At 49.3% G+C, this 72089-nt stretch overlaps 1 pseudogene; it reads left to right on the forward strand.

Annotated features, from left to right (window-relative positions):
• Positions 1–20406: 20406 nt before the first annotated feature.
• LOC123112437 (protein PIN-LIKES 3-like) lies at positions 20407–25842 on the forward strand (annotated as a pseudogene).
• The last annotated feature ends 46247 nt before the right edge of the window (positions 25843–72089 follow it).

Genomic DNA, 72089 nt, shown 5'->3' on the forward strand with positions numbered 1-72089 from the left:
GCTGGCGCATCCGCGGGCTGTAGTCCCAGAGATTCGGGCCAACTGCTAAGCAGTCGGGCCGGATATTCCCGGCGACCTTCCTTGTTGACGACTTATCGTCTTTTTTCTTTGTTCTTCAGAGGCCAATGCCGCTCTTCAGGAACGGTTGGGCGAAGTCAGCATGGCCCTACGCGCCAAGGAGGAGGAGTGCGGCAAGCTCGCCACAGAGCGCGACTTGCTGGCCGCGCAGTTGGCGAAGCAGAAGGAGCTGCTTAAGGCGGCTCAGGACGAGGCGGAGAAGAAAGAGGCCGCTCTCCTGGCCGAGTTCGAGAGCGAGCGCTCCTCCTGGACTGACAAGGAGGCGATGCTGACTTCTGGCTTCCACGAGATCGAAGACATTGTCGACGGTGAGTTTCTTTGCTTTCTTTCTTCGAGCCGCCGACTGCAAGTCAAGCCGACTCCTGATTCTTTCTTTTTCTTCTTTCTTTTTTGGGCAGACTTTTTCCCTGGCCACTCGCAGGTGGTCACTCGAGCCATCGAGGCTGATCGCGAGGTGCGGAGGGCAAATGGCGAGCAGATCGCCGCCAATGCCCCCCTGACCGTCGACGAGCAGCTCCTGAGCATCAAGACCCGTCTGTGGCCGGCCCATCAGCTGTTGCGCCGGCTTCAACGCGCCGGGGCCCAAGCGATCTCCGCCCTGTGGCCAGGCATGCCGGCTCTACGTACTCCCAGTCGGACTGCCGACTGGCTGGAGGTCGCGGCTGGCCATCTTGAGGCTTGGAAGGGTTCCTCGGCCTGGGCTGGAGCGCGCCGGGCCTGGGAATTCGTCAAGGCTTGGTATCCCGGGCTGGACCTGGACCGGCTGGCCGCGTTCCAGTCAGAGGCCCAGGTAGAACTGACGGCTGTGGAAGGCGCCCTCATCGAGCGTGCGGCGACGATCGCCGACTACACCGACACCAGTGTCTTCGTTCCTGAGCGGGCCGCAAACGGCGAGGAGGTGCCTCCGGAGTGGTTCGGGATGAACCCGGACTACGACGAGGACTCAGCAGAGGTGATCGGCTCTAGCACCGAGGAGGAAGACGAGGCGGGGGACGGAGACGAGATGGAGGCGCCAGAAGACAGAGTGGACGACCAGCCTCAGCTCGACCGCGCCTCCAGCAACGAGCCGCGTCCGACCGGGCCGGCTGCCGCCGAAGATGATCAAGCCGAGACTGCCCAGCCGGCCGCTCCGGCGCCTGACACCGCCGTCTCCACCGACCCTCCGAACCCGTCTGCCGCTTCTTAGGCTTTATCTGCTTTCATAGTCTTTGAAGAACTTGTTAATTTGCACAATTCCACCCGCGGGGTGTATCTTGAACTTGGCCAGAGGCCTATGTTATGTAAATATCTATCCGACTTGTATCTTTCCTTGCTCATTGCTCTTTTGGCTTTGTCCTTTGCCGCCTTTCCATAGTCGCCGCTTTGCCAGACGAACAACCGCTCTACGGACTGCCGCTAGGTCAAATGCTTGGCTACTTTAGGGAAGGCAAGTACTTGGCCTTTTTAAAGTCTTTTAACAAGTTGGATAGAAGGCGGCAAGCTGACTATTCGAGAGTCGGCTCTGCAAAGAGAGGCTGGAAGCCGGCTTGGGCTATGCTTATGCTTTGAGTCCTTAGCCATTTTTCGTGTGTGCGCTCGTTCTTGCTTACTCTCTGCCTACCAACAGTCGCTCTGCGGGCTGCGGCTTCCGACAGGAGGCAGCTTAAGCATGGCACACTACTTGTCCGACTGCAGGAAGCATTTCATAGTGCAAGACGGCGAGTCCCCGGGCCGACTAGCCGAACCCGGTGCCAAGCGGCATAACAAAGAGTAGCATACTAGGAGGCATAATTCTTATCATACAGATAACAAAAAGGGCAGTCCCCGAGCTCGTCTCGGGGGGCCCAAAGTCTCGGTACTTTAATACAAAGGATAGCATGGTACATACTGTATCAATTGTAAAATCTTCGGAGAAGATTTGCGTTCCATGGTCGTTCCGACTCTTTGCCGGAGTCGTCCCTCTTGCGTGCTCGGGGCTTCTGAGCGTCGATTAGGTAGTAGGAGTCATTGCCCAGTACTTTGCTGATGATGAAGGGGCCTTCCCAAGGCGCCGACAACTTGTGCTGGCTGGCTATTCGCTGAATCAGCCGGAGCACAAGGTCGCCCTCTTGGAAAGATCTCGGCCTGACCTTCCTGTTGTAGTATCGGCGCAGACTCTGCTGGTAGATGCTGGACCGGCTGAGTGCCAACAGCCGGCTCTCTTCCAACAGATCGACGCCGTCTTGACGTGCTTCTTCTGCTTCTTCCTCGGTGTACATGGTGACTCGCGGGGAGTCGAATTCTATGTCTGTCGGGATGACGGCTTCGGCACCGTAGACGAGGAAGAAGGGCGTGAAGCCGGTTGACTTGTTTGGAGTCGTGTGCAGACTCCAGAGGACGGCTGGCAGCTCCTCAAGCCAATAGTCGGCCAAATGCTCGAGTGGTTCGACCAGTCGAGGCTTGATGCCGGACAGGATGAGGCCGTTTGCTTGCTCCACCTGGCTGTTTGACTGCGGATGGGCAATGGACGCTAAGTCCAGTCGGATGCCCTACGTCGCGCAGAAACGGGCCAAGGCGCCTTTGGCAAAATTTGTGCCATTGTCGGTGATGATGATGTGCGGTATGCCGTACCGCACCGTGATGTCGGCGATGAAAGTCACTGCAGTCGGACCATTCAACTTCTTGATGGGCTTTGCTTCTATCCACTTGGTGAACTTGTCCACCGCGACAAGCAGATGAGTTAGGCTGCCTCAGGCCGTCTTGAATGGTCCCACGATGTCCAGGCCCCAAACTGCAAAGGGCCAGGCGATGTGAATTGTCTTCAGCGCGGAAGCCGGCTGAAGCGGCTTGGAGCGGAACTTCTGGCACCCCTTGCATTTTTGGACTAATTCTTTAGCCTCTTCTAGGGCAGTTGGCCAGAAGAAACCGTGCCGAAAGGCTTTGGCGACGAGTGCTCTTGAAGCCGCATGGTGGCCGCACTCACCCTGATGGATGTCTCTGAGAATTGCTTGGCCTTGCTCTGGCTCCACGTAGCGCTGGTAGACACCAGTGACGCTGCACCTGACCAGCTCTCTGTTGATTATGGTGTAGGCTGCCGCTCGGCGTTGCACTTGCCGAGCCAAGATTTCATCAATTGGCAGCTCTCTGTTTACTAGAAACTTGAGGATGGGCTGCACCCATGAGGGTGCTGCTATTTCTTCAACCGCCACCACTGCGACTTGGACAAGGGCGGCTGGTCTGGGAGGCGGCGGGCTGGAGTCTGCGGCCGCTTGCTGGATTGACGAAGTCCTCGGGCCGACTGGCGCAGTCCTCGGGCCGGGTTCTGAAGTCCCCGGGCCGGCTTCGATTGTGATTTTCTTGGGGCCGTCTGCTGGGGCTCTTGAGTCGGGTCTGACTTCTTCGCGGGGAGCCGGCACAAAGATGGAGTCTGATTCTGGTGAAGGCTTGATAGACGGCTTAAGGAGGCGCTGAAGAGCGACGCCGGATGGTATTGCTTGGCGGGTGGAGCCGAATCGTGCCAAGGCGTCTGCTTGGTCGTTGTCATTTCTTGGCACGTGAAGGAACTCGCACCCCTCGAAGTATCCGCTGAGTTGCTGCACCAGGAAGCGGTATCTCGCCATGTTTGCATCTTTGGCGTCCCAGTCGCCAGATGACTGCTGGACCACCAAATTGGAGTCGCCATAGCACAGGATCCGGCGAATGCCGAGTTCTTTGGCAAGCCGGAGCCCGTGAATGAGCGGTGAAGCAGATGTTGTTGGAGGCGGCGAAGCGGATCTGCAGCACATACTTGATCTTGTCGCCTTTACGGGAGGTGAGGACGACGTCGGCTCCCAGGCCGGTGCGCATCTTGGAGCCGTCGAAATGCATCCGCCAATGGGTGGAGTCGGGCGCTGGCGGTAGGTACTGGGTCTCAGCCTAGTCGACGAGGAAGTCGGCCAGTGCTTGCGACTTGATGGCGGTGCGGGGCTGGTAGTAGATGGTGTAGGGAGCCAACTCTATGGCCCATTTGGCTACTCGGCCAGAAGCATCTCGGCTTCCGATGATCTCGGCCAGCGGGGCTGTGCAAACCATCGTAATTGGATGCTCTTGAAAGTAAGGCTTCAGCTTCTTGGCGGCAAAATGCACACCGTAGCACATCTTCTGGTAGTGGGGGTAGTTCTGCTTGGAGGTCGATAGTACCTCGCTCAGGTAATACACCGGTCTCTGGATAGGGAGCGCCTTGCCTTCCTCCTTGCGCTCGACTACAATGACTGTGCTGACTACTCAGCTGGTGGCGGCAATGTATGGAAGCATGGGCTCTTTAGGAGTCGGAGCCGCCAGCACAGGGGGAGTAGTCAACATCTTCTTCAGCTGGAGAAATGCTTCATCCTCCTTGTGGTTCCACTCAAAAAAGGTGGTCTTCTTCATTAATTGATACAAAGGGAGAGCTTTCTCGCCCAGCCGACTGATGAATCGGCTGATGGACGCCAAGCAGCCGGTGAACTTCTGCACATCTAACAGTCGGCTGGGTACCTCCATTCTCTCGATGGCCTTGATCTTCACAGGGTTGCAATCTATGCCGCATTCATAGACTAGGAAGCCAAGGAGTTGGCCGGCTGGTACTCCGAAAATGCACTTCTTAGGGTTGAGCTTGATCTGGAATCGGCGCAGGTTCTCAAAGGTTTCCTTGAGGTCTTCCAGCAGCGTCCCATGCTTCTCCGTCTTCACCACTACATCATCCACGTAGATGTGGGCGTTTCTGCCGAGTTGCTTGAGGAGGCACTTCTGCATGCAACGCTGAAAGGTGGCGCCGGCATTCCTCAAGCCGAACGTCATGGTCAGGTAGCAGAAGGCTCCGAACGGCGTGACGAAGGCGGTCTTCAGTCTGTCTGCCGGGTTCAGCTTGATCTGGTGATATCCTAAATATGCATCTAAGAAACTCAACAGCTCGCATCCGGCTGTGGAGTCTATCACCTGATCGATTCTTGGCAAAGCAAAGGGGTCCTTGGGGTAAGCTTTGTTGAGGCTTGTGTAATCAATGCACATCCGCCACTGCTTGTTTTTCTTCAGTACCAAGACCGGGTTTGCCAACCACTCTGGAAAAAACACCTCCATAATGAAGCTGGTCGCCAGGAGCCGGGCTATCTATTCTCCAACAACTCTTCTCTTCTCTTCTGATAGGCGGCGCAAGGGCTGCCTGACGGGCTTCACATCAGGTCGGACATGTAACTTGTGCTCGGCGAATTCCGTCGGTACACCTGGCATGTCTTTAGGGGACCTGCAAAGATGTCTCGATTCTCAGGGAGGAAATCGACGAGCTTGCCTTCCTATTTACTGTCAAGGTTTGTACCCATGACAGCGTACCTCTCTGGGTGCTCCGGGTCCAAGGTTATCTTCTTAGTCTCTTTGGCCGGCTTGAACGAACCCTCAGCTTCCGACTCCTTGGGGTCAGGCGACATCTCTGGCTGCTTTCCGGCCATTGCCACGACCCAATCAAGGAGCCGCTTCTCAGCTGCGATTACCAGGGACTCGGCCAGCCGACTGCTCTCGGCCGCGCAAGCGGACGACTTCCTGTAGTCATCGGCTACGGTCAGAATTCCCTTAGAACTCGGCATCTTCATCTTGAGGTAGGCGTAGTGGGGGACTGCCATGAACTTGGCCAAAGCAGGTCGGCCAAGTAACGCATGGTAGGGGCTTTCGAGGTCCACCACTTCAAACCAGACTGGCTCTCGGCGGAAATGATCTTTGTCTCCAAAGAGAATGTCTATCATGATCTTGCCGATTGGTGAGCAGGAAAGGCCAGGTACGATGCCGTGGAACACAGTCCGGCTGCTCTGCAGCTGTCTTTGCTTGATTCCTAGCTTCTCCATAGTGTCCTTGTACAGGATGTTGATGCTACTGCCTCCGTCTATCAGCACTCTCGAAAAGCGAGCGGCCCGCCTATTAGTGGCCAAGGTGGCTGAGGGAGTCCTGGACTAGGGGGTGTCCGCATAGCCGGACTATCATCATCGGCCGGACTCCAAGACTATGAAGATACAAGATTGAAGACTTCGTCCCGTGTCCGGATGGCACTTTCCTTGGCGTGGAAGGCAAGCTTGGCAATACGGATATGTAGATCTCCTACCATTGTAACGACCTCTGTGTAACCCTAGCCCTCTCCGGTGTCTATATAAACGGTAGGGTTTTAGTCCGTAGGACGAACAACCATTACAATAATCATACCATAGGCTAGCTTCTAGGGTTTAGCCTCCTTGATGTCGTGGTAGATCCACTCTTGTACTACCCATATCATCAATATTAATCAAGCAAGAGTAGGGTTTTACCTCCATCGAGAGGGCCCGAACCTGGGTAAAAACATCGTGTCCCTTGTCTCCTGTTACCATCCGCCTAGACGCATAGTTCGGGACCCCCTACCCGAGATCCGCCGGTTTTGACACCGACATTGGTGCTTTCATTGAGAGTTCCTCTGTGTCGTCATGGATAGGCTTGATGGCTCCTTCGATCATCAACAACGACGCAGTCCAGGGTGAGACTTTTCTCTCCGGACAGATCTTCGTATTCGGCGGATTTGCACTGCGGGCCAATTCGCTTGGCCATCTGGAGCAGATTGAAAGCTATGCCCCTGGCCGTCAGGTCAGATTTGGAAGTCTAAACTTCACGGCTGACATCCGTGGAGACTTGATCTTCGACGGATTCGAGCCACAGCCGAGCGTGCCGCACTGTCACGATGGGCATGATTTAGCTCTGCTGCCGGGCAGTGCCCTGGAGGCCGCACATGAGCCGCTCTGACCATTAGTTCGGAGCCGACCGTGCAGATCGAGGACGGATGGCTAGACACCGCCTCGGAGGCCGCAACCTCTATGGCAATGGAGCCGAATACTGACCTTGTCCCTTGTAAAGCTCGTGACTCCGAGGTGCCGGACTCCTCGCCGGACTTCGAACCTCCTGCGCCCCTACCAATCGAATCCGATTGGGCGCCGATCATGGAGTTCACCGCCGCGGACATCTTTCAGCACTCACCCTTTGGCGACATCCTGAATTCGCTAAAGTATCTCTCGTTATCAGGAGAGCCCTGGCCGAACTGCGGTCAGGACGGTTGGGATGCGGACGACGAAGAAATTCAAAGCCCACCCACCACCCACTTTATAGCAACTGTCGACGATCTAACTGACATGCTAGACTTTGACTCTGAAGACATCGACGGTATGAACGACGATGCCGGAGACGGCCAAGAACCAGCACCTACTGGGCACTGGAAAGCCACCTCAACTCATGACATATACATGGTGGACACACCAAAAGGAAGCGATAACGAGGAACAACGGGACGCGGCGAAGGATAAGCCCCCCGAAAAACAACCAAAACGGTGACGCAAGCGCCGCCCGAAGTCCCGCCTCGATAACGACATCACCCATAATGACCCAGCCATAAAGCAGGGCAAACCAGTGGACGACGAACATGCAACCAAGCAACCATCCGAACAGGATGAATCGGACAATAAACCCATCTTCGGCGAAAACAATAGTCCAGACGACCTCACGCCGTACACATCACCGGAGCATAAGAACCTTCACAAAAGGCTCGTCGCCACTGCAAGAAGCTTGAAGAAGCAGAAACGGAAGCTCAAAATAGCGGAAGACGTAGTCAGAATGAGGTGGAGCAAAGTACTCAAAACCGCAGACAAATACGGCAATAGTCACCAAGCAAAGAGCTACCCGAAGCGCAAACTGCTGCCCGAATTCGACGAGGAGGCCGTAGAGCCACCACAAAGAAAAAGCAAAGAGGCCGCCTGGCCAGATAGACGACCAGATGACAGGCCAAGAGCGGCAAGCGGCACCGCACACAAGCCAGCACATGACACACATAAAGACCCTCGCAAAAAGGATGGCCCGGTCAGGTCCATTTATGGGCCAAAAAAGAGGGCCCTAGGAAGCAACACAACACGCCGAGTGTTCGAATATAACGGCACACCTAAATACAGGGGCGCCGCACACCCACTATGTTTCACCGATGAGGTGCTGGATCATGAATTTCCAGCGGGATTCAAGCCCGTAAACATAGAGGCATACGACGGAACAACAGACCCCGGAGTCTGGATTGAGGATTACATCCTACACATACATATGGCTAGAGGAGACGATCTCCACGCCATAAAATACCTACCCCTCAAGCTCAAAGGGCCAGCTCGGCATTGGCTCAAAAGCCTCCCAGAAAACACCATTCGAAGTTGGGAAGAGCTCGAGGACGCGTTTAGAGCAAATTTTCAGGGGACTTATGTCCGCCCTCCGGATGCAGACGATTTAAGTCACATAACTCAACAGCCCGGAGAGTCGGCGCGCAAATTCTGGAACAGGTTCCTCACTAAAAAGAACCAAATAGTCGACTGTCCGGACGCCGAAGCCTTAGCAGCTTTTAAACATAACGTCCGAGACGAATGGCTCGCCAGACACCTCGGCCAGGAAAAGCCAAGAACAATGGCCGCGCTAACAAGCCTCATGGCCCGCTTTTGCGCGAGGGAAGATAGTTGGCTGGCAAGATGCAGTACCAACGACCCGAGTACATCTGAGATCAGAGATGAAATGGAAAATCACGACGCAGAAAAGATCAACACCGAAATAAGGAAAATGGCCCAAAGAACACGGCGGTCAACGCCGGATTCAAAAGCTCTCGGCCAAACAGCAAAACACTGCCTCTTAAGGACAACAGTGACGAGCTATCCAACCTAAACAAAATCTTGGACATGATATGCCAAATTCACAGCACCCCCGGGAAGCCTGCAAACCACACCCACAGAGATTGTTGGGTCTTCAAGCAGTCCGGCCGACTTAACGCCGAACACAAGGGGCTCGATCCACCGAGCGAGGACGATGACGAACCCCACAAGCAGAGCGCCGGACAACAAAAGGACTTCCCACAACAGGTCAAAACAGTGAATTCACTTCAAGTGATAACAAGGAAAAATAGGGCAGCACCTACCAAAGCGCATGCCGCACGGTCCACCCCAGCGGAATCCCGAGATTGGATGTCAAAACCAATTACTTTCGACCGTCTGGATTACTCCAGAAGTATTCGAAACGCAGGATGGACTGCTCTGATATTGGATCCTATAATCGACGGACTACAATTTACACAAGTCCCAATGGATGGCGGCAGCAATTTAAACCTGCTATATCCGGACACAATCCGCAAATTGGGGATAGACCCTACTAAAATTCGCCATAGCCGCACTTCCTTCAAAGGAGTGACGCCAGGCCCTCATGCCAAGTCCACGGGCTCCTTACTACTAGAAGTTGTGTTCGGATCACCCGACAACTTCCGTCGTGAAAAGCTAATCTTCCATGTCGCCCCATTTAAAAGTAGCCATCAAGCACTATTGGGACGTGAAGCTTTCGCCCACTTCAACGCAATACTGCACTATGCGTCTCTTACACTTAAAATGCCCGGTCCACGCGGCATCATCTCCTTACAAGGTCGCTCAAGACCCCGGACACGGCTAGGCGAGTCCGGCACAAATAAACTAGGGGCTTCCTAGCCGCATACCCCTTCACAAGGGGTTGTGCGTTTGAACAATAAGAGCCAATAAAAGCTCAACTTTATTCATTTATTCATATTCTGTTTTAAATACATTTTTCACACGATTTCTTTTCAAACTAAGTTCCTCTCTTTTACAGATGAACAGCGTGCTACACCCGTCCAGGATACAACACAATGGAGACACAGGCGCAGACGTGCAGCAGGGACCCGTTGCAAGGATTCTTTTCAGATTAAGACCCTGCGTAAACCTTTCTTACTGTCTCTTGTTGATACACATCCCCCGGGTTTTTTTAACCAAGGAGGAGGCTGGCGTTTTGGCATCGGCCGCGTCAGAAATTCTCGCCCGTACCTGGACACTAGGGGCTTAGGGCATTGTTCTGCCCATTATCATAAACACCGAATACCTTAGGGAGTGTTCGGCGTCTCGAGTTAGGCCTTATATGCATCAGCTCCGAATCATGTCTTTGGTCAAATGTTGGGTTTGCCCGGCTCCTGTGTTTTGCTGCCTTACGTTCCGTATCATCGGCTAACGCGGCACCAGGAGAACTATTGCGATTGTGCCCCGGTTCGGCTGGGCGAGCACCTCAGTAGAGAAAGCCGAAAACTGACTGTCATGATACAGCGAGAGACTGGTCAACCACTCGATCGACTACCGGAATGTCTAGAATTCCTCCGCTTTGACGAAGGACCGTTTCTCGGTCAGGCACATACGCACCCCGAATTTGGAAAGCGCGGTGCCCCTAGGGGCTATGTCGTAGCCCCACCTTCGAACTCCTATGGCTAAGTGAAAGTGATAAAGCATTATAGTCTGGTTGCCTCGTTTGCTACGCTACCACCTCCTTCACAGGACCAAGACGTTGGATTAAGTGTGAAAATGCGCCATTTTGCAAACACCCCCGCACCATGTGCGTGGGGGCTGAAGCCGAAGACTGCCATCTTTCAGGTTATACACAGGTATACATTAACGGCCGCACAGGAGATATTTCAATACTTGAACGCACAAGTATAAAAAGCACTCATATTATGAATATCATCTTACAAACCATAAAGATCATTTGAACATGACATTTTTTGAGCACTGCGACTCTATTACACGAGCACCCTGCAGGACTTCCCCAAAATAGTGCTCGGCGGGTAACCGGCTCTCGTCCGAACCCCGGGTTGCAACATCGGTGGCATCCATCTCCGTCCAGTATGTCTTCACATGGGCGAGGGCCATCCGTGCACCCTCTATGCATGCCGACCGCTTCATCGCCTTGATATGCGGCACCGCCCCAAGGAATTGCTGCAATAAGCCAAAATAACTCTTCGGCTTGGGCCTATCCGGCCACAGATGAGTCACTACATCCGTCATGGCAAATCCGGACAATCTATTCAGCTCAGCCCACTCAGCCAACCGATCGGTCAACGGAAGTGAACGCTCTGGACTATGGAATTGAGACCAAAAAAGCTCTTCCGTCTCGTGATCCTTTTGACTTCGGAAGTGCACAACTGCATCTGCCGCACTCGCCGCCAAATCCAGATAAGGATCCTCCGGACCCCACAGCTGGCCAAGCTGAGCATACTTCTGATCTGTGAACCTCCTGCGTAGCAGAAAGGGCTTGCCAGCCGCAATGTCTCCGGCCTGACGCAGCTCCTCCTTTATAGCCCTCATTGCAGAACGGGCATCCTTGGCTTCGGCAGTGGCCTTCTTCAGGTCTTCTTGCTCCGCTCGGTGTTCTTTTTCAAGAATCTCATAGCGGCCGGTAACATCCTTCAGCTTCACTGCCATTCCGGCCATCTCCTCCCTGCTTCGGCAGTGAGCAGCCCTTTCGGCTTCTAGCTCTTCGGCTGCCTTCAAGGCAGCCGCATCACTCCTCCTGGCCTGCTCCTTGGCTCGAGCAAGCTCTGCCCGAAGGTCCTCCACAGCAGCGGCACCATCTGCATTAAGCATACATGTTGTAAGGAATAGGCATCAGATCCCTTACTAGGTGACCACGGAGAAACAACCTACCTTGTGACTCGTCAAGTCGTTTATTGACCAGTGCGATGTCCGCATCCGCAACATCGAGTTGCCGCTTTAGTTCGGCAACTCCATCAGTCCGGCTGGCCACCGGACTACCCGCCACCTGTGTAGGAAAGGCGAGAATTAATACCTAAGATTATGATCCTCGGCACGCTGTCGCTTTCGACAACATACCGAGTCTCAGGGGCTACTATCTATACAGGGCGCACTTTATGTGCAAAACTGTCAAAAGGTATGTCATTTACGTACCTCAAAACCCGCCAGCAAACTTCTGACGGCATCACGCAACCCGCCCTCGGCGGATGAAATTCTTTCAATCACCGTACTCATCAATGTACGGTGACCTTCTGAGATAGACGCCCTCTCGAGCAGATCCTTCAGCTCCCCCGGCCGTACACCAGTTGGTGCCGAACTCTCCGGCCGTGCCGGACTCGGGGACACCCTCCGCGACGACACCTCAGGTCGTCTGCCCCGCCTTACGGTGCGGCAGATGGAGGCGTCTCACTCTCCATCATCTCCGGACGAAGGTCCCCCGAAGACGAGCTCGGCTGAGAAGGACGGAGATCCGAATTACAAGGTAAAAACTTCGGTTATCCTCAGAAGCAAAATAGGGATGTCCCTTATTACAAAACTCCCATTTTCTACTTACGGCTCGCTGGAGGGCTGATTCCTTAGGGGAGATAGTTCGGCCGAGGCTTCCCCTGGCACAGGACCCTCTGGTGAAGATCTCTTCCCCCGCTTTGAGGCCTTGGCCTCCGGGTCTTCGGAAGCGGTCCTCTTCTCCTCTGGAAGGAGGGATTCTCGATCCCCCCTTTCTCGAAAGCCTCCTTGGTAGAGGCGGTAGTTTCTCTATTTTCCCCTTCGCCTTCCTCTGAAGGCGCAACCTCCAGCATCCTGACCAACACCGGATCCGGTGCGGTCTCCGGGAGGGGGGCCGGACACCGTATCAGTTTCGCTTGCGCTATCCACTCATGTCCAAAGGACGATTGGTTAAAAGGCAAATCCAAGATATGCAAACGAACGGTATGTCCGGACACGGAGCTACTTACTTGAGTATCCGGGCAATTGCAGCTTAGGCCGGCGTCCTCGGTTAATTCCGGACACACCTCTTGTGATCTGAAGAATAATTTGTACATCTCCACGGGTGTCGTACCCATGAAGTGTTGGAGAGCTCGTGGTCCCTCCGGATTGAACTCCCACAGGCGGAGAGGGCGATGTTTGCAGGGCAGAAGACGCCTAATCAGCATAACCTGCGTCACCACGACCAGATTGATCTCCCTCCCTTGGAGGTCTCGAATCCGGCCTTGCAATAGGGGTACATCCTTGGACGGCCCCCAGTCAAGCCCTTTGCTGACCCATGACGTCAGCCGGTGTGGAGGACCCGGGTGAAAGACGGGCGGCGGCCTCTGCCTGCTGCCCCTGGGAGCGGTAATATAGAACCACTCCTGCTACCATAAGCCGAGCTCCTCCTGAAAAGAGCCCTCGGGCCATGGAGCATCGGCCCTCTTGTTTATGACCGCCCCGCCGCACTCTACTTGACGCCCCTCAATCATCTTCGGCTCCACGTTGAAGGTTTTGAGCCACAAACCGAAGTGAGGGGTAGTGCGGAGGAAGGCCTCGCAGACGACAATAAATGATGAGATATGGAGGATGGACTCCGGGGCCAAGTCATGGAATTCCAGCCCATAGTAAAACATGAGCCCTCTCACAAAAGGATCCATTGGGAAGCCTAAACCCCGACGGAGGTGGGACACGAACACGACGCTCTCGCCGGGCTCGGGAGTAGGAATGACTTGCCCTTTGGCAGGCAACCTATGCGAAATCTTGTAGGTCAGGTACCTGGCTTCTCTCAGCTTTAGCACGTCCTCTTCCGTGACGGAGGAGGGCATCCACCGGCCCTGTAGGTCGGAGCCGGACATTGTTGAAGGTCCGAGGCGCTCGAATCTGGAGCTCTGGGTGTTGGAACTCGGAGCGAGGGGCAGATTCGATTGAGGATTGAAGAAAAGAAACGAGCCTTGGTCTCCTTATAAACAGGGAGAATACCAAGAGCCGTCCCCGGAACCGTTTGGAACTCACCTTTCATGGAGGAGGCGTGGCAACGGACACGGTTGGGTTACCCACGTCCGTATTGATGGAAATCCCGGAATAAGGGGAACACGATCTCTGCTTCGACAAGACGTGCCAAGGAAACCGCTTCGCTAAACGCGCTGAGGTGGTATAATAAAAACGATTCAAGTAAAGGCTTGGTAGTGGTGTGACGTCACGCCACAAAATACGTCAGCAGATTGAACTTGTGTACATATTATTCTCTCTACGGTGGTATGTGGAATTTATTTTACAGAGCTGGACACTATCCTGGTGTTCACAATCTTCTATGAATTATTCGGGGGAGGAACCCGCCTTGCAATGCCGAAGACAACATGCGCGCCGAACTCGTCGTCATTGAAGCCTGGTTCAGGGGCTACTGAGGGAGTCCTGGACTAGGGGGTGTCCGGATAGCCGGACTATCATCATCGGCCGGACTCCAAGACTATGAAGATACAAGATTGAAGACTTCGTCCCGTTTCCGGATGGGACTTTCCTTGGCGTGGAAGGCAAGCTTGGCAATACGGATATGTAGATCTCCTACCATTGTAACCGACTCTATGTAACCCTAGCCCTCTCCAGTGTCTATATAAACCGGAGGGTTTTAGTCCGTAGGACGAACAACCATTACAACAATCATACCATAGGCTAGCTTCTAGGGTTTAGCCTCCTTGATCTCGTGGCAGATCCACTCTTGTACTACCCATATCATCAATATTAATCAAGTAGGAGTAGGGTTTTACCTCCATCGAGAGGGCCCGAACCTGGGTAAAAACATCGTGTCCCTTGTCTCCTGTTACCATCCGCCTAGATGCACAGTTCGGGACCCCCTACCCGAGATCCGCCGGTTTTGACACCGACAGTGGCGCTCAGGACCAGGGCATAGGAGCCCAGATTCGGCATCACCTCTGGGTGATCTGCTCTGCTCCAACTGATAGGCTTCTTGGACCAATGCATGAACTCTGGAGTATCTGATGCCACAGCGTTCACTTGTTGCTGCTGTAGCCGTCTGCTGCGTCGATCATCAGCCACACTGGTGAACACCACATAGGCTCCATGCTCTTCTGGGTACTCGTCTTGTACTGCACCGACTAGCCGAGCAGCCGGCTGCTGGGGCGGCGGTGGAGGCGGCGGCCCAGCAGGCGGGGGAGGAAGGAGGCCGTCTCCCTTGGCGATTCTGGTAAGCCAGTGGCACTTTCGGGTGGTATGGTTTGACGGCTTCGCGTCGCTATGGAACTTGCAGGGACCATCCCGAGTCTGCTTGTAAGAGAAGGCCGGCAACCAGTTGGACTTGCCGCCTTTCTGTCGCTTGGCCGGAGGCTGCCCCTCCGGCTGTTGATCTTCGACTGTTGCAACCTGCCGACTGCTGGAAGTCGGCTGATGGGCCTTGCGTTTGTTGTCGTTCTGTTGTTGTCGCTGACTGGTGTCTCCAGCTAGAGTTCTGGGAGCCTGAGGGGCCACTTTGCCAGCCGCATTAACTTGAATTTCCATCTTCATGGAGGAGTCAGCTGTGGCGTACTTGTCTGCTATGATCAGCAGTTCGTCGAGGGTTTCTGGCTCGTCGCAGAGGAGCTTGTGCTTGAGGAGGGTGCCTTCTTGGCACCCGGCGGTGAAGTACTCGATAGCCTGCACCTCGTGCACGCCCTCGCAGGAGTTCCAAAGCTCGCCCCAGCGTGTGAGGTAGTCGCGTGTTGACTCGTCAAGGCCTTGCACGCACAAGGAAAGCTGGCGCGGCTTCGGAGGTCGCTTGTATGTGCTCGTGAAGTTGCGGATGAAGGCTTCGGTGAAGTCGACCCAGCTGTTGATGCTGCGGGGTTTCAGACTGTTCAACCACGTCCAGGCCGTGCCCTGGAGCATGAGGGGAACATACTTCACGGCAACTCGCTTGTTGCTGTTCGCTATGTTGACGGCCGTGGAGTAATCGACTAGCCAGTCTTCCGGCTTCACAGAGCCGGTGTACTTGGGTGTGTCTCGGGGGAGCGTGAACCCTTTGGGAAAAGGCTCGTCTCGGATGCGGGGCTCAAAGCAAGGCGGACCCAGCTCATCTTCTTCTTCCAGCGCCAGGGATCGGTGGAGTCGGTCGATCCGGTGGCGGGCGTCATTCTCTCCGACTCCCTCTCGGCGACCAAGGAGGCCACCGAGAGTTGGATGCTCAACAGGCGGTGGGGAAACTCGCCGTTCTCTTCTTCGTGGGGGAGGCAGATAGTCGCCCTGCCGTTCCACTGCTCTCGGACGACCGTCTTGGTCGCGCTCGATGGTGATGCGAGTCTGACTGTGACTGACAGCCGGCTCTTTGTCTTTCCTTCCGTGGACTCCGCCAGTCGGCGTCCGAGACGTCGCGCCTTGATCTCGGTGGGGAGGCAAGTCATCGTTTGGTTGTTGCGGCGCCTCCGTGCGGCCGCCGGCCGCGTTCTGCGCAGCAACCGCGTCGAGGAGCTGCTGGACTCACTCCGTCATCATGCGGCGCTCTTCGCCTTCGAAGTTCTTCAGCTCGTCAGTCGCCGCTTGGGCGGCGCGGATGTTCTCCGCAGGGGTGGCGTACACGGGGCGATTGGCCCCGAACAGGTCGGCGATGGTCGCACCGCGCTGTCGGACCGTGCCTAGGCGGCTAGGCCCAATCGGAGCCGGCGATCCATTTCGCGCTGGTAGGCTTCTGACAAGCGCCTCATGCTTGCCAGCTTCTTGGCGCCTTCGATGATCTGAAGGCGCCGTGTCTCCAGCGTCTCGGCGTCTGCGTCTTCTGGAATAGGCGCAGTCAGGTCTTGCAGAGTCGCGTCGAGCGGGTTATGAGCTCCCTCACCGGAACACTCATCGTGATTGATGATGAGCACCTCCGTGACGGCGCTTCTGCCGCTCTCCTCGTGAGGGAGCGGCTCGTCGTAGAACACCACGTTGGTGGGGAAAGTGTCAAGCGACACGGCGTCGGAGTCGACCAGCATCGGGTCGGTGGAGCCTACGGACTCCAAGTCCATGGCAGGCTCGCCGGTGACGTGGAGTTGGTCGAGGAGGCCCGCGAGGAGGCTTTCGGGGCCACCCGTGCCTGCGTCGGATGCAGGCTCGTCGGAGAGGCAAACCTCGCCGACAAATTTGGCGAGGCAGCTCGCTGCACAGGCGGCCTCAGCGCCGCATAGCGCGTCGATGCAGACTCCGTCTGGCGAGCCTGGCTGGCTGCGCTCGCTAGGGAGGAAGAGGGTTCCCGTCCAGAACAGATCTCCGGATGACGGTGCACCAGGCCCCATGGTGGGCGCCAAATGTCGGGGGTTGGGTGCGACATATGCCAAAGGATGGCTTATCATGGTGGGGGCGAGTAGAACGTCGCCGGTGCCTGGAAGCGGGATGAGGCAAAGACATGCACGCCGGCGGATCTTACCCAGCTTCAGGGCTCTCCGAGGAGATAATACCCCTACTGCTGCTCTGCGGGGTCTCCGCATGATCACTAAGGCAAAGTGAATACAACGTTGCTCCTAGAGCTGTTTCTAGAGGTAGGAGAAGGCAAGGCTAGCTCTTCCCCTTCCTATATGGTATGTCTAGTGCTAATGGGTTCGAACCCTTTGCATGGGTGCCCTGGGGGGTTTATATAGGCCTACCCCCCAGGGTTACAATGGTAAAACCAGTTGGGTGCGGGTCCCAGCCGTCTATCTCTCAGGCGCCGTCTTCTCCACCGACTCCTGGGGCCCGCCGACTGGCCTGGTACGAGGGCGTCAGCCCGCGTCCGCCGCGGGCGGGTCTTGCCGGCTGCTGATTACTGTAGTCGTGCTTCTAATGACGCGGGCTTGGTCATGGGGTCATGGCAACAGTGTCGCCGCCTGACGGGCGATCACTCTTGCCATTCCCCCGTCGCGTCTGGTTAATGGCGTGTGGGGCCCGTGGGAGGGGCCGGCCGACTCCTGGGGGCCGACTCCCAACGGGTCCGACTCTTGGCGCTCCCGCCGTCTTCAGTACTCTCGCTGACTAGTTGGCCCCGCCGTCTCCGGGCCGTACAAACAGGTCGTCATGGGTACAGGGCTCCGCCCCCAGAGCTGATGTCAGGGCTGGCATGGCAACAGTGCCGTGCCGGGTGGAGATCTCCGTGGGTAGGGCGCACTGTGGCCATGCCTGCCTTTAATTATCGGGGTGGTTGGAGTCGCGGGCCGCCTCCCCATAGTCGGCTTCCTTGGAGTCGCCTCTGGGACTCGGCTTAACTGGGAGTCACCTCTGGGACTCGGCTTAACTGGGAGTCGCCTCTGGGACTCGGCTCGTCTTGGAGTCGCCTCCGGGACTCGTCTTATCTTGGAGTCACCACAGGTACTTGAGGGGCGCAGTCTGCCCCGATGTCTTGAAAGGTTCTAGGGCTCGGGTTAGCCTACCCGTGGCCCATTACTCCGACAATGCTCATTATTGGAAGTGTGGATATTTGGTTGGACAGCATGTAAGCAATGAACTCGGACGTGAGTTGTCTGTGTTGTTGGTACACAAGCTTGCCATCCGCATTCTTGTGCCGGCACATGTGAGTTGGTAGACAACTCACTATGCGCCAAGTGGGACCTCCTTTCCATGGCCTTGCACGCACAATCCATGGACATGTTGGCACTTCACATTTGACCGTGTAACGCACATTCACGTCCGAGTTGGCCACTTTATGTGGACGATAATGTGTAACCGAGTAGTTGTCGAGCCACATCTTCAATTCCAAGAAGGATTGAAACTCACAACCGGGATATATCCCGTTCTTGCCGTCTTCCAAATCACGGTGAGAACTTGGCCTAGCTCCAAGAGATATGTATTTGCCACCATCCACAACGGCTTCATCCGCGAGACTAAGATCCTTGAACAATGGTGTCTTGTGATCCCGCCCGAATACCTTCTTGAATGCTTGGGCCTCCTTCGGCGTGAACCCCTCCTCATCAACTTCTTCATCGGGACCATCATCATCCGAGTCCGATGCATATGCACGGGAAAAAGGGATGGATTGGTCCATTGTCTCTTGCACATGATATTGGTCGAGATCACCCACATTGTTGTCATGGAGGTCAACTTCGTTGTCATCCTCTCGTACTCATCATTCTCCTCTTCAAAACCTTCATTTTGGTTGTTTGGAGTCGGGCTCAATGTTGGCCAATCTTGTTGCGTGAATTGAGGTTCACTCATTTGATCTTGGTTCATGGGTGGGGGAGTGCTAGCGACCAACGGGGAGGGGTTCCGGTTCAAGTCTAAATTCAAAGTAGACTCAACCTTCTTGGAGGCAAATAACTCAAGAGCCTTGTCTAGAGATTCGGCAAATAACCCAACGTTGCTCGGAGTTCACACGCATTGTCTTCCAATGGATGTGCATTCCAAAACCAACATTATGCCTTCCCTCGAACTCAACAACGTCACTTGGGTCCATCCAATTCAAATATTTTCTCACTTGTTCCAAAAGCTCCGCATAGCTAGGACTACTCTCAAACACCATGTCAAGCTCATCCGGGTCCGTCTCAACATTGCCTTTCAAAAAGGCCTCTTTATCCACATGATGAACATAAACAAATGTTCTCCCCATCCCTACAGTAATCAAAAACACACATATATCAAGTAAGTACTTAAGAAAAATATTTGCACACATATGCCCTAACATATATATGAATTAATAACCCTAACCCCCACATAACAACCATAACCATAGCATAACCCTAACACCAACATCAAACACACATAACCCTAACACCAACATCAAACACACATAACCCTAACCCTAGCATACTATGGAAGCCTAACCAACCCAAGTTAGCAAAGAAACATAACATCATTCAACACAAATTTGCAAATCCAAGTCAAAACTAGGGTTTTCCCAAAGTAGCAAGATTTGAGAAAATGTGACAATTTCTATGGATGAAAACGAGGGGATCAGAGGAGATTACCTTAAGGGAGGGGTTGGCTTCGAAATCCACAGTCAAATACTCCGGATTTGCAAGATTTGAGAAGGATTTGAGAGGGTGGGAGAGGGAAAGAGAGGAGGGCCGCAAGTCTAAGGGTTTGGGTGGGGTGGGGTGTGTGGGGTGGGGGTGGAAGGGAAGAGAGGGTGGGGCCAGCCCAAGTGGAACACAGACTGTGCAGCACCCAAGAGCTAGGCGCTGCACATCACAGGTGTGGCGCCTAAGCCTTAGGCGCTGCACAGGTGCGTGTGGGGCCGCAACTGGACCAGGGCTGCCACGCTGGCAGGATGTGCGACGCCTAAGAAAAAGACGCTGCACAGTAGGGTGCGACGCCCAGCTATCGGGCGCCACACGAAAGGGTCAGCAGAGCGAAAAAATTTCGGAAGCAGGTCAGTTTGTGATTTGATTTGGGCCTTAGGTCAAATATGTCATTTCTACCCCCATCCGACGCGCGGTTTCGAAGATCGCCGCGCCGACAGGGATCGACCCACGCCGCGCCGGCCGGCCGCCGCCGGAGCCGGCTCTCTCCGGGAGGCGCGTGACCGCTTATAGCGCACTGTGGCACGGCCGCATCCATACAAGCACACGATTTTTTTGTGCCGGACCGATGGTGACTGATTGCAATGGCCGTCGGTTGAGGCCGAGAGGAACGTTGAAGGTAAGCCGGCCAATCCAACAGCCTTCGGCGAGGGAGCATGGCTTGACTTTTAGGAGCAGTGGTGTGGCGAGTGGGTACGCGCGTGTGTGTTTTTACGTTTGCACGTGGTTCGTCTTTTTAGTGAGAAAAAACAAACGGCATGCATGCCATGCATGCACCGGTCCGGTCCGGCCTCTACTGGTTTGGCCCGGCCCCCGTGTCCCAGACCGGCCGGCGCGCACGCACGCCCCCACGCCTCGGGCCACGGGACCAATCAAAGCCGCAAGCCCTCGGCGACGAAAGCTGCAGCGCGAAATTGAATACGGCTTGGCACCACGCCGCCGCCGCGAGCCATCGTCAAAAGATCGAGAGAAGCAAAAGCCGCCCACGGAACCATAGCCCGCCCGCCCGCCCGCGACGACCAAGCAGAGAGGGAGAGAGATCACCCCTGCCGCGCGCGCTCTCGTCGGCTCGTCGTCGTTCCCCCTTCCTCTTCTTCCCGTCAGAGGCGGCGGCGGCGGCACCGCCGACAAGGTACGTCCACGGCACCGCACGCGCACCACGCCGCCTCATCCATTCGAATCTCAGCCCCGATACGCGCAAAAGAGCACCGCATCCGCATGGGCTGCTCGTATGCATGTATGCGCGCACTGTAGTTGATGTTGATCCACACCGTGGGGTTGGGGGCTACTCTGGTAGCAGTGGGCAGTGGCACCATCCAAGCATCACCAACTTCACCACAGAGTTTCGATGCATTTCCTTTCCATTTGATGATGTGAAAAATATTTATTCTTCTTAGAATTGTATATAAACTTCTTATTCCTAGTTATATCTTTTTTCATGAACTCTTCCGCTCCGGTCCGGTGAATATTTTCTTTTCTTTTCTATCTATATCCATGTTGTTTGTTCACGCTCCATTTATCGCATTTCTGCTTGGTATGGCAAAAAAAGGAAAAACCTCAACAGAGTGCTTATAATGGCATTTCTTGGTGCCAGAGAAATGGGGCTCCTGGAGCTCTTCATCACGGCATGCATGCCCGTTCTCAACATGCTCCTGGTTACTGGTGTTGGATCATTCTTGGCAACGGACTCCGCTGGGATACTGGGGAAAGAAGCCAGGAAACACCTAAACTATGTGAGTGCTGCTAGTGACTGTCACCTAACAAATCGATCCACAAAACTTTTTTACTTATTTAGTTTTTCTATATATCATGTCCCTGTCATATTCCGTTTATTTTACCAATCTGTCCACTTCTTTCCTGAACCAATTTTGTTTCTGCAGGTAGTGTTTTATGTATTCAATCCAGCTCTTATTGCAACCTATCTGGGAAAAACGATCACCATGGAAAGCTTGGCCAAATTGTGAGTCACACGCTTCTTCATTTTAACCTGTTGGGCAATCTTCATTGATTGTCAGTATCATGCATAATGAACTCTCCTTTTTCCTCCGTAAATAAATAAATAGATACTCCCTCCGATCCATATATTGTACTAAATCAGCGACAATTAATATGGATCGGAGGGAGTAACTCTTTTTAGAAAATATTTTTGATTGTGCTACTAGATGAGGAGAAGTAATTCTTTTGACTATTTATGATCCATGATACAGGTGGTTCATGCCGGTGAATGTGTTCTTCACTTTCATCTTGGGGTTGATCTTCGGTTGGATCGTCATAAAAGTCACCGGGGCTCCCCTCATGTTAAGAGGCCTCATTTTGGGTTGCTGTTCTGCTGGTACCTCTATCTTTTCATCTGAACCGTCAGAAAAATAGTAAATTCGCTCTCTATTTTAGACAAACTTCGTACAGTGCTTTCACACGTTTATTTCGCGGTGCAGTGCCTGCACTGCACGTATTTATTTTGCGGTAGGTTGGGCCTGGACAGATGCACTGCATTTACCTTGAATGAAAAGCTCACTGCTCCCCCATGCTTTTGGTTCAGACTAGTTCAGCATGCAAAAATCTTCTCAAAATCTTATGACTGAAATATGGAAAATGAGCATCAGATTTTTGATCCACTTATTCTTGTAAATCCTAGTGTCGGAAGTCAGTGCAAACATGCTAGTAAAAATACACAAATACTCATGTATAGACAACAACAAGGAGTATTAGAATCCGTGAAGGAGTATTAGACAACAACAAGGTATAGTGTTGATGTATAAAAAGCTATCAGCTACTGAATTTGTAACACCTGTAGAAGAAACAACCAGATTTTCAGTTATGATTATCAAGCACATTGTTTACCTTACCAAGGCAGCAAGCATCTGGCAAAGCTAAAATCTCAAGTGGGCCAGTACTGATTCAGAAGATCTTGGAAGTGCAGCAAAAGCACAACACGCAGTTAGTCCCTCTCAGTCCTTCTCATAATCTAACCTTATCTCCAGCTGGTACAGATAAGGTGTACTTCCCAGCATGCAAAAGGTGTAGCCATAGTACTGATTGAGTGACTGATAACCACACCTACCCACCTTTCACCATTCCATGAAGCAAAGATGGAGTGTTAGACCGTGATTCAAAGATCATGGTAATATATATCAGAAATATACCGCACCACCATGATAAGGATTAAGAGCAGACGTCACACGCCTGCTTTGTCCAGTTTTAATTTTTTCTATAAATCCTAGTATTCAAAGCCAACCAGAATATGATAGTAACAAAAATACAAATAAGAGATAACAAGAAGAGAATCGAGTGTTGATGTAAAAAGAAAGCATCTCACATGCTAGTAGTACCTACTGAATTTCAAACACGGGTAGAAGAAACAACCAGATTGTCAGTTATCATTATAGAGCACGTTGTTCATCACCAAGGCAGTAACCACTCGCAAGCGAAAATCTCAAGTGGTCCAGTACTAATTCCAAAGATCATAAAGATGAAGCACCCACATGGCTGTGTGCATTGATAGATGCAGAGGCCGGGGTACAGCCCCTTTGCAGAGAAAAATAACCACCCACACAGTTAGCCTGTAAGTCAGACTACGGGTCTTCCCTTCTCATAATGTTCCAGCTCCAGCTGGCACCACTGATAAGGTGTACTCCCTCCGTTCTGATTTACTCGTCGTGGTTTTAGTTCAAACGGAGGGAGTACTTGTCATCAAAATGAACAAAGGAGGATGTATCTAGACATATTTTAGTTCTAGATACATCCCTTTTTATTTATTTTGATGACAAGTATTTACGGACGGAGGGAGTACTTCCCAGCAGGGAAGGGGGTGCAGCCATAGTACTGAGTGAATGACTGAAAACCACATCTACCAACCTGCTAAGAAATTTCAATTATTTGTTAGATAGACATTTGGAGTTACCTTGATGAACTGATCGAACTTGGGCAGCTCCACCTTGAGTAGAAGTGTACAATTCCTCCTCGTTTTGTTTCTTTTTTCTGCGCTGATAGTTCGTCGAAAATCTTCGCTTGACTTGGTTGGTGGGTACAGGCAATCTGGGCAACATTTTCCTCATCATCATCCCAGCTCTCTGCAAAGAGAAGGGGAGCCCGTTCGGCGCACCTGATGTTTGTCAGACTTACGGACTAGCGTATTCCTCGCTCTCATTGGCTGTAAGACTATTACACACTCTGTTTTTTCTGTACATTTGTCCACATCAGGCAACCCTGATCGTGCTCGTTTGTCAAGGAAAACAGAACACCATGTCACTTTCGGTTATGATTGATTTTCTGCAGATTGGTGCCGTCTTTCTGTGGATGGGCGTGTATAACATCATTCGTGCAAATTCAAATGTCACTGAAGGACATGGCAGCTCGCCAATAATTCAAACAAAAGTCTTGGTTTCAGGAGGAACCGGATGTGCGGATTCAGAAGATAATCATTCAATTTCGAGTGGTCGTGTTGACGAATGCGCTCTCCCGTTGATATCAAATAAAACCAAAACAAAGGTTTTCATCGCTGCTGGAACTTTTTTTTTCTCTGCACAAGTTTTAGTACCCCACTATAGCCTACCTCCTTCACCTCCAAATCACCATACTCTGACACAGCACTCCAATAATTATCCCCCTATTTTGACAAAAATGAACTCCACTAAGTAAACCCATGATCCGGCTAGGCTAATCTAGGCGCCTACTACAGCAATAATGAATAAAACCGTAACAGTCTTGCCAACTTTCAGCACTAAACGATTTGGATTTGTGTTTGCATATAGGTCCCATTGTTGGAGAGAGCAAAAGGATTTGTATCGTCAGTTTCTGGAGCAGTTGATTTGAAGAAGCTATTCGCTCCTTCAACTATTGGAGTGGTATGCAGTTTCGGAAACTACCAATTTTACTTCTATATGGGGCAACATTGCGCTGCAATAGACTATTATTCTCTCCGTTCCTAAATATAAGTCTTTTTAGAGATTTCAATATGAACTACATACGGATGTAGAGAGACTTATATTTAGAAACAGAGGGAGTGGAAAATAAGCATGGCTGATTTGTATCCTTTGGTAGATTATTGGCTTTATTATAGTTGGAGGAACACCTCTGATTAGAAATGCTCTGATCGGCGACGATGCCCCTCTTCGTGTCCTTCGCGAGTCCGGTGAACTAATAGGGTAACACATCGGACTTCTTTCTTTTATCTTGTAAAAATACTTCAAGCTGCTGTCACTTGTAACCATTGACGTTGTTGGTCATGCAGATGATTTATGTTGTTTCATCCCACATATCTAACCATGTTTACTTGTTTTTCTTCGCAGCGGAGCAGCCGTTCCATCCGTCACGTTGATCATGGGAGGGAACCTCATCACAGGTAACCTTCACCCTGCCGTCCTCGGTAGTACCGATGAATGATATGCTTACTGAAAATTAATAACGACAAAAAAGGAAATTACCAACACTTGAACTTTAGCCTGAAACACGGAGCACTAATTCCTCCAGGGATACGCGGAAGGGCGAGCGTCCCGCCGTCAGTGATCGCCGGCGTCGTGGTTGTCAGGTTTGTGCTGCTGCCTCTGGTGGGCACCGCGCTGGTGAAGGCCGCGGTCCGCTACGCGTCATCCGGCCGGACCCGCTGTACCAGTTCGTCCTCCTGCTGCAGTACGCCGTCCCGCCCGCCATGAACATCGGTGGGACATCTGTTGCTAGCATAGCATGCAGTTCTCGTTTTCCCCGATTGCTTGACTGATGATTGGCGCGTGGGGTTGTCATCGTCATCATCTGCAGGGACGATCACACAGCTGTTCGGCGTGGGGGAGAGCGAGTGCTCGGTGATCTTCGTGTGGGTGTACGCGCTCGCGTCCGTGGCCGTCACCATGTGGTCCGCGTTTTTCATGTGGACGCTCTCGTGACCGAGTCTCTCCCGCGCCGCGTACGTACGACGGAGTACAATGGAAGGCCGGCGAGGCGAGCCAAGAGCTATATCTATTCCATCCATGTGTCGAGGCTTATGGTGAACGGTGGCTGCCAGGCATCGCCGGCGGGCTCGAGTTGGCGAGGCGACCAACGGCTTTGAGAGAGTGGGCAGATGGGGCAGAGATCGCCTGGTTCAAGGAGAAGCATGTTCTGTACTATGTAGACATTAGGGGTATGTTTGGTTTAAGAACGAAGTGGAACGAAATATCACGGTTCCATTGCAGAATGGGTCGATTTCATCCTTTTGTTCTGTAGAAGCAAGTCCAAAGAGTGAAATGATTATATATTGGTGTTTGGTTTGAGAGATGGAATGAAATGGAATTCATTTCTCACCCTCCTCCTCAGCTTGATTTGACATCTCGCCCGAGGAGCGTGGCCTCGGGATTGGATCTGGCATTGATCCCGGTAAAAAAGTTATCACGCTCGCCCTAGACCTGATGTGACATCGGGCCTGGGAAAGCGGCTTATGTTTGTGTTAGATGTGTGTAGTCTATGTCTGGTATATATCCCCATTGTATAAGGGGTTGCCTGCACTTTGTCACACATGTATATGTGATGGCCTTTGGCCTTCAGTAAAGATCAGTTGCTCATTTATCCAACATGGAGCTCCGTGCCTAGCTTTCTCGTCGCCGGCCACCTCCTCCCCCGTCGCCGGCCACCTTCTCCGCGCCCGGCAGAAGTCTGCCCCTGCTCCTGTAGCTGCTCTGCCCGCGCCCAGTCCGCGCCCTGCCTGCCCCCGGCTGCGCCCCAGCCGCGGCTAGGCCGCGCCATCTCCGCCCGGCTGCGCCTCGGTCACGCCCACGTCTGCTGCGCCGGCCACCGATGCCTCCGCCTCCGGCTGGCCGCCGCCGCTCCTTCCGCTGGCGCCGGTGCAGCCCAAGGCTGGCCCTCCTCCTAGGCTCCCCCCTTCCTCCCGATTCCCCACTCGGGGCTGCATCGGGCTAGTGTGAACCTCTCAGCCCCCATCCAGATCGGGGAGAGTTGACCAAAAAAAAGAGAAAAAAAACAGAGGAGAAAAACAGAGATTCCTCATGTCTTCTTCGGGCCATGTTGCTGTTCCTCGGTGCTCAGTGATCTTCGATGGCACCAACTACGCTGAATTTGTGGGGTTCATGCGCATCCATATGCGTGGTCTTCTTCTGTGGGGTGTTCTTTCTGGCGAGGTCCCCTGCCCGCCATGCCCTGTTGCGCCCGTGGCCCCAATCCCACTGGTGCCGCCGGTACTTGCTGCTGAGGCTTCTCAGGCTCACCGGGATGCAGCCCAGGCCCTTGATGATGCTGCAGTTGATGCTTATGATCAGCAGGTATCTGCTTATTCCGATGCTCTTTCGGTGTACCGCGATGATCTATCTGCTTACACTCAGTGGTGCAATGACGATGCTTGTGCTGTTGTTGTTATCACTGCGGGTGTCCTCCCTCAGTTTGCTTCGGAGTTCATGGGACTTGGCACAGTTGCAGCGATTAGGTCTTATCTTTGTCAGCACTATCAGCCCTCTGGTGATGCTCGCTACCTATCTATGGTGCGTTAGGAGCACGCACTCCAGCAAGGTGATTCCTCTGTTGATGAGTTCTATTCACAGTGCTCTGCCATCTGGCATCAGCTTGACTCTCTTCGGACAGTTGTTTGTGGCACCTGTCGTTGCTGTCAGACTACTCGGTTTGATCTGGAGTTTCCGCGGGTCCATGAATTCTTATCTTGTCTCCGCTCTGAGTTTGAGCCCAGACGTGCTCACTTGCTTGCTCGTGGTCGTGTTCCTATCTCAGAGGTGCTTGCTGAGCTTCGTGCTGAGGAGACCCGCCTTCGCTCTGCTGGTTTGCTGGTGGTCCCGTCTGTGTTGGCTGCTCAGGCTCCTGTGTTGTCTGCTCGCCTCACCGCTCCACCGCTCCTACCCACACCTTCAGGGGGTGGGTCGCCCTGCTTATACTGGGAGGGGTCAGTCGCGCCATGACACCTTCTGTGGCTACTGCTCTCGGCCAGGTCATCCAGAGTCTGATTGCCGTGAGAAGAAGCGATACCAGAGGCGCTCCTCTTCCAGTGGGACTCCTGGATCTTCCTCGACTCCGTCACTCACTGACCAGGACATTGTGAGGCTCAAGCGTCTCTTGGCTTCCTCAGACTTTTCGTCAACCGGTTCTGCTGCTGTTGTGACTGCATCCACTTCTCCACCACCGCAGGCACAGTCAGGTACATCTTCGTGGGTTCTGGATTCTGGAGCCTCCTTTCATATGTCTTCTGATTCTTCTGTGTTTTCTTCTCTTCGACCTCTTGATTCGCCTATTAATGTTCTTACTGCCGATGGCACACCTCTTCCTGTTACTAGTCGTGGTCTTCTTTCCACTCCATCTTTTTCTGTTCCTAGTGTTTCACATGTTCCTCACCTTACCATGAATCTTTTTACGCTGCCCAACTTACTGATTCTGGTTGTCGTGTCATTCTTGATACCGACTCTTGCTCCATTCAGGATCGTCACACCAAGACTTTGGTTGGTGCTGGCCCCCGACGCCGTGAGTCAGAGGGCCTTTGGGAGGTTGACTGGCTTTGTGTTCCTTCCGCTGCCACCACTTCTGCCAGCTCCCATGCTCTTGCTGCCTCTTCGTCTGCGTCCTTCCAACAGTGGCATCATCGCCTTGGTCACATATGTGGCTCTCGTTTGTCTTCTTTAGTTCGTCAGGGCCTCTTAGGGTCTGTATCTGGAGATGTTTCTGTACATTGTAATGGTTGTAGACTTGGCAAACAGACCCAGTTACCTTATCCTACTAGCGAGTCTGTATCTCAGCATCCTTTTGACTTAGTTCATTCTGATGTCTGGGGTCCTGCTCCCTTTGATTTGAAAGGTGGTCATCGCTACTATGTTTTGTTTATTGATGATTTCTCTCGCTACACTTGGCTCTACTTCATGAAATCTCGTAGCGAGGTTCTCTCTATATACAAACGATTTGCTGCCATGGTTCACACCCAGTTTTTCACGCCCATTCGTACCTTTCGTGCTGACTCCGCTGGAGAGTATATCTCCCAGCTGTTGCGTGGTTTTCTCACGAAACAGGTTACTCTTGCCCATTTTCTCATGTCCTGGTGCTCATGCTCAGAATGGCGTTGCCGAACGTAAGCATCATCGTCTGCTTGAGACGGCTCATGCGCTGATAATTGTCGCTTCTCTTCCACCCCACTTTTGGGCTGAGGCTGTTTCTGCATCCACCTATCTCATCAACATTCAGCCATCGACTGCTCTGTAGGGTGGTATTCCTATGGAGTGTCTCACTGGTCGATCTCCTGACTACTCAGCTCTTCGTATGTTTGGATGTGTGTGCTATGTCCTTCTTGCCCCGCGAGAACGCACCAAACTGACTGCTCAGTCGGTTGAGTGCGTTTTCCTTGGCTACAGTGATGAGCACAAGGGCTATTGCTGTTGGGACCCTGTTGGTCGCCGCTTGCGCATCTCGCGTGATGTGACCTTTGACGAGTCTCGCTCTTACTACCCACGTCCTTCTTCCTCGAGCTTCTCTGTGGACGATATTTCTTTTCTTCTTCTTTCCGATACACCCTACTATGTGCCTCATGTTTCACCTCATCCTCCTGCACCTCTCCTTCCTTCTCCTTCACCACCGGCCCCATCTTCCACATCCTCCTCCTCTACCTCTCCACCATCATCTCCAGTCCGTCGCCCTCTATCACCGTTTCCTCTCCACTATACTCGTCGTCCTCGTTCTGAGGATGCTTCCCTTGACATGCCTTCCACCTCTGGTGCACCTCCCTTCACGTCTCCCCCGGTTCATAACCTCTGTGCTCAGCCTCGCCCCCCGCCTGATCGTAGTAAAGATCAGTTGCTCACTTATCCAATAGTTTTCTCCTGATCTTGGATTGAGACCAAGCCCGAGAAGATCAGCTCTCCGCGAAGATCCGTAGTGTACTCCATGTTGTCAAATTTTACGATCCGGCTCTGGAGCAAAGGAACCTCGGCAAAGTCGAGTTGGCAACAAGGGTGACACCGCCGAAGATGAACATCTGCCCCGGTGGGAAATCACGTTGGAGCTGATCTAAGCATTGATCTTGACTCCCATCGAACCATGACAATCATCTAGTAGGACATGCATGGATCACCACTGTCGGAGCTAAATCTAGCAGATCCCTCAGTAGGGTATCCTAAGCTAGATGTCTTCGTACGATGGTAACAGGGACACACAGTTTTACCCAGCTTCAGGCTCTCCCGTGGAGATAATACTCTATGTGCTACTTGTGTTTTATTGTGTTGGGTGTGTGTAAAGTACAAAGCGCTGAGAGATTGTAACCTTGTCCATCTACGAGCCTAGACCCCTATTTATATAGCATATTGGGGACCCTAGGTTTAGATGGATCATAGTCGGTTAGGTATTAGGAGTCAGAATCCTCCATGAACACAACATCTTGTCTTGTACTCCAAGCCTTCCGGAATCTTTTTCTGATACGTCATGGGCCTCCCAAAATGGCCCAGGACGAAGCTGACAAGGGGTCCTCAGCCTAGCCACCAAACCGGGAGTCGACGTGGTGAGAGACCCCTTAACCGGGACACCGTCATACCCTGAAAAAGGGGTGAGTGCAAGAGAACACACCATGAGCATTGTCATTGACATCGTGTTTTGCAGATAATTTTGAGAAAACATCTTCAAATGGTTCGACTGGCTTCCTGGTTGTAGTTGGGAAAATATACATTGTTTTGGTGGGTGGTCAGCACCATCGATTGTTTATTCGACGTGTATTTCGAGCTGAGCCATCCAGCTACCCTTTGAGCTTGACGCTTCCCTGTTGTTCGAACAAACCTGGCGAGTGCTTGGGCTGCTGAAGAACATTCGCACAACTTGAACAACCACCAGATGCTTGTTATGGGCATCGCCTTCTAATTGGCTAATCATCCAGGTATTGCCTATGCGAACGAGAGCCTGTTGTATGTCTATCTGGCCTTCTTTAATGCTGGTTGGTGGAGTCTATCTACGGTTGGGTGTACTCGGTACTAGAGGTAGGACAGTTATCATTTCGCCATACAATCATATTCAATTGGTCAGTAGTTTCTTGTTCTAAAGGCAAATATGTGCTGCAAATGGTGCTCTATGACAAAAAGAAAAAAATGCAGTGGGGATTGCTAGTAGTATATGGATCGGTACATGATGAATTCAAAGATGAATTCTTAATTGAGTTGGCTACCTCCTGTAGTGGCATGAGTATACCCTACATAGTGGGGGGAGATTTTAACATCCTGAGGCACCCTGGAGAGAAGAATAAGAAGATGGTGAACAACAAAGCTATTGGCCTGTTCAATTCCATTATCAATACCCTAGCACTTAGGGAAATCCACATTAGTGAGGGCAAATACACTTGGACCAACAATCAGGCCCACCCCACACTAGAAACGTTAGACCGCATCCTTATGTATGAATGTTGGGAGGATGCTTTCCCACTTGTTTCTGTGAGGAAATTAGTCCGGGAGATTTTTAACCATAACCACCTGCTACTCTCTTCCGGGGAAGAAGGGCGTGAAGCTCCGAAACCTCATGAATTTCGCTTTGATTTATCCTGGATCAAAGATGACAATTTCTTGCCCACGGTTAGGAAAATCTGGGCTAGGAAAGTTGCTTCGTCGGACCCCATAGATGTCCTGAATATCAAACTGAAAAGATTCAAAACTTATTTCAAAGGGTGACTCCGGGTGTAAATCCTCTTTTCTTTTCTTACGTAAATCCGGGTGACTAGGGCCGGCTCCGGGTGTAGCAAAGAGAACCCGGGGGTCGTAATTCGGAGGTAAACGGGACTGCGTTTTCTGATGTCTCCTCCTCATCACCTCATTGGATGCGTTTAAGCTCATCGTGAGCTGGTAAGCTTCTGACTGCAAGCGCTATGCCCGGGCGTCGAGAGCCGCCTGTTCTGCAGCTAGTCTAGTATCCTCAGCTGCCAAGGCCTCCTTGGCCTGAGCTATCTCCTCACGCACGTGAGCTACTGTTGCGTCGTGCTCATCCTTGTCGGCAGGGATAACCGTAGCGGTTAACAGGGCCGTAAGCTTGTCCATGAGATCTATCAGCACCTGAGCCGGCGGGCGCACGGGGCCGCCTGCCCCGGCCGCTCCTGATCCGGACATGCTCGTTGCCGCTGCTGTAGAATTTGAATCGGGCTGGGTTCCAGCCATGAAGATTCCGGCCCATCTTGGCGGCTCATCGGAGTCCGGAATACTGATGCCATCGGAACAGCCCCCGAGCGCGCCGTCTTGTACCTGATATAACGAATCTCTTGAGCCGGCGGACGAGTCACCATCTGAAAGGACGGCCGTCTCACCCCCATCTTCAGATCCAGAAAGTTCCTCTCCGTGGATGCAGCCCACGAAGGCACGCCTCATGACCGGCTGAGTCCGGGTCTTTCTCGCACGCTGAGCCGTCTCGACGAGGTCGGTGTAGTTGTCTAGCTCAGGGCCCGGCTCACCGATCCGGCCGATGAAAACATGGATTCCGCCGAAGGGGACCCGGTATCCGTACTAAATTGAGCCGGCGTCGGGACCCCAGCCTTCGTCGTCGATGTAGATCTTTCCGCGACGACTCTTGGTCATCCGGCCCACTACGTACCCCTTGAGCCCTTCGAAGCTGCCCTTCAAGAACTCAAATCCACCGTGCGCTGGCCCCATGGTGAGCGCCAACTATCGTGGAATAGTCACGCCAGATGTCCTCGTGAAAGGACTTAGTTGTGGAGCCATCGCAACTAGGAAGCTTGAAGGGGTTAAATCGGGACAAGGGACACGAGAGAGTTTATACTAGTTCGTCCCCTTACGGTGAAGGTAAGGCCTACGTCTAGTTGGGTTGGTATTGATGTTTCGATAACCAGTGAGTGAGACACGCTATCTTGCCCTAAGTCGCCAGCAGGTCGTCCCCTTATATACACGGGTCGACGCCCACCGGCTTACAGAGTCCCGATCGGCTTATAAACAGAGTCCGGCTCGGTGACCAGTTAAATCTACCTTACGTTACAAGTCATGCCATCATGGTGGTTTACTACAATGGGCTTAAGCCGCCCGTGGGCCTTAAGCTCCTTATTGAACCGCCATCTTCATGCTTGTTCTTGGGCTTCCTCTGATGAGTACTCTTTGCGTAACCCGGCCCCTCCTGGGCGGCTTACACAAATAGTCATATCCCCAACACCGGGGGTGGCTTGTACTGTGGGATCGACGGCGACCCGAGGCGGCGGAGCTTGAGCTCGATCTCGAGCTCGGGCGGTTCTGGAGAGGAACTGGGGGTGCAGGGGGATGATATGGTGGTGCAGAGGGCGAGTGGTGAGGAGAGGAGAGCTCGGGGGGGCTTAAATAGAAGAGGGGCAAGGTGCACCGTGGCTCGTGCACCGGCGAGCTTCTAGCCATTGCTGGAGGCCACGGGAGCACGCGTGGGCGTGTCTGGGGTGCTCGTGGGGTTGGTCTAGGGCGAGCGGAGAGAAGAGAGGGAAAGCAGGGGGGCCAGGGCACCGCGCGTGTGAGCGCGCTCACTGGTGCGCTCGGGCGGCCGGCGCGCATGCGAGCTGGGGCGAGAGGAGGGAGAGGGAGGAGGGGGACAGAAGCGTGGCATGCTGCGGACGTCGAGGAGCATCGGCTGGCGTGAGGGGGAGAGCCGAGGTGGCCGGAGGTTCTTGGTAGGGGGCGGCTACAGTGCGGGAGCGCACTGTAGCGCGCTCCAGAGCATGCAAATGGACGGCATGCCATTTTTTTGGCAAAGTGGGCACAGCCAAGCATGTCTGGTAGCTCTAGGGAGGAGTAAAGAATGAGGGAGGGGCATTGGATGCCCTGGGTGGCCACTGGAGTGAGGAGGGAGGTGAGAAAGGAGAAGAATGTTGCTGTCCAGAAGGGTAAATGGGGATGTTTCACCCTTCAATCATTGAGTTGAGGCCAGGGAAGAGTTACTGGAGGTGCAAGGGGACTCTGAGGGGCTGTGGTAAAAAGTTGAGCTCAAGGAGAATAGTGTTAGTGGTCGAAATGGTGATTTTTGAAAAGTGGCAGAAGGTGTTTGATAATGGTTTGGGCCAGTAGATGATTTCCAACTGACATGAGACTCCACAGGGTGAAATGACACATATAATTAGGGGCTTCCACCAATTTGGATCTTATTTGGGCAAAGTTGCCAATGCAACTTTTGTAAACCCTAGAAATTTGCAGAAATGAACTTGTGTAGATCTAGTTGAGCAAATCACTTCCCCTTGATGAACCACTTAGTTTAGTGTCATCATTTAGGGTTTAGAGCATTCCCACAAAGGTTGAGAGCAAAATAAGAAAGTTGACAATGTAAAGTTGTTCAAATTTGATTTTGGACAAAGAGGGTTTTGAGGCACTTTGATCAAGATATCATTTTCTCCAACTTGTGCCATTTGGTCTAGATACATAATTAGAACATTGGAGCATGTGCACCAAGTTTGAGAACATTTGGACATGTTTGGCAGTGTAGAGTTGCTCAAACTTCAAAATGGACAGAAATGGTTTTGAGGAGATTTGATGATGTTATACTCTTCTCCAAGACATGAGGATTGGCAAGATCATCCAACATGTCATATGTGACATGCTAGAATTTTATTGGAATTTGTAGAGAATATTTCCTTTGTAAATATTTCAAAAGCTTGAAATATCCAGAAAGGGTTTTTGAGGGGTTTGACCAATAGTTTGAACATGACCATGTGTTGAAACTCTTATATATGGACAATATATGTCCACTGAGTTTCCCTAAATTTTCACAAATATTTTTAAAACATTAAAATAATTTTAACCTATTAAAGACCATTTCTGGCCTAAAGAAAAAGCCTTTAAATAAAATAGCAAGATGACTTTTAAAATTATACTTTTGTGGTTTTTGGGAGTCCTATACCTAATAGGAATCAAACATACTCTTTGAAAGATTTTTCATACCCCAAATCAAGTACTTGCAGTGCAAACCTCAATTCAGGGGTTTTTGGAAAACTAAATTTAGAAAATACTTTTTGGCCAAATTATTTTTGTAAGAAAATTCTATATTGTACTATACACATGGTATGATCATTGGGCAGAAGTTTTGGATCAAGAAAGGAAGTATAGAAGGTGAAGCTATGTTGACTTTTAAGAGCACTTGAAAACACAGAGAGAAAACCAACTCAAATAATGCAAAAGTTTTTGTCAAACCACACTTTATCATGATTTATCATCTTAAGTGTTGTGCCATGAAAATCAGGGTGTGACAGACCTACCCCCCTTACAAGAATCTCGTCCCAGAGATTCCCTAACTAGGTGCGGAAAGGAGTATGGAAACTTGGATTCGGGGTAGTCTCCACGTCCTCATACTGCTTTTGTTTCTGAGTGGTGCTCCATTGAACCTTGAGGTACTTGATGGTGCGGCTCCGTGTATGACGTTCGGCTTGATCCAGGTTGCTAAGGGGTTTCTCACGTAGGTCCGGTTGGGCTGGGGGTCGATGGCTCGATGATCGATGTCCTTATTAGTGCTCGGGCTAGCTAGGAAGTCGAAAACACTCCCGGAGTTGTGTCATGTGGGAACATTACGCACAGTGGGTACCTCAGGTGGTAACTCTAGCTAGTAACTGTCTATCCTTCGTCTTGCAGTGACCTCGGAGGGGGTTGTTAAATCTTGGCGTAAGCTTCCCTTTGACATGGAAATGCTTGGTTCCTTTGAGAGAAGTGGCTTGCAGATACACCTGGTCTTCGAGGCGGATGTTTACTTCTTGACGATGGTGGTTGGTGTAGTTCTTCCTTCTAGACATGGCGGTTTTAAAATGTCTTTTAATCAGCTGGACGACTCTTCTTCCGTTTTTGGGTAGACAAGTATGTCGCCAAATAAAGATGACAACTAACTTGTCCAAGTATTCCATGAAGTCCATGGGGTACGCAAAGTAGGCTGGGGTATTGGTGGTGGTCTCGATTGAGCATTGGCAAAGGTCTTCTCGTCCTAGAGCCAAAGCCCGTGGTCATGATCCGACCATGTTGTGGTTTGGTGGGGCTTACAAGTTTCAAAGGTTCTAGTGTGCGTGTGAATGCTTATCGTCTCATCCTTAAGCACAGTTTCTGAGATGCCAATAGTTCTACCTAGTCTTCACATCATATTACCAAAAGAATCATCTCGTATAGGTCAACTCCAATCATCACTCATGTTATTCATATGCTCATGGCTCCCGAGAGGGGGTCTAACAAAATCATACATTTCAACCATACCCAACTCATATGCATGGCTATCCTAAGGAAACACGTCGTAAGCCACTCCAAGATCCTATTTCCTTCCTATGAATCAACTCCAACAGCCCATTAACTTCCATTAATCACTACAATCCAATGTCTATGGTGTTCCACACGATCTTCTAATGTCCTATAATCCCCAAATACCTGAAAGAGCTATCTCTACTATAGTCAATCCACCAATTCCCGTCTTCGGGGTCAAGTAACTTCCAACCTCAAGCTTATATAGATCCCTAAATCAACTCCAACAATTAATCCAATCTCCTAGTTTATTATCCACCGAGAAACATGGTATCATAATTGAGATCATCAGTAAAAATCCAATTTAGTCTGAACCATGTAGACTTATTCATCATCTAGACTCCATTAGGATCACTTATTTAATCCAAATATCATGGTGAGCTATCTTCTATTAATATCTCCTGGCTAAGTCAAATCCTTATACCTTCAAGAATTTCATCGTGCGATCATAATTATCCTACAATATCCAATGTACTCCATAGGTAATGAATGTTATGCTACTCTATTAACATGATCCTACCAAGTTCATTAACTAACATGAAAACCTAATAATCCACCAAGAAGTCTCGGATAATTCCTCAAGGTCTCTGATATAAACTCATCAAGTCATTTGTCCTATTTCGATATCCTCGAATAGGTCTACCCTATGGCATTGTCAGTTCTGGTGCTATCTTTGGATGATAATGTGCTCATTCACTATGTCCACTAGTTCCATAATGAACCAGTGCAAGGTTACGGAAGCTTAGCTGGTTCTCTTGCAGTTTTGTGGGTTAAGAACTTGGTTAGGGATTCGAGTTGTGAAGTCTCAAAGGGTCTAGGGATGGGTTTCTAATCTTGAGAGGTAAACATAACTCTACTGGGCTGCTCTTGGCCGAGGAGGCTGCAGCAAAAATCTCCAGTGCTAGTTGGTCGCCGAAGTAGAATCCTTGGTGTACCTTGTCTTGCCGGTCTTCAGTTGAGGAGAGAGGGATGAGAGGGAAAAGCATCATAGATGGGGGGAATGCTTAAAGGTGGGTCTATAGTGCAGGTGCAAACAAACAGGTGCCAAAAAGGCCACACACAATTTCATTAAGATAAGATAGGTGATATAGTCGCATACATGATGCCTAAGGCAAAAGTGCAACTTATATCAAAACACAAAAAGATAAGAACAATCAACACTCAACATGGTTTCATTTGAACCATCATATGGACTCGACTGCGCATAGGGGGTACACGACTCATCCTACCCTAGGGGTCCTCGGATTCAGTAGTCGTGCTTGCTTCATCACTTTGAGGGAAAGGTGTCCGGTCTTCAGCTTCTAGGTTCTCCTGGGTGCCAATGGACATGCGACAGTCGGCTGCTTGTTGGGACACATCCTATTAATATGCCCGAGTTCACCACACCGTGACATGTGACGGAAGCAAAAGGGTTGCTATTCAGTCTTGGGTATTGTCGTCGGGGGCCTGACGATGATCCTCTATGAGGTGGATATGGAAATCCATTCCTATGCCTTTTGCGTGGGGTTTGGTTGCGAGCTTTCTGAAGTCCCTTGATTTGCTGCTCCCGATTAAAAATGTGGGCTTCTAGGGCAGTGATTTACTGTTCTTGCTCGACCACCTTCTTCTTCTCGAGGCAGTGGAGGTGTAGAAGTGGAGGGAGATCTTGGCGAGCCTTGAGAAATGCTTCGGTAAGGTGGCGTAGAAGGTAGTCTCCTGCGTTGACGAAACGGATCTGGTACTTGAGGGTTGGATCCTCGTCTTCTGGGAAATCATCACTTGAGTCGGAGCTCCAAATCCGCTCTTGCCAGGCAGGTAGCGGGTGGCATGTTCTTCTTTCATTTCTGGAAGGAGGTCTCAAAGACGGAGGAGAGCTTCATATGCCACTTGCTAAATGGCTAGGTCTCTTGTTGTCATAGGTGGTCCAACGAAGAACCACCCCTGAGGTGAGGTCTTGGCAGGCACAAAAACCTTGGCGTAGAACTCCTTCTCTAACACATCATTTTCTAGTTCGTGCAAGGTGTATATGGGCAGCAAGGGATAGTGGCATTGTTGGAGGCAATCTCTTAGGAGTGATGGAAATCCTGTCGTAAGGAGTCTCAAGGGGGCGACGACCATCTACAAAGGTTGAATGGGAGAGGTCAATAAGGGAAATATATTTTGGATTGGGTAAGCTTTAGAAAAGAAGAGAAGTTTATATGGTCTCAAGCTAACTAACGTCCATGCTAACTAAGGCTTCCTACAGTCGGGATGGCTCTGATACCAGCTCTGTGGGGACCCCGACTCATAAGTCGTGATCACTGACTGCACGTGTACAGTGATCCCAGAGATTAATGCTCACTGAACACACAGAAGCTGAATAACAAGAGTCTTACATCCATACATACCGTCTTACACAAATTATGACCACTATGGTCAAGTCTTACATAGATAAAGCCACAAGGGCTGAATACCAAATAAACTTAAGCAGCGGAAATCTTCGTCGGTAAGTAGAACCCATGCCATCTGCCTTAACCCTACAGGCATTCTGACTGGGAAACGTCCTAGTTCGCATGTTCATCTCCAAAGAACTCTTCTTCGAACTCCTGTTCTTCCATGCCTGGCCAATTAAATAACCAGTGGCAAGCCAGTGAGTACTTTGAATGTACTCGCAAGCAACCCATGTTTTGGTCCAAGATGTAACAATGCATGATATAGGTAAATTTTTGCAGAAAGCTAGTTTTGAGTGCAATGACATGTTCAACAACTTGTAACACATGCATCAGGAGAATTCAAGTAACCATGCGGACAGGTTGCAGATATCAACATAAATAGAGTGGGCATCAACCCAACTCAATCATGTCAAGTCCCTTGACTTGACCCAAGTAGTTTTATCAACACACACATACGGTTTGTAGAACTCTGGACGTAGTTTAAGCAGCACCACCCAACTGTCCTTTACCGTGGACACGGCTATTTGAATAGTTTTACACTCTGCAGAGGTTGCACACTTTACCCACAAGATCCGGGGAACTTCCGTGTCATCCACGACCCGCGGTACCTCAAGTACCCGGGGTAAGCACCCGATCACTATCTTTCCCTAGACGACACTAACAAGGAGTCCACTCCTTGTTCCGTATCCTCACGATGTACATCATACGAGACTCACTCGAGATCGTAACATCCGAGAGGGGACGCAACGGTGTATCCGGTGCCCTATAAAAACAGTCATGGCCGCCCTACCTGGCACAACCCCGTCCCGAGAGAGAGCACCAACTCTCCCCCGTCACTAGTAATGCGGGATCCAAGCTAGTATCGGCCTAGGTAATCAATAATGCCCTTTCCCATACAAGGGTAGAGTGGTTGCGCATGTAAGGTTGGGACAGTCGACAAATCTTAAATCTAATCCGTTTTCGAAAATAACACACACACACTTGCCTTGGTACACCACTTCGTCATCAAGTGGTTACCCATCTCATCATCTCCCTCGGGCATAAGTGGCACCCGACGGGGTTTTCAAAAAGTCTTTTGAAAATACTTTGTCTCTTTCACCATGCATATACCCGTCCCTTTTTGCGGAGCATCTACTTTGGCATCCTATCTACTCCCACCGGCATAACCCTCATAGGAAGGTAGGGTCATACACCATGCAAGTATCAACGAGGAAGTAACGGTGGCAAACCACCCCATGTGGTCACCACGGTATCATGTCTCCGATGCAAGCAATAAAAGTGCTATATGACATGCATAAAAAGTGTTTCATAGACATGGTCAAAGGGCTGCTTGCCTGGCTCAACAAAGTCTTCTGGGTCTTCAAAGTCTTCTGGTCCAACTCCTTCATCAGCAACGCAATCTATCATCGTAAAATAATAACGAGAAAAATAAGGCAATAATAAACAGAAAAACCAAAGTGCTCAGAAAAATGTCAACTCATTTTTGTTAAATACTAAGGTGAAAACTAAGAAGGGGAAAATTCCTAGTTTTGGATTTGGAGTAGCGGAATAGAAGGAATGGATTTTCGGAGGGGTTTAAATATATTCAAATTAGAATTTGAATATGAACAGTACATAAAAGTTGGTTGGTCATGAATGAAAGTTATACCATTAAATAGGTGGGATTTTTATAAAAGTATGGGAGTTGGAATTATTGCATTTAGATGAATATTTAATCCTGTGGAATTTTTTCAAGTTTGATAGAAAAGAAAAAGGAAAAGGAGCATTGTGCCTGCTGGGCCTGAACAGCCGCCGCGCAGCAGGCCCAGCCAGAGAGGCGGCCCAGCGCACTGGTGCACTCGCGCGCGCCAGGTTTAAACCTGATGGGCGGGGCCCAGGCGTCAGCGAGAGAGAGGGGGAGATGGAGGGGAGAGGCTGACAGGCAGGGCCCGCCTGTCATCCCTAACCCTGCGACAGAGGGCCGGCAAGCTCACCGGCGACGTTTCCGGGCACGGCGGCGTGAGATGATGGCACCGTTGGACTCCTCGTCGTGTCGCCGTTCGGGTGGTGCCGGAGTTGGCCGGATGGGAGTAGTGGTTCGCCGGCGACGAGTTTCACGGCGGAGGAGCGTCGGGCGTCGATGGCTCCGGCCGTTTCTGACTGCAAAACGAGCGGGAAAGAGGGGGAATCGATTAGTGAGCTATGGGCGTTCCATACAAGCAATAAAGAGGGTCGGGGGTGGCCTGTATCGTGGGATCGACGGCGACCCGAGGCGGCGGAGCTCGAGCTCGATCTCGAGCTCGGGTAGTTTTGGAGAGGAACTGGGGGTGCAGGGGGATGATATGGTGGTGCAGAGGGCGAGTGGTGAGGAGAGGAGAGCTCGGGGGGGCTTAAATAGAAGGGGGGCAAGGTGCACCGTGTCTCGTGCGCTGGCAAGCTTTTAGCCGTTGCTGGAGGCCACGGGGGCGCGCGTGGGCGTGTCTGGGGTGCTCGTGGGGTTGGTCTAGGGCGAGGGGAGAGAAGAGAGGGAAAGCAGGGGGGCCAGGGCACCACGCGTGTGAGCGCGCTCACTGGTGCGCTCGGGCAGCCGGCGCGCGTGCGAGCTGGGGTGAGGGAGGAGGGGGACAGAGGCATGGCATGCTGCGGACATCGAGGAGCATCGGCTTGCGTGAGGTGGAGAGCCAAGGTGGCTGGAGGTGCTTGGTAGGGGGCGGCTACAGTGCGGGAGTGCACTGTAGCGCGCTCCAGAGCATGCAAATGGCCGGCATGCCATTTTTTGGCAAAGTGGGCACGGCCAAGCATGTCTGGTAGCTCTAGGGAGGAGTAAAGAATGAGGGAGGGGCATTGGATGCCCTGGGTGGCCACTGGAGTGAGGAGGGAGGTGAGAAAGGAGAAGAATGCTGCTGTCCAGAAGGGTAAATGGGGATGTTTCACCCTTCAATCATTGAGTTGAGGCCAGGGAAGAGTTACTGGAGGTGCAAGGGGACTCTGAGGGGCTGTGGTAAAAAGTTGAGCTCAAGGAGAATAGTGTTAGTGGTCAAAATGGTGATTTTTGAAAAGTGGCAGAAGGTGTTTGATAATGGTTTGGGCCAGCAGATGATTTCCAACTGCAATGAGACTCCACAGGGTGAAATGACACATATAAGTAGGGCCTTCCACCAATTTGGAGCTTATTTGGGCAAAGTTGCCAATGCAACTTTTGTAAACCATAGAAATTTGCAGAAATGAACTTGTGTAAGTTGAGCAAATCACTTCCCCTTGATGAACCACTTGGTTTAGTGTCATCATTTAGGGTTTAGAGCATTCCCACAAAGGTTGAGAGCAAAATAAGAAAGTTGACAATGTAAAGTTGTTCAAATTTGATTCTGGACAGAGAGGGTTTTGAGGCACTTTGATCAAGATATCATTTTCTCCAACTTGTGACATTTGGTCTAGATACATAAGTAGACCATTGGAGCATGTGCACCAAGTTTGAGAACATTTGGACATGTTTAGCAATGTAGAGTTGCTCAAACTTCAAAATGGACAGAAATGGTTTTGAGGAGATTTGATGATGTTATCTTGTTCTCCAATACATGAGGATTGGCAAGATCATCCAACATGTCATATGTGACATGCTAAAATTTTCTTGGAATTTTTAGAGAATATTTCCTTTGTAAATATTTCAAAAGCTTGAAATATCCTGAAAGGGTTTTTGAGGGGTTTGACCAATAGTTTGAACATGACCATGTGTTGAAACTCTTATATATGGACAATATATGTCCACTGAGTTTACCTAAATTTTCACAAATATGTTTAAAACATTAAAATAATTTTAACCTATTAAAGACCATTTCTAGCCTAAAGAAACAGTCTTTAAATAAAATAGCAAGATGACTTTTAAAATTATACTTTTGTGGTTTCGAGGAGTCCTATACCTAGGAATCAAACATACTCTTTGAAAGATTTTTCATACCCCAAATCAAGTACTTGCAGTGCAAACCTCAATTCAAGGGTTTTGGAAAACTGAATTTAGAAAATACTTTTTGGCCAAATTATTTTTGTAAGAAAATTCTATATTGTACTATACACATGGTATGATCATTGGGCAGAAGTTTTGGATCAAGGAAAGGAAGTATAGAAGGTGAAGCTATGTTGACTTTTAAGAGCACTTGAAACATGGAGAGAAAACCAACTCAAATAAAAACTCAAATAATGCAAAAGTTTTGGTCAAACCACACTTTATCATGATTTATCGTCTTAAGTGTTGTGCCATGATAATCAGGGTGTGACACCTATCAATGTTGGAACTAATATTATTGAAACCATAACCCCTGAGGAATATATAAGGGACACTTTCCAGAATGTTCCAGACTCCGAAAAGACATAGGTATGTGGTACGGGAAGTAAACCGACTCCAAAACAACTTTAATGGGAATTTTCGTCAGTTTTGGATTATTTAAGAATTTTAGGAAGAAAAGAAGTAGTCCGAAAGGGACACGAGGCCCCCACGAGAGTGGAGGGCGCCCCCCTATAGGGCGCGCCCCCCTGTCTCTTGGGCACCTCGTGTGCCTCCCGGACTCCGTTTTCTTGTATGTTACGTATTTTGGTCGGTAAAAATTCATTATATGTACTCCCGAAGGTTTTGACCATCGTATCACGCAAATATCCTCTGTTTTCATTTCGAGTTGTTTCTGTTGCATATTTAGAGCACCATGACTTCACCCTCCTCCAACAATGAAGATAAGGATGCTTGGCTTATGAAGATAGAGCTGAAAAGAGAAGAACCAGAAGAGATCAACAAGGATGAAGGGATCAAAGAGGCCATGGAGGTTCAAACTCCAACGGCGAAAGAAGAAGATATCCCTCAACCTTTACCTAACCTCTTTACTCCAATAGAGATTGAAGCTTTCAAGATGATTGAGTTAGCTCGCATACAGAACAAGTATCTCACACAGGAGAATATTCTGTTGAAGGATCATATTGCTGGGCTTAAGTGCATTATCCGCAAGTTGGAGGAACTTTTACGCTCCATGTGCGATTATCCACTGTCATCATCACCACCACCGTCACCTCCGAGGATATAATCACAAGGGTATGGGCACTCCCCTTGGCAACTGCCAAGCTTGGGGGAGGTGCCCCGGTATCGTATCACCATCACACTCCTATCTTTACCGCTTTATTTAGTTCGATCCTTTTAGTAGTATCTTGATCTATTAGTTCGAAGTTTTGATATCAAGTAGTTTTGAGTTTTGCATTGTGATCTCTTTATGTAATCGAGTCAGTGTGCTATTTATAATAAAGATTAGTGTTGAGTCAAGGGCTTTGCTTTGTTGCTATGATCTTGAGAAAGTAGAAAGAACAAAAGAGTTCATATTGATCTTATGGATAGTGATAACTTCACACATAGAAAGTATGAGGCATAAAAATTGTTGAGGGCTGATGGACGTAGTCTTCGTCATCGTTGCAATTAATAGGAAGTGATAAGGAAAGAGGGGTTCACATATAAATATATTATCTTGGACATCTTTTATGATTATGAAGCACTCATTAAGTATGACATGCTAAAAGAGTTGACGTTGGACAAGGAAGACAACTTAATGGTTTATGTTTTCCGACATTACAGTTAAAGTATATTGTCATTGACCTTCCAAACATGTTGACCTTGCCTTTCCCCCTCATGCTAGCCAAAATTCTTGCACCAAGTAGAGATACTACTTGTGCTTCCAAACATCCTTAAACCCAGTTTTGCCATGAGAGTCCGCCATACCTACCTATGGATTGAGTAAGATCCTTCAAATAAGTTGTCATCGGTGCAAGCAATAAAAATTGCTCTCTAAATATGTATGACTTATTAGTGCGGAGAAAATAAGCTTTGTACGAACTTGTTGTGGAAGTAATAAAAGCGACAGACTGCATAATAAAGGTCCACATAAAAGGGGCAATATAAAGTGACGTTCTTTTGCATTAAGATTTCGTGCATCAACCCTAAACGCGCATGACAACCTCTGCTTCCCTCTGTGAAGGGCCTATCTTTTATTTCATGTTCTTACTTTATGCTTGAGTCAAGGTGATCCTCACCTTTCCCTTTTTCATTTTATCCTTTGGCAAGCTCTTCGTGTTTGAAAGATCATGATATATATATCCAATTGGATGTAAGTTAGCATGGGCTATTATTGTTGACATCATCTAAAGGTGAATACATTGGGAGGCAACACAGTAAGCCCCTGTCTTTCTCAGTGTCTGAAACTCAATAACCACAAGTATTGTGTGAGTGTTAGCAATTATAGAAGACTACATGATAGTTAAGTATGTGAACTTGCTGAAAAGCTCTATTGTTGACTCTTTCTGATGTTACGATAAATTGCAATTGCTTCAATGACTGAGATTATAGTTTGTTAGTTCCCAATGAAGTTTTTGAACCATACTTGACATTGTGAATTGCTTGTTACTTGAGCATAGGAAATCATATGACAAAAATCTATTTATGTTGTTGTTATTAGAATGATCATGATGCCCTCATGTCCGTATTTTATTTTTATCGACACCTCTATCTCTAAACATGTGGACATATTTTTCGATTTCGGCTTCCGCTTGAGGACAAGCGAGGTCTAAGCTTGGGGGAGTTGATACGTCTATTTTGCATCATGCTTTTATATCAATATTTATTGCATTATGGGCTGTTATTACACATTATATATCAATACTTATGGCTATTATCTCTTATTTTACAAGGTTTACCATAAAGACGGGGAATGCCGGCAGCTGGAATTCTGGCTGGAAAAGGAGCAAACGTTTGAAACCTATTCTGCACAACTCCAAAAGTCCTGAAACCCCACGAAACAACTTTTTGCATTTAATAAGAATTTATGAGAGAAAGAAATAGGCCAGGGGACCCACACCCAGGCCAGGACACAGGGGGGCGCCCCCCCTATAGGGCGCGACCCCTATCTCCTGGGCCCCTTGGTGGGCCTCCGGCGTCCATCTTCTGCTATATCATCACTTTTACCCTGGAAAAACTCATGGGCAAGCTTACGGGACGAAACTCCGCCGCCACGAGGCGGAACCTTGGCTGAATCAATCTAGGGCTCTGGCGGAGCTGTTCTGCCGGGGACACTTCCCTCCGGGAGGGGGAAATCATCACCAACGTCATCACCAACGATCCTCTCATCGGGAGGGGGTCAATCTCCATCAACATCTTCACCAGCACCATCTCCTCTCAAAACCCTAGTTCATCTCTTGTATCCAATCTTGTATCAAAACCACAAATTGGTACCTGTGGGTTGCTAGTAGTGTTGATTACTCCTTGTAGTTGATGCTAATTGGTTTACTTGGTGGAAGATCATATGTTCCGATCCTTTATGCATATTATTACTCCTCTGATTATGAACATGAATATGCTTTGTGAGTAGTTACGTTTGTTCCTGAGGACATGGGTGAAGTCTTGCTATTAGTAGTCATGTGAATTTGGTATTCGTTCGATATTTTGATGAGATGTATGTTGTCTTTTACTCTAGTGGTATTATGTGAACGTCGACTACATGACACTTCACCATTATTTGGGCCTAGAGGAAGGCATGGGGAAGTAGTAAGTAGATGATGGGTTGCTAGAGTGACAGAAGCTTAAACCCTAGTTTATGTGTTGCTTCGTTAGGGGTTGATATGGATCCATATGTTTAATGTTGTGGTTAGGTTTACCTTAATACTCCTTTTTGTAGTTGCGGATGCTTGCAATAGGGGTTAATAATAAGTGGGATGCTTGTCCATGTTAGGGCAGTACCCAAGTACCGGTCCACCCACATATCAAATTATCAAAGTACCGAACGCGAATCTTATGAACGTGATGAAAACTAGCTTGACGATAATTCCCAATGTGTCCTCGGGAGCTCCTTATTCATTATTAGAATTTGTCCAGGCTTATCCTTTGCTACATAAAGGATTAGGCCACCTTGCTGCACTTTATTTACTTTGTTTACTTGTTGCTCATTACTATTTATCTTATCACAAAACTATCTATTACCTACAATTTCAGTGCTTGCAGAGAAAACCTTACTGAAAACCGCTTATAATTTCCTTCTGCTCCTCATTGGGTTCGACACTCTTACTTATCGAAAGGACTACGATAGATCCCCTATACTTGTGGGTCATCACCCTGCTAGCTAGGACCCACCTTGCTGGGAGGCTGAGTTGTGGGCCTACTAAGTTGACGGGGACGAAGGGCTTTGTCAACTTAGTCAATATGAACGATTCTAGCTCTAGTGACCGTACGATGTCCATCCAACGGTCGTAGTGCTTCTACAAGCTCTGGTCATGTTGCTCCAGCCGCCCAAACCAGCGCCGGTCATGCCTCATGCTCCTACCTCCCGTGGCCGGCTCTGCTGCCGTGGAGGCCTCACCGCCCCCTACTATTCCCACCGCTGGCCAGGCCCTGCCGCGACGGCAGCCTCACACCGCAGCCGAATCAGTGAACCCTCGTACTCCTCTCCGTGCGGGCTTCCACCGTCGCGTCTTTCCCGGCTCCGCGTCATCCCCTTCCTAGGCCTCGCCGTCGTCCACCGCCGTGGTGCTCTCCGTGCGGCGTGGTCAACATGGTCAAGGAACGACTTCCATCGGAAGAGTACTGTACGTGGAGAGGCTGACAGCTGGGTCCATGGCCACAGCCCAGTTTTTGTGTGATTTGCCAAGTAAGTTGCTTTGTCAGGCCTGTTGGGCTGCATATCTTTCAAGGCGAGGAGAGCTTTCATTCGGCTGGCCGAGAAAATGGCCCATTAGTAATGAGAAATGGGATGTACATTTTTCAAACACATCAAACCGGCAATTAGTTTCAAATATCTTTTTTCATTTCGAGATTTTAAATTACATTAATTTTTATGTGTGGAGAATTTGTTGGATTTTATATTGACTAGCACATATGCCCGTGCATTGCAACGGGAGACATTTTTTGCAAAAAGCATCGGGAGAGATAATTGATGTGTCCATCAAAATGTTCTCCACAACAGTAGCGCGACAGAGCAGAGAGCTGTGGTGTTCTCGTGGGTCATGTTTGGTTCGCGAGATGTTCATAGTAGTGGGGTTGGTCCGAGTGACGGCCACTACCCAACTCATGGCTTTTTTCCCTTCAGGTCCACCTCCTTGTCGAGGTTGTGGTGACCTCCTGGTTTTTTTAAAAACACATGAGCATTTAATTTGGAAAAAGCGTTAATTTCTGGAAAAGGCAAAAAAATGAAATAGGATTTTTTTTAAAATTCACAAATATTTTTTGAAAACAAGACCATTTTTAACATGGAGAAACGTACATTTTTTGAATTTGTGAAACATTTTTTAAATGGAAACTTGTTTTGAACTTTCAAAACCATTTTGAAAAATGTGTTTTTTATCACGAACATTATTTTGAATTTTTGAATATTTCAAAAAAAATCTTTTTCGAATTACTATTATTTTTAGAATGAAATTTATTTTGTAAGTCTCGAAAAAGTTTGGATTTTTTTAAAAAATGCGAACATTTTTTGAATTTCGAGAAAAAATTGAACGAAAATAAAAATTTAAAGTTCCAAATAATTTTGAAAATGGGAACAAAATTTGAAATTCTAAGATTTAACAAAAATTATTACAAGAAACGATATTTGGGAAAAATAAAAAATAAATTTATGAAAAATAAAAATATATCTTAGAAAGAAAAAAATGAAAAATAGAAAAAAAACACAGAAAACCCGGACATGGGCTGGCCCAACATTGGGCGACAGATGGGACGAACCAACTATATGTGGCTCTGTGCGACAAATAAGGTTCCCAGCAGCGTGTGCAGGATATAAATGTGTTGCTTTTGTGGGTCTTAGCGCGTGCGGCCCATGTACGAAATTCTCGACAAAACTCTTTTGTTTTCTTTTCTAGCAGCTGGACCAAAAAAATGTAGTACCACCTCGGATATAAAAAAAATATTTTTGGCGGTGAACGGATGAAAAAATTGGCGAAACGCACCTTGCTTTATTAGTAGGTATAGATATACATTTATTTTTAAAATCAGTTTGAATGTGAGTCGAAATTTCGGGATTAAAAACAGTTCGGACCGCACCGAAATATGCAAAATTTCGTATAATTTTTTAACCGTGGCCACAATATGGGCTGTAATGCTAACAAAAAGAATATGGGCTCCAAAAAAAACCTTAAGAATTAGCAAATGGGCTGTAAATTATTAGAAATAATGGCAGATGGGTTGTATGCTGTTTTCCACAGATTTGAGGTTTTCCTAAAAAAAGGTTGACGCACAAGCAGTGACTGTTGGATGGCCATCCAACGGCCGTCGTGCTTCTTCAATCTCTGCTCTTCCTGCTCCAGCCGCTCAAACAAGCGCCGGCGGGACTGCCTGCTCCTCCTCCCGGCGGCCGGCTCTGCTGCCGCGCAGGCCTCACCGCCCCATCGTACTCCCATCGCTGGCCTAGCCATCCCTCTACTAACCCACACCTGCTGTTATTCTCCGGCGACGGCAGATGAACCAGTAAACCCTCGTACAGTCGTACTCCCCTCTACGTGGGAAACAACTGCCGAGTTTTCCCTGCCTCCGTGCCGTTCCCTTCCTAGGCATCGCCGTCGTCCACTGCCCTGGTGCTCTCGGCGCGGCCTGGTCAACGTGGTCAACGACCGACATGCATCTGAAGTGGACTGTGCGTGGAGAGGCCGAAAGCTGGGTCCACGGCCGCACAGAAGGAAATGCCTCCTTATTACGCGCAAAATAATGATTCCTCCACCTGACATCAGGGACCCACCGAAAGGGCCTCTGTATTTCGTGAAAAAACATTACCGCCACTGACAGCTCGGACCCACCAGCTATATCTTCGCACGCAAGGAAGTGCCTCCTTATTACGCACAAAAAAATGAATACTCCGCCTGTTAGCTGGGACCCAGTATAGTGGCAGGCTTACTTGTGGGCCTACTAAGTTGACGGGGACGGAGGGCTTTGTAAACTTAGTCAATATGCACGATTTTAGCTCCAGTGACCATACGATGTCCATCCAACGGTCGTAGTGCTTCTTCAACCTCTGGTCTTCTTGCTCCAGCCACCCAAACCAGCGCCGGTCGTGCCTGGTGCTCCCGCCTCCCGTGGCCAGCTACGATGCGGCGGAGGCCTCACCGCCCCCTACTACTCCCACTGCTAGCCAGGCCATCCCTCTACTCACCCACACCCCCTGTTATTCTGCGGCGACGGCAGTCTCACACCGCAGCGAACCAGTGAACCCTCGTACTCCTCTACGCGTGGGCATCCACTGCCACGTGTTCCCCGGCTCCGCGTCGTCCCCTTCCTAGGCCTCGCCGTCGTCCACCGCCCTGGTGCTCTCGGTACGGCGTGGTCAACGTGGTCAAGGAACGGCTTCCATCGGACATGGACTGTATGTGGAGAGGCTGACAGCTTGGTCCACGGCCGCAGCAAGGAAGTGCCTGCTTATTACGTGCAAAATAATTATTCCTCCACCTGACAGCGGGGACCCACCGGACGGGCTACCGTATTTTGCGAAAAAAACGATTCGCCCCCTGACTGCTGGGACCCACCAGCTACATCTTCGCACACAAGGAAGTGCGTCCGGGCAAAAAAAAATGATTCGCCCCCCTGACTGCTGGGACCCACCAGCTACATCTTCGCACGCAAGGAAGTGCCTGACAGTCAGGACCCACCTGGTCGAAGCGTATGTAGCGTTGTCATTCTGGTCGCGAACGTGTACGTACATATATACTGGTGGATGTAGAGGCGCGCACGTGTCGTAGTAGAGGCGCGCACGTAGCATGTACACGTACGTATAGAGGCGAGGGTGCAAGAAAGAAAATACGGCCACGTACGTACATACGGGCAGGGTCTCGAACGCCTACTCGCCTATACGTACATGGTTGGGTCGGAACGGAGAAACAACATCGTCGTCGTGTCCATGGGAAGCCAACCGGTTGGGTCGGAACGGAATGCGTGGTCGTGTTCATCGGGAGGGCTTGGACGGAACAGGCAGTGGAAACGAGGCTTGGCGTATCGCACAACGGCGGAAACGGCCTTGTGTTTGACCGGCCATGTTTGAAACGGGATCCTGTTCATCGGGAGGAGACTAATTTAAGTAAGAATTCCCCCTATCGTCTGGCATACCGCAAAACGGAGGAAACGGACCTCCTACGGTCAAAACGGGGGGTCCAGTTGATCGGGAGGGGTGTGGCGTATCGCAAAACAGACGAACCGGACCTCCTACGGTCGAAACGGGGGTCCTGTTCATCGGGAGGGGTGTGGCGTACCGCAAAACGGACGAAACGGACTTGTGTTGGAGCGCTACGGTCGAAACGGGGGTCCTGTTCATCGGGAGGGGTGTGGCGTACCGCAAAACGGACGAAATGGACTTGTGTTGGAGCGCTACGGTCGAAACGGGGGTCCTGTTCATCGGGAGGGGTGTGGCGTACCGCAAAACGGGACTCCACGGATACTGTTCATCTCCACCGTCGACCTCCTCTAGCCTCCACGGGCTCCTGTTCATCCAGCCTCCACCGCGCGCTACTCCACGGCTCCTGTTCAACCACCCCTCCATGGGCACCCCTCCACCGTCTACTGTTCATCCAGCCCTCCACACCACGGGGGTCCTGTTCAACCACCCCTCCACGGCCACCCCTCCACCGTCTACTGTTCATCCAGCCCTCCACACCATGGGGTCCTGTTCATCCAGAGGCAACGCCACCGCTCACTGTTCATCCAAACCCCCCCGCAACCCTCACTGTTCATCCAATCGATCGGCTTCAGTTAGCAGCAGTAGCGAAGGAATCGCTCCATTGGGTTCAGTTAACAGCCATCGATCGATCGCTCGGGTTCAGTTAACGCGTAGCCTGTAGTGCAATCGCTCGGGTTCAGTTAGAGCCCAACGCCTCGCTCGGGTTCAGTTAGAGTCAACACCTCGCACGTGTACGAGAGAAACGTGCATCGCTCCGCCCCCGACCTGCCACCGTAACCGGCAACTCCCCAAAATTTTCCTCCCCTTTGCTTCTACCATGGTTTTTTCTGTCATGGACGGCCCAAAGAATGTCATGCAGCTGCGTCTCCGGCCTGCGCAGGACGAAAAGCCCATTTTCTGTCATGATTTTTTGTCATAGAAGTAGGAGCCCACCACATCTATGATGATACCGGGTTTTGCCACAATTATCGTCATAGAAGTGTCATATGTATGACAGAAAAAAAATTTGTTCGGCCCAAAATGTCACGGATGTGTCTTTTTTTGTAGTGAGTGATGAACAGGTCCTACTGTGTGTGAGCTAAGTGTGTGAACACGATTTGGTAAAGCTAGCGGTGAGAGGCCATGTAGGAGTACATGGTGGGTTGTCTCGTTGAAGCCGTCTTCAGGAACTGAGTTCTGTGTTTGTGATCCATGAAACAGTTACTACCACGCATTGGGCCCGAAACCAATGGACCCTCTCGGCTTCTTAATCACCCTTGTCCTTTGTCCAGGAGTTGCAAGTAGTTTCTGGTGTTTGTAGTATGCTGGAGGCCGTGCGCAGCGCTGACCCGAGGGGTGGGCTGTGATGCGGTAAGCATGTAGCATGGTGTACCGGGCGCCCGTTTGGTGTCTCGGGAACCCTGCACACATCGTTCGCGGTCGTATGTGGAAACTTCAGCCGGACTCCCTATGGATGGAACCTGAATAGGCGATAAACCTGGACTAGAGACTTGAGTGTTTAGGTAGGCCATGGCCGACACCCTCGCTGGGCTTCCGCTTGAAGGTTGTCGAGTACATGTCGTGTAAACGACGGTAAGTAGTGAGAGCATGTGTGAAGAAGTACACCCCTGTAGGGTTAACATCATCTATTCGAATAGCCGCGTCCGCGGTAAAGGACCTTTGGGTTGCCTGTACAGTTCATAGACAAGTGAAAGTGGATACTCTAAAATGCGCAAGATAAGCATGAGTGCAATGGATGGCGTTGTCGTAGGGAGACGGGAGCGGATCCATAGTGGTGTATTGATATGGTGAATATGTGGACTCGTGTGCGCCACCTCAAAAGAGTTACTTGTAGTCATAATTCAGGATACCCACCAAGTCAAAGCTGGCTTGCTGCAGTTTAACTCCACCACCCCTTTGTTGATAATGATGCATATGTAGCTAGATCTGATGTAAGTCTTATTGGGTACATTTGTACTCACGTTTGCCTATTTTATTCTTTGCAGAGAGATTTTAGTCTCGCTAAAAGTTCCGCGTGGACTTCGACGTTTAGCTTGTTACCTCAGCTACGATCTTGTGCCCTCGGCAGGATCTGGTAGATAGTCAGGCTTCTCAACCTTTTTCATTTGTAGATGTCTGTACTTAGACAAGTTAAGCTTCAGCATGTGCTTTGACTTGTATGCTCTGAATGTTGGGTCATGAGACCCATGTTTGAATATATCGCTCCTTGGAGCCTATTGAGTAAAATACTTGAGTTGTAGATTCATGTTGTGATGCCATATTGTATTTGCACATATCGAGCATACTGTGTGTATATTATTAAAATGCTTGGTATGTGTGGGAGCTGACTATCTAGTTACTTATCCTTTGAAGCCTCTCTTACCGGGAAATGTCTCCTAGTGCTTCCACTGAGCCATGGTAGCTTGCTGCTACTCCGGAACACTTAGGCTGGCCGGCATGTGTCCTTCTTCGTTCCTGTGTCTGTCCCTTCGGGGAAATGTCACGCGGTGTCTACCGGAGTCCTGCTAGCCTGCTACAGCCCGAATTCTTCGGAGTCCTGTTAGCCCAGCTGCTACAGCCTGGATTCACTCGCTGGTGACCGACACGTTCGTTGTTGGGTCATGTATGCCTGTCCCTGTAAGTTAGCGCCACTTTGGGTTCACGACTAGCCATGTCAGCCCGGGTTCTTTGTCATATGGATGCTAGCGACACTATCATGTACGTGAGCTAAAAGGCGCAAATGGTCCCGGGCCTGGTAAGGCGACACCCATGGGAATACCGTGCATAAGGCCGCAAAGTGATATGAGGAGTTACATGCTAGATCGGTGTGGCATAGGATCGGGGTCCTGACAGCTTTGGTATCAGAGCCTGACTGCCTGTAGGATTACCATGCCAAACTGGTCGAAGTTGAGTCTAGAAATTCTTTAGTTATATAAGGGAATTGGTTGTGGGATGGAACATAAGGATCTTTTTACTCCTTATACCTTATGCCCTTCTGATCTGAGTCAACTTATCTTTCCTACGGGGTTAAGGAACAGGGTTTCTCCTCTGTCTATCAGGATCACGTGTTACTAATCCATAGACAACTTATAAGATTGGTGAATTCAAGCCTCCGTTCAGTTCCTACTATCTCCGTGTATTGAAAGTTGAACCCGGAACCTTGATACTGTGCTTCTGAGTGGTTATGCCACCATTTTTGTAGCATGTCTCAAATCTTTTTGAGCATTTACAGCCGTTATGCTATCCGAGTCATCCCGGGTTTCTAAATAATCTGATGCATTTGCAAATCCCTCTTTACCGTTCCGAAGTTCCTTTGGGCTAGGTTAACCACACAAATAAGTGGGTTGAGGTACTCTATTGCCTCGACATATATGTTGGAGTTATTATTATGACCCTAGGTGTCTTAGGGGATCATCTAGTTATCTAGCCATGTTCTGTGTTTCCAGTGTGATGACTCTGGCCATCATTCTCGAAAGCATCCTGTGATGCCACTTAGTTAGTAGGCATTCTACTCCTGGGTCTCTGAACCCGAGATTCACCCTACTTGCCTCATATTGGTAGTGTTGTTAGTTCCTTTAGGATATTAGTAACATTTGCATCAGTCTTCGAGGTCCGTGGTATTTCCTTCTTCCAAATACTATGAACCGTTTATGGAAGAAGTTCTTTGAACCAAAAGGTCACAACCAGAGTGCTCTTGATGAGTTCTCGATGCTATGCCATGACTTTGCCAGTTCTACCTTCTCTGCATGGGTTATCCTGAAGAAACCTATTGAACTTGGTTCGACATACTAATCTATGCATCCACAACTCAGAAAGTTGTATGTTCCTTTGAGTTGTCCCTCCTTAGTTGTATTCCGGCCCCCGTCTATCAATTGATAGTCAGGAGTAGTCGTGCATTCGTGTTCATTGATGCCTATTACTCCTGTGATCCATCAAGCTATTATGTTCCAGAATGACTAGGAGAAACAAACTCCGGTACCTCATTCATATCCAGGATTGGGTCAAAGCAGTTGTAACTTGCAGATCAAATACTAATCCAGCTTTTGTTCTGTTCTACCTTGGAGTATTACCATCTTTTATATCAAGAATATCATAGGAATTGCACACCATCCTACGAACTCTTGATACAGTGATACTTCTCGCCATCGTTGTTCATTCCTTGGTCCCCGTGTTATTGTAACCGGAACGTTGACAAGTGAATCATGATTTGCGAAATCTATACTCCTAGCAACTCCGTTGCTTTGTAGTTAATGGACAATAACCTCATTCCAAGCATGTTGATTATTGAATCATCACCCTAAGGTTGATTGTGCTACCTAGTCCTTATTTCTGGTGCACTTTTCGATCAATGAGTTAGGATAGTGCCAGTCCTTGCTATTTGATCATATCGTCTTGCCTAAGAAGCAAGATTGTTCTCGAGCTTAGTAACATACCGGTGATTCATGATTTTCCGAACATCTTCTCGGAAGTATCACCAGGTTGTCACATGGCCGCTATGTTGAGTTCGTGATCAAGTTGGTTTATCCCTATAAACCACCCTTTCTCCAGGAATCTGTGTTGGATATCCCTGAGCTAGTTGGTTAAGCTAAACAACAACTTGGAGAGTTGGAAGATAAAAGCTTACCTGACTTAGTTCATCTCCAGGGGATATCCTTGTGTGTGTGTTGAAGAAAGATAATATCTTCATTGATTGATCCTCATGATCAGTTGTTGGACTTATCGTCTTAACCAATCTTTGATTTGAGTATAGGCTAACGTCAAATCAATCAGGACCAATGATATTCGTAATGTTGTCTTACTCGTGGTTGTTTCCTCGAGCATACACCATTATATCCTTTGGGTCTGACCAATGCTATCACCTTGTTCACATAATTCTGGAATTTCACCTATATGGAAACTTGGATGAATTGTTCTTGAGCCTATCAGCAACATTTCTATCTTCTCCATGATTCATGTTGAACATCTAAGTTAGTATTGGAAACTTTTATAAGCATTATCTTCATGTTCCGTTCATGAAGCATATGCCCGGATGAAACAAGTGATTTCCTCTAATGCATGTGCATTTGATGCAAGTTGCCAGCATGAACTCGAGAAAGTCAAAGTTGCTTCCTTTGGAATCATTCCAAATCAGTCATGCATACGTGCGAAGTATTCTGTGGTTTGGAGACTTGCAACCTTCATTATATATGTGTCCCTAGAACACCAAGCCACTGATTGATTTATTCAAGGAAAAGAAGTTCCTTCTTAAGAGCATGCCTTATGTAAGGACTTCGATATCCTTGTTGATGGTTCCTAACCAGAACTCGATAGTGTTTCGTTGCAAGACTACTATGTGGTCATGCTTGTCTGGGACAACGTGTTCATATGTGTGTAGCAGAACCAGCTCATGTTTTGGAGTTTTCTATCGCAGTTCATTCCTGAGAATCTCGCAACACCGTATCGTCGATTTGTGTTGCAAACTTTCACTTTCCTTTCTAGACTTGACGAGTCTAGAATATTATGACACCAACTAGATCTGAATCTCAGGCAGGTCTAATGGTTAGAACATTTCCCAAGAACTATAATATTGGTCTCTCGATAACCGGTAAAGTGGATGTCATGGCTAACACACCCAACCGGAAGACCTATTATTGTAGTATCTTGATCGAGGAAGTTGGCCACCTCCTCGTAAGGATTTCTTAGGATTTACTCCCTAGTTGTCCCTTATGGATTTTTGTGTTCCTGAAGTCCGACCTTTTACTTGATGTTCTAAATATCAAACCATATCCATGAATGGATTACGCTAGCACATCAAGGAGAACATTAGAAGCGGTGTGCTAAATGTCTATCGGTCGATCATCCAGATTTTGATCCCTTGGCCTCGCCAAGGTAAAATCTGAGAAAGTGTTATCTTCCTTTGCATCTACATCCTCCACCAATATTCATCATGGTAGTATGTTGTGTTGCCAGGATCCTTGACACGGATGTTGGTAAAACCTTGATGAATATGGAAATGCTCAAGTTCTTGAGAGCACGCGCAAGCACTAGGCTTCACTGTCGGCATTAATTGGGATTTGCTCTTAGCTTCCTCGATTATGCTGTAACCATTCAAACAGTGGAATCACTGTCGTTTGTTGAGTTTTTTCCCAGTTACTAGAATCATACCCAGCATTTGCATTTTGTTCCCAGCTTGCACCGCCATTGTGCCATCCTACCATGGGTTCCATCCATTTCCGATGATAAGCAAAATCATCCGTTGCTTTGTCTTCAACAAGGTAGTCCACATCATCCATTCTAGTCTAGGCATGCCATTCCTTTGTACTCCGCCAAACGATTGCTGGTGAATTGCCTTAGGCTGGTTTGAAGAGTTTCAATGAGCTATATATCAAAAGTAATTCTTTTTGCCACTTAAGGTAATAATTCTACGAGTCATGTCCTCTAAGATGTCTTGTTATGGTATCATGGCAACTAAACTCCTCGCTACGTTGAGAACCGTTCACCACCTTCATAAGTATGAAATTGTTACCTACCTAGTGAACCTTCGTTATCTGTCTCACTCCATTCCTTTGGATGTGTGCTCCGTGTCTCAGCTCGAGAGATGTTGCTATGTCTCACTCTGTGAGTTGATCCTAAGTTGTTCGATCTCGAGAAGATCGATCCTTCTTGAGTTTTTTTTCCTTTCCTCTCGTTGTCATTTTGGTTGGAGTTCTTAGAGCAAGACATCGTGGCAAAGATGGTGATCGAACCAACGTTCTTATGAAGTGCAACCTGGATCGTGAAGATTGTGTTAGTTTGTGTCCCCTCCTTCATCTTACCCTACGCTTGAATCTTGGGACGAGATTCTTGTTTAGTGGGGGTGAGTTGTCACAGCCCTAGCTTAGTCTTGCCTGTCATTGCATAATCTCCATGCATCATGTTTAAATTCTTTTGAAAGTTGAAATGGGGATGTTCAAACCTAGCATCAAATGGAATTCAAACAGGTTCATCCTAAAAATATTTTGAATGAACTCAAAATGCCCTTTAAAAATGTTCATCATTTCTGGATTAAGGTGGAAGCATCTACAAAAAATGGTTTACATTTTTGAAGGACATATCTGGGCTTTGAATTAAATCAATAAGTATTTGAGTTGGAGCTATAAAATTCTATAAATAATTGTACAGCACCAATATTTCTGAAAATTGTAGGGTCTCTAGAATAAGTCCATCTTGCACCCACTATTTTTCCTCGGAATTTACCAACCGATTTAGTGGTTAAACTAAATCAAAACAAAGGTAAAAAAAGAAAAAAAGAAAAGGGAGAGAGAGGGAAAGGACCCTAGGTCCACTTACCTGGCTGGGCCGGCCCACTTGGCATGTGCCAGTCGTCACCCACCTCTGCCAGTAGGCAGAGGAGAGACAGCGCGCGGCACGCACGCGGGCGCCACGCCACTAGGCTGCCTGCCTGCATCGCCTGGCCACTGTGACGCCTCGCGTGTTCTCCTCGGCACCGCCTCGACCCCCTGGACACCACTCACCCCTCCTCTATCCTCTTCCTTGTCCTCTCCTGCTATCGCCGATGCGCACGTAAGCCACCGCCGCCATAGTCGATGCCCGCCTCTCCCCCGACCCCTCGCCGTGCCTGCAAGCTCCGCCTCGACGTCCTCGACCTCCTCGCTTCACCACATGTAGCCGGATGCCCTCCTCAGCCCTCACCGAGCTCGTCCCCGACTGCCCGTCGCCAGAGATCCCCCTTGTCGGCCCGCTCAACCCCGACCTCCTCCGAGCTCTCCGTCTGCCCTGAAGTGACTGTTGTGAGCTCCTGCCCCTTCTCCCCCTCTCCGTTCTTGCTCTCACACGCCATAGCCGTCGCCCCCTTGTCGATCAAACCACGCTGCCGCCCGAGCTCGTCGGCGACAAGCTGACAACGGTCCGGTGACCATTTGGTCCCAGACGCGTGTCCACCGAGCTTGTCGCCCCACGCTGAGCCTCGCTAGGGCCTCCCCTTGCCCGCCTGCACCCCGCAACGCTAACCCTGCGTGCACCCGACCTCCGGCCACCGCGGCCGAGCTCCTCACCGTCACCTCCGGCCGCCCCAGGACCGGCTGGCTCCACCACCCGACGCGCGCTGGTCTAGGCTCTCGAACAAGCCCAGCCACGCTGCAAATGGGGCACCATAGCTATCCGACGGCTAAACACCGGTGGGTTTGACCCCGCTATCCAGGGGTTTGACCTCCCCTGGGTCAATGACATGCGGGCCCCGCCCGACTAATTAACCTAGTTTAGGTTTAAACTTAATTAGTTTAACCTAGGTTAGTGTTAACTAAGCTTAGTTAGTTTAGTTAGTCACTGACACACGGGACCCACTTGTCAGTTTAACCTAGACTGGCCTGTTAACTCGCTGACGTCATGCCAACATCGTGCTGATGCAGTAAATCCTTTTCTGGAGTTAGTTAATTCTAATTATTTAGAAAATCCAAAAAAGGGTTAAACTTCGATAAATCATAGAAAATAATCTATATCTCAGAATGAAAAGATTTATATATGAAAAATGATCAGAAAAATCCAATCTATCCATCTGTACCATTTTCATGCATGTTAGAACAACTTATGGCTGTTGTTTAGGCCAAATCATATAAATGACATTTGAACCTTCACATATGGAGTTTGAATTTGAATCCTGGATTCCAACCAACTTCATTTAACTTGCTGCTCAACCTACAGCATATTGACATGTCATGATCATGCATCATATTGTGCATTGCAATGATTATGTTCCTCCTTGTTGCCCGTATTTGTCCCCTCTCAGTAGACGACGTACCAACGATGAGTTCGAAGACACCGATGAAGAGCTATATTATCTTCAGAAGTGCCAGGCAAGCAAAAACCCCTTGTTCGTTCCGATACAATCCCCCTCTCTCACTTCTGCTCTCTTTTACAGCATTAGGACAACAACGATACATCTGTTACATGTTGCGGTAGTTGAACCCTTTTCCTCTGCATGACCTGTCATTGCCGCAGTAAATATATGAAACCCACTAGCATGAGTAGGAGTTGTTTGAGCCCTGATGTGCCTACTCATTTATGCTTGTTTGTCATGCCTAATGTGCTTAGAGTTGTGTCAGGTTCGATTCATCAGGGATGAATTGGAACAGTGATGAATAGGTCCTACTGTGTGTGAGCTAAGTGTGTGAACACGATTTGGTAAAGGTAGCGGTTAGAGGCCATGTAGGAGTACATGGTGGGTTGTCTCATTGAAGCCGTCTTCAGGAACCGAGTTCTGTGTTTGTGATCCATGAAACAGTTACTACCACGCATTGGGCCCGCAACCAATGGGCCCTCTCGGCTTCTTAATCACCCTTGTCCTCTGTCCAGCAGTTGCAAGTAGTTTATGGTGTTTGTAGTATGCTGGAGGCTGTGCGCAGCGCTGACCCGAGGGGTGGGCTGTGATGAGGTAGGCACGTGGCACGGTGTACCGGGCGCCCGTTTGGTGTCTCGGGAACCCTGCACACATCGTTCGGGGCCGTATGTGGAAACTTCGGCTGGACTCCCTGCGGTTGGAACCTGAATAGGCGATAAACCTGGACTAGAGACTTGAGTGTTTAGGTAGGCCGTGGCCGACACCCTCGTTGGGCTTCCGCTTGAAGGTTGCCGAGTACATGTCGTGTAAACGACGGTAAGTGGTGAGAGCGTGTGTGAAGAAGTACACCCCTGCAGGGTTAACATCATCTATTCGAATAGCCGCGTCCGCGGTAAAGGACCTCTGGGTTGCCTATACAGTTCATAGACAAGTGAAAGTGGATACTCTAAAATGCACAAGATAAGCGTGAGTGCTATGGATGGCGTTCTCGTAGGGAGACGAGAATGGACCCATAGTGGTGTATTGATATGGTGAATATGTGGACTCGTGTGTGCCACCTCAAAAGAGTTACTTGCAGTCGTAGTTCAGGATACCCACCAAGTCAAAGTTGGCTTGCTGCAGTTAAACTCCACCACCCCTTTGTTGATAATGATGCATATGTAGCTAGATCTAATGGAAGTCTTTCTGGGTACATTTGTACTCACGTTTGCCTATTTTATGTTTTGCAGAGAGATTTCAGTCTCGCTAATAGTTCCGCGTGGACTTCGATGTTTATCTTGTTACCTCAGCTACGATCTTGTGCCCTCGGTAGGATCTGGTAGATAGTCAGGCTTCTCAGCCTTTTTCATTTGTAGATATCTGTACTCAGACATGTTAAGCTTCCGCATGTGCTTTGACTTGTATGCTCTGAATGTTGGGTCATGAGACCCATGTTTGAATATATCGCTCCTCGGAGCCTATTGAGTAAAATACTTGAGTTGTAGAGTCATGTTGTGATGCCATATTGTATTTGCACATATCGAGCATACTGTGTGTATGTTATTAAAATGCTTGGTATGTGTCGGATCTGACTATCTAGTTGTTTATCCTTGGTAGCCTCTCTTACCGGGAAATGTCTCCTAGTGCTTCCATTGAGCCATGGTAGCTTGCTGCTGCTCCGGAACACTTAGGCTGGCCGGCATGTGTCCTTCTTCATTCATGTGTCTATCCCTTCGGGGAAATGTCACGCGGTGTCTACCGGAGTCCTGCTAGCCTGCTACAGCCCGGATTCTCCGGAGTCCTGTTAGCCCAGCTGCTACAACCCGGATTCACTCACTGATTACCGACACGTTCGTTGTTGGGTCATGTATGCCTGTCCCTGTAAGTTAGCGCCACTTTAGGTTCATGCCTAGCCATGTCAGCCCGGGTTCTTTGACATATGGATGCTAGCGACACTATCATATACGTGAGCCAAAAGGCGCAAACGGTCCCGGGCCCGGTAATGCGACACCCGTGGGAATACCGTGCGTGAGGCCACAAAGTGATATGAGGTGTTACATGCTAGATCGGTGTGGCAAAGGATCGGGGTCCAGACATTCTTCCTTTTGCTTGTGGGGAGCTTTCCCATTTAAATAGTTTTATTTCTTTTCTTTTCTTTGGGGGTCGAGAGGAGAAGACCATGATGAAAATGTTGAGTGGCTCTTATATGCATTATTGTTGATTTAACCAAGAGCCCATATTACCTTGTCTTCTCCCTTGAATTGAATGCTTGCAGATTCCAGCTTAGTCCAATGCACGTGCACTATTATTATTATCCACACCGTTCGGTCGTGCAAGTGAAAGGCAATAATGACGATATATGATGGACTTATTGAGATGAGAGAAGCTGGTATGAACTTGACCTCTCTTGTTTTTGTAAATATGATTAGTTCATCGTTCCTGATTCAGCCTATTATGAATAAACATGTTTGCAATGACAATTAGAGATTATAGTTACTTATGCCATGCTTAATTAGCTAAGAGTTTATAATGGTTTACCTTGCGTGCCAACATGCTATTAAAATGGTTGTGATGTGGTATGATAGGGTGGTATCCTCCTTTGAATGATTCGAGTGACTTGACTTGGTACATGTTCACGCATGTAGTTGAAACAAAATCAACATAGCCTTCATGATATTTATGTTCATGGTGGATTATATCCTACTCATGCTTTCACTCAGTGTTGATTAATTTTAATGCATGTTCATGACTGTTGCCGCTCTCTAGTTGGTCGCTTCCCAATCTCTCTCTAGCCTTCACTTGTACTAAGCGGGAATACTGCTTGTGCATCCAAAATCCATAAACCCCAAAGTTATTCCATATGAGTCCACCATACCTTCCTATATGCGGTATCTACCTACCGTTCCAAGTAAATTTGTATGTGCCAAACTCCAAACCTTCAAATGAAATTCTGTTTTGTATGCTCGAACAGCTCATGTATCAACTAGGGTTGTCCGTATCTTCCATGTTAGGCGGGTTATTCTCAAGAGGAGTGGACTCCGCTCCTCACTCATGAGAAAATGGCTGGTCACCGGGATGCCCAGTCCCATGCTCAAATCAAATCAAAATAATTACAAACATAACTCCCCCAGGATTGTTGTTAGTTGGAGGAACCCATTGTTTCGGGCAAGCCATGGAGTGATGCTTGTTGTTGGTGGGGGAGTATAAACTTTACCATTCTATTTGGGAACCGCCTATAATGTGTGTAGCATGGAAGATATCGAGATCTCTGAGTTGTTATGTTGACAATGAAAGTATGCCGCTCAAAATATTATTTATCTTTATTCCAAAATTGAGCTCTGGCACCTCTACAAATCCCTGCTTCCCTCTGTGAAGGGCCTATCTATTTGCTTTTATGTCGAGTCATCACCCTCTTATTAAAAGCACCCGCTAGAGAGCACCGCTGTCATTTGCATGCATTACTATTAATTTATATCGGGTATGACTATGACTGGATCTCTTTTACCATTGTTAGGACCGGATTTCGGGATATTAATTTCCCAGAAAATGGCCCTTATGCTCACCAGCCCCAGGATTACTGTTAGCTGGCGAGACACAAACTTGATACAATAACTCCAAGCAAAATACATGATATGTAGTACGAGACCATTCTGGCCTATGAGTACAACACAAGGTTTCTAGTGGTTGATGGCGGAAGCGGTTTGTGGTCATCAGCGTCTGTGGAACTCCATTTCCCACAGGAACAGCGGACCTGGATAACTCCTATCTTCGCGAGGCTGCTATCACCATTGATTAGGTTCCGGGGCTGTCATCGCAACGCTCCTCTCCAAGCAAGAAATCTGGCCAAGACAATAGCCAGGGACAAGCCAGTGAGTACTTTCAATGTACTCGCAAACATTATGAACACAGGTATAATATAACAAACGATAATCATGCTCTGAAATATTCTATGATCACAACGTCAGTCACAGGAATAAAATCCATGATGCACGCAAACAATTTATTCACGTAGCACATGAATAATGCAATTAGAGAGTAGAAATAAAATGCCTCAGTCGGGCATCTGAGCGACACCACAGAAAAGGCTCATAAGTAACAAACGTGCCATAGTCGGGCGTCGGTGCAACGCCACATAAAGGGCTTATAAAGTGAATACATAACAAGCATGCCACAGTCGGGCGTCTCGGCGACACCACATAAAGGGCTTATATGGTAAATAAATAACAAACATGCCACAGTCGGGCGTCTGTGCGACACCACATAAAGGGCTTATATGGTAATTAAATAACAAACATGCCACAGTCGGGCGTCTCTGCGACACCACATAAAGGGCTTATAACAGAATAATCACAGTGAATATCCAGGAGGTAGAACCGTCCCAGGGATACTCAATAAATCAAGTAATGAAAATAGTTAGTCCACAACAATAATAATCATAATCATCATTTGTCACCGATCATAATCAATGTTCTGACTTAGTTGTTTTTCCTCCGAAGACCGACACTTGACCCATCCTAAACTATAGTCTTTAACCATGGACACGGCTACTCGAATAGATTTAATCTCTGCAGAGGGTGTACTCTTTACCCACGAGTAACGGATTCCTTTAGTCCATCGGATCTAATTCCATTTATGGTCTTTTAAATGAAAACACACCTGACCGCACGCACCAGCTTAACTTACCGGTGTCTGAAATCACCCACGACACCTGTTAAGCAAAACTCTAAGTGGGGAGGCTACAACCTCGAATAGCATGGGATCACAACCCCCTTCGGCTACAACCGAAAACACCCATGCCCCCGGACCAGGTGGCATGCCTACCGGCTGCAGTCGGTATCTTCCACCATGGCCTCTCTGTACGGTGTGTGCTAGAAAGGGGTTGACAACTTACTGAACCGTACCCTACCTGTTGTAGGGACAAGTGGCAGTACGAAGCAATTATGGGGGTTACTGGAACAAGACTCGATCTACGGTCGACTCAGGAGGTTTAAGTATTCCCTGTATGATTAGCATGACAAATATATTTCAACCAACAGAATCACCACTCATTATACCTTACTATGCCATACCGGACATAACCATCCCGACGGAGACCGGGGACAAGCTCACGCCTACCCAAGGCAGAGACTTTCCTGGATTTCTTTCCGGCATGCATGTAGGGCATATGAGGGTGATTACCATCACAAGTATATCCATCTCCAACAGCAAGGTAATCTCCAATATGCATTCATGCAAATAATCGTATCACCACATAAAATAACGAGTTCTCCATATTAAGGTGGTGTTATAATCGTGTCAACCAACGCACCAAAAATATTATGCCAGGGTTCAGAATGCTTGCCTTCAAGTTGTGGAGGGGTGAGTTGCACTCCAAAACTTTTGAAAGTTATATCTCCCCTCCATTTCCTATTTTCAAAATAGTTTAATTACCACACAATTCCAAAACAGTACATAAAAGTTGTTTGGAAAATTTCGAAATAATAACAAAAATAAACTAGATGAGAATTGAGAAATAATAGAAAAAGAATCAAGTCATTTGGAGTTCATATGATTTTCCTATGAATTTACTAAGCTGGAATAATCAAGAAAATGGATTATTTATTAGATCCAGCAAAACCCAGGCTTAGGAAAAATGTTCACCCCATCTGGATAAATGGAGCTTGAATTTAGAAGTATTTAGAAATTTGAACCATCGAATTTGGATGTGGAATCGCTGTTGTGGATTTATTTGGGATCTGCTGGAAAAGAAAACGAGAAGGGCAGAAGTGCGCACTGGGCGAGACTTAGCCGTCTCGCACAACTGGGCCAAGCCCAGCCGTTCGGCTATGCGGGAGGGCCGATGACGTCGAACACGTATTCTGGGGAATACGTCTCCACTTACGGACGAGTCAGCGGACGCTGGGTCACTGACGGTGGGCCCGCCTGGCCCACTGGTCAGGTTTGACCAGTCCACGCGCGCGCCGTCTCCTCTGACCGAACAAAGGCAGAGCTCTGGCGAGGCTCGCCGGCGAACGGAGGCATCCCTCGGGGATCTGAGCACATGGGTGTGCTCAGGTGGTCGAGGCGAACCCGTGGGTACTCGCCATGCTCGCCGACGTGGACGGAGTCGCCGGAGACAAGCTTCCCGGCGGCGTCGGGTGAGATGGTGCTTTCACCTACGGCGAGTCCTGATCAAAATCGAGCATGGGGATGGATTCGTGGGTGCTGCAGGATGCTGTTCGTGAAGAGAGTGGAGAGGGGGAGGCCCTGGTGGCGTTGGAATGAACGAGATAGAGGCGGCGGTCGTGGTTGCCGGAGAAGAAGAAGATGACCGTTTCTGGCCTTTTTGCTACTACGGGAGGATCAGTGAGGGAGTGAGAGAGGTGGTATGAGTTGCTCGAGGGCCTGGACGAGATCGGGGCCCCCTTAAATAGGCGAGCAATGGCGGTTCCGCTGCGGCCGGGGATAAGATCACCGCCAACCGCCATTCCATAGCAGCAGGGGGACGTGGTGGCGACGAGCGCTTGCGGATGAGCTTGAGCTGCTCCAGGGGGCAGCTGGCGAGTGCTAGTGGCTCGGGCGGCGCCGTCCGGGGCAGGAGCCCACTGTGGCCGGTCGCTAGCCGCCGTGGTCGACCTGACGGCGTTGCTGTAGGGCGCCAGGGCGGCTCTGCGGCGAGGGAGGGGGCGGGCATGCAGGCTGCGCGTGGGGAGAGGCTAGAGCGGGCGCGGGGAGGCGGCCGTGCGATGCGGCGGCTCGGTGCCCGCACGTGCAAAACGCGCGTCCTGGGCGCGCCCAGAGCACGCACGAGACGTCCTCAACAGAATGCCAGGTTAGCCTAGGGTGCTTGAGCGAGGCTGGCAAATAACAGGACTAGGTTAGAGCTAGTAGGGAGATCAAGGGACATGGTGGTTAGGTCAGGGAACCAAGCTTACAATGCTAACTAAAAACCATGCCAAAACTGGCCATGCACACAAGGTGTTCGATAGAATGCTAAGTGCATTTAGGCAACTCTTGGGGTGGCCAAAATCTCCAGATCCTAGTCTCTTTAGATCATAGAGAGGGTGGTAATGTTAGTTGGACAAGACTAGAAACTTGATGGTGCAAGTTTGTGAGAAAACTGATTCTGGACAGAAAGAAAAGGGCATAATTGCATGCACTTAAAATCCTCCAATGGGTCCACTCTTCTGGACTTAAGGGTTTGGCAGGATGGTCTATAAGTAGATAAAAGAATCATAGCTAAAAGGGCAAGTTAAAATATGGTTGCTGTACAAATCACCATGCTGGAACAGAATGAAAAAGAGGTTGATTCACTCAATTTTTTCAAAGGACATCACTGGGTTTTTGCATAAAGTTGAATAATATACTCCTATTAACATCCCATAATTTTGGTGGAAGTTTTAAAGAATATTTAATTAGGTTGTAGTGCAAAATTGCCCACTGGACCAGATTTGAAAACTTGGTGTAGAACTCAAAATGTCCAATGAATGAAATATATTTTTGCATAAAAGTGATCTAGGGACATCATATGTCATCCCCAAATTTTGGTGGGATTTTTAAATGAATTTATCAAAGGGTTGCAGTGCAAATGGAACCCTAAAACTTATGAAAAACCATTTTAGAGAAATAAAGCCCAGGGAAAAATAATTATATAAATAATCCCACTGATAAAAGAATTGTTTTATTTGGGAGGGGAAATAAGTCCAATAATGATTGAAAAGTTTTCACTTGGGGTAAAAACTCCATAACTTAGAAGAAAAGAGAGGTTCTGAGATCAAGAATAAATCCAGAAAATAAAATTTTAAGTTTCCTGGCAAAATTTTAATAAAAAAAACATGCTTAAATTTTTGGGGTGTCACAACACTACCCCCCTTAAGAAAAATCTCGTCCTCGAGATTTGCTAGGAGTTGTTTTCGAAAACATCATTCCTGTTAGTTGAAACCAAAAGGTTTACTTATAGCACAAACTTTGTGTCGTCGAGGTTGGTTTTTGGCAGCTACGCCCGAGATTAAAAATGCAATCGCACATCAACATACTCATGCATGGCTATTACTAAAATAGGGGTGCACAAGCAATTAGCATTTAATCATGGCGATACAGGATCACATAATTACAGGGCGTGGACATACTAAGACTCGGTACTACTCGAGCGACTCTAGTCTACCTCGTTAATATCTAAGCGGGCGTGCCTTGCGGACGTCGAGGTTTCTCCACGGTTCTCACCGTCAGGATTAGCTAGAGGGGGTTGAGGAACTACAAGGTCGGGGTAGCGATGATGACCATCTCGGGGATTGTTGGCCACAATCCCGTTGGAGCGTGTTCCCAAAAGGCAACAAAGCACTTCTGGGGTCATCAAGGTATTTTGGTTGATGACTAGGGCAGACCTCAAAGACTCGATCGGTTGTCCGAACAGCATGACTAGATTGTCGGTGTTGGGCTCCTCTTCTCCTCTTGCCGGGGCTCGGCGAATCAGCTCTCCACGAGCTGCGATCAGATCAAGGGTGATTTGATCGAACATATCCTCTAGTGCACTTACATAGCGCACCAGATGCAACAAAGCAGGGTCCATCTCGTGATCTCCGTTGGCAAACTGGGGTGGCCTACCATACCCTTCACGGCTGGGGTAGTAGTAGAACGAGCGGCAGTTAACTCTGGGCGACAAGTGCCGGAGTTGAACTACAGCCTCTCAAGCAGCTAGTTGGATGGCTTGTGGCTCAAAGGAAGTTGTCCTTCCGGTGAACCTGTAGGGCGTTCTGGAGATAGACCCCTACCATAGATGTGTACGGTGGCCCAGAATTGACGGCTTTCACCGCTCATGGGTCCTTGGTACACCACATATTCTGGGGGTTCTTCTAATGCAAAGGCACAGCGGGTGAGGTTTGCTAACACGGTCACAAAACCTCGAAGGTTGTTTGTTGTGGTTTCATTGTGCACGACGGGGCCAGGCATTATGGCTCGGTTTGGGGAAGGGGCTGTGCTGTGCTGTGTTCAGGTTAGCGTGTCCTTTTTATAGAAACAGAGGGCGGAGTCTTCCTTCGCACGCTTGCGAATGAGACAATTTAGGTGTCGGTCACTGGCGCGTGATTGACAGGCTAGGCTGATAGGTTGGGCACCGACTGCCAAAAGGTGTCGGGTCACTGTGGGGCAATCTTACCCGAGAAGCTTGGCCGGTGTTAGGTTATGGTCTGGTGGTTTGGTTAACCTAGGTTTTTCGACCTAGCTAAGATAGGATTAGCCAATGGTCAGCCTGGCTCTGATACCAAGTCGTCAGAACCGGATTTCAGGATATTAATTTCCCAGATAATGGCCCTTATGCTCACCAGCCCCAGGATTACTGTTAGCTGGCGAGACACAAACTTGATACAATAACTCTAAGCTAAATACATGATACGTAGTACGAGACCATTCTGGCCTATGAGTACAACACAAGGTTTCTAGTGGTTGATGGCGGAGGCGGTTTGTGGTCATCAGCGTTTGTGGAACTCCATTTCCCACAGGAGGCTGCTATCACCATTGATTAGGTTCCGGGGCTGTCATCGCAACGCTCCTCTCCAAGCAAGAAATGTGGCCAAGACAATAGCCAGGGACAAGCCAGTGAGTAGTTTGAATGTACTCGCAAACATTATGACCACAGGTATAATGTAACAAATGATAATCATGCTCTGAAATATTCTATGATCACGACGTCAGTCACAGGAATAAAATCCATGATGCACGCAAACAAGTTATTCACGTAGCACATAAATAATGCAATTAGAGAGTAGAAATAGAATGCCTCAGTCGGGCGTCTGAGCGACACCACAGAAAGGGCTCATAAGTAACAAACGTGCCGCAGTCGGGCGTTGGTGCGACGCCACATAAAGGGCTTATAAAGTGAATACATAACAAGCATGCCACTATCGGGCGTCTCAGTGACACCACATAAAGGGCTTATATGGTAAATAAATAACAAACATGCCACAGTCGGGCGTCTGTGCGACACAACATAAAGGGCTTATATGGTAATTAAATAACAAACATGCCACAGTCGGGCGTCTCTGCGACACCACATAAAGGGCTTATAACAGAATAATCACAGTGAATATCCGGGAGGTAGAACCGTCCCAGGGATACTCAATAAATCAAGTAATGAAAATAGTTAGTCCACAACAATAATAACCATAATCATCATTTGTCACCGGTCATAATCATTGTTCTGACTTAGTTGTTTTTCCTCCGAAGACCGACACTAAGACCGACACTTGACCCATCCCAGACTGTAGTCCTTAACCATGGACACGGCTACTCGAATAGATTTAATATCTGCAGAGGGTGTACTCTTTACCCACGAGTAACGGATTCCTTTAGTCCATCGTGACTAATTCCATTTACGGTCTTTTAATTGAAAACACACCTGACTGCACACACCAGCTTAACTTACCGGTGTCTGGAATCACCCACGACACCTGTTAAGCAAAACTCTAAGTGGGGAGGCTACAACCTCGAATAGCATGGGATCACAAAATTTATACCGCGCGCAAACTAGGGGAGCTACCCCCTTCGGCTACAACCGAAAACACCCATGCCCCCGGACCAGGTGGCATGCCTACCGGCTGCAGTCGGTATCTTCCACCATGGCCTCTCTGTACGGTGTGTTCTAGAAAGGGATTGACAACTTACTGAACCGTACCCTACCTGCTGCAGGGACAAGTGGCAGTACGAAACAAGTATGGGGGTTACTGGAACAAGACTCGATCTACGGTCGACTTAGGAGGTTTAAGTATTCCCTGTATGATTAGCATGACAAATATATTTCAACCAACAGAATCACCACTCATTATACCTTACTATGCCATACCGGACATAACCGTCCCGACGGAGACCGGGAACAAGCTCACGCCTACCCAAGGCAGAGACTTTCCCGGATTTCTTTCCGGCATGCATGCAGGGCATACGAGGGTGATTACCATCACAAGTATATCCATCTCCAATAGCAAGGTAATCTCCAATATGCATTCATGCAAATAATCGTATCACCACATAAAATAACGAGTTCTCCGTATTAAGGTGGTGTTATAATCATGTCAACCAACGCACCAAAAATATTATGCCAGGGTTCAGAATGCTTGCCTTCAAGTTGTGGAGGGTTGAGGTGCACTCCAAAACTTTTGGAAGTTATATCTCCCCTCCATTTCCTATTTTCAAAATATTTTAATTACCACACAGTTCCAAAATAGTACATAAAAGTTGTTTGGAAAATTTCGAAATAATCACAAAAATAAACTAGATGGGAATTGAGAAATAACAGAAAAGGAATCAAGCCATTTGGAGTTCATATGATTTTCCTATGAATTTACTAAGCTGGAATAATCAAGAAAATGGACTATTATTAGATCCAGCAAAAACCAGGCTTAGGAAAAATGTTCACCCCATCTGGATAAATGGAGCTTGAATTTAGAAGTATTTAGAAATTTAAACCATCGAATTTGGATGTGAAATCGCTGCTGTGGATTTATTTGGGATCTGCTGGAAAAGAAAAGGAGAAGGGCAGAAGTGCGCACTGGGCGAGACTTAGCCGTCTGGCACAACTGGGCCTAGCCCAGCCATTCGGCTGTGCGGGAGGGCCGATGATGTCGAACACATATTCTGGGGAATACGTCTCCACTTACGGACGAGTCAGCGGACGCTGGGTCACTAACGGTGGGCCCGCCTGGCCCATTGGTCAGGTTTGACCAGTCCATGCGCGCGCCGTCTCCTCCGACCGAACAAAGGCGGAGCTCCGACGAGGCTCGCCAGCGAACGGAGGCATCCCTCGAGGATCTGAGCACATGGGTGTGCTCAGGTTGTCGAGGCGAACCCGTGGGTACCCGCCATGGTCGCCGACATGGACGGAGTCGCCGGCGACAAGCTTCCCAGCGGACGGCGGCGTCGGGTGAGATGGGGCTTTCGCCTGCGGCGAGTCCTGATCAAAATCGAGCATCGGGATTGATTCGTGGGTGCTGCAGGATGCTGTTGGTGAAGAGAGTGGAGAGGGGGAGGCCTTGGTGGCGTTGGAATGAACGAGACAGAGGCGGCGGTCGTGGTTGCCGAAGAAGAAGATGACCGTTTCTGGCCTTTCTGCTACTACGGGAGGATCAGTGAGGGAGTGAGAGAGGTGGTATGAGTTGCTCGAGGGCCTGGACGAGCTCGGGGGCCCCTTAAATATGCGAGCAATGGCGGTTCCGCGGCGGCCGGGGATAAGATCACCGGCGACCGCCATTCTGTAGCAGCAGGGGGACGTGGCGGCAACGAGCGCTTGCGGACAAGCTTGCAGATGAGCTTGAGCTGCTCCAGGGGGCAGCTGGCGAGCGCTAATGGCTCCGGCGGCATCGTCCGGGGCAGGAGCCCACTGTGGCCGGTCGCTAGCCGTTGTGGCCGACCTGACGGCGGTGTTGTAGGGCGCCAGGGGCGGCTCTGCAGTGAGGGAGGGGGCGGGCGTGCAGGCTGCGACTAGCGAGAAGCCAGAGCGGGCGCGGGGAGGCGGCTGTGTGACGCGGCAGCTCGGTGCCCGCACGTGTAAAACGCGTGTCCTGGGCGCGCCCAGAGCACGCACGAGATGTGCTCGACAGAATGCCAGGTTAGCCTAGGGTGCTTGATCGAGGCTGGCAAATAACAGGACTAGGTTAGAGCTAGTAGGGAGATTAAGGGACTTGGTGGTTAGGTCAGGGAACCAAGCTTACAATGCTAACTAAAAACCATGCCAAAACTGGCCATGCACACAAGGTGTTCGACAGAATGCTAAGTGCATTTAGGCAACTCTTGGGGTGGCCAAAATCTCCAGATCCTGGTCTCTTTAGATGATAGAGAGGGTGGTAATGTTAGTTGGACAAGACTAGAAACTTGATGGTGCAAGTTTGTGAGAAAACTAATTCTGGACAGAAAGAAAATGGCATAATTGCATGCACTTAAAATCCTCCAATGGGTCCACTCTTCTGGACTTAAGGGTTTGGCAGGGTGGTCTATATGTTGGAAAAAGAATCATAGCTAAAAGGGCAATTTAAAATATGGTTGCTGTACAAATCAC

Source organism: Triticum aestivum, chromosome 5B (genome assembly GCF_018294505.1).
Source record: "Triticum aestivum cultivar Chinese Spring chromosome 5B, IWGSC CS RefSeq v2.1, whole genome shotgun sequence".
NCBI classification, from domain to species: domain Eukaryota; kingdom Viridiplantae; phylum Streptophyta; class Magnoliopsida; order Poales; family Poaceae; genus Triticum; species Triticum aestivum.